The sequence below is a fragment of the Mirounga leonina genome, unplaced genomic scaffold, assembly GCF_011800145.1.
Source record: "Mirounga leonina isolate KUSES-001 unplaced genomic scaffold, KU_Mleo_1.0 Mir_129, whole genome shotgun sequence".
In the NCBI taxonomy this organism is placed as follows: domain Eukaryota; kingdom Metazoa; phylum Chordata; class Mammalia; order Carnivora; family Phocidae; genus Mirounga; species Mirounga leonina.
The window spans coordinates 39,232,389-39,304,477 of NW_023270323.1; the positions used below are offsets into that span (position 1 = coordinate 39,232,389).

The 72,089-nt window shown below is 43.7% G+C and overlaps 1 protein-coding gene and 1 pseudogene across 1 annotated transcript; one reads left to right on the forward strand and one right to left on the reverse strand.

Moving 5' to 3' along the window:
• Positions 1–12,056: 12,056 nt before the first annotated feature.
• Positions 12,057–13,317, reverse strand: LOC118010884 (annotated as a pseudogene).
• Positions 13,318–34,549: 21,232 nt separating this feature from the next.
• On the forward strand, positions 34,550–38,907 carry LOC118010885 (TOX high mobility group box family member 4-like). Its single transcript, XM_035005585.1, is given in 4 exon segments — positions 34,550–34,577; positions 36,889–37,667; positions 37,669–38,136; positions 38,138–38,907. Coding segments are annotated over 4 exon segments (1,674 nt in total). The 3' UTR covers positions 38,537–38,907.
• Positions 38,908–72,089: the final 33,182 nt, after the last annotated feature.

Genomic DNA, 72,089 nt, shown 5'->3' on the forward strand with positions numbered 1-72,089 from the left:
TTTGGGATTTGGCCACATTCTTTTTTTTTTCTTTCTTTCTTTTTTATTTTTTTTAAATTTCCAGGCCCACCAGTTGATGCCGGGTTCTCTCCCTCTAGATTTTAATGCACCCAGGCCTCAGTAAAAGGGCAGAAGGTGCCACTCTGTTTCTTATGGCTTCTAATCAAAGCAGCGGTGTCCGGTTCCTCGAATTTCACCTTTTTTGGGCTGCTCTCCATTTTCCTCTACTTTTCACATAAACAAGGCCTTCAAGGGGATGGGGTGGGTGGCGTGTGAGCTGTGGCCCCTTGGACACTTTAGTCCAAGGAGTTTAATGGAGGTTTCTGAAGTTTGTAAAGCAAAGTGAGAAACAACAGCTGCTCATCCCCTCTGAGCCTCCATTAATAACGAGATGTGCGTTTGTCGTAGAGGTAAACAAACTCTGAAATGGGAACATTGCAAAGAGGGCCCTGAGAGGGGCTTATCAGCAGGGGGAGGCCAAAGGTACAGAATCCCGGGGCCAACAGACAGAGGTGTAATGCCAGTGTTGCCTTAGGAAAAGGCCTCCGCACCCCAAACCTAGGAAGAACATGGGGTCTGTGTGTCCTCATCTGCCACATCTGGGCTCCCCTGTGTGTCCTCATCTGCTGCATCTGGGCTCCCTACATATGCTCTCAGCTAAGCAAAGCCCACCTCCTTTGTACAGCTGACTTTTTAAAAGGCAAGCATTCCAGAATTAAAAACACACAATTCCAAATGGTGGTTGTCTTCCTTAAAGTCCATGGGGATGTCATCTTGCTCACCAGGGTCTCCCTGGGATGCTGCTTTGAACAGGCCTACAAGCAGAGACAAAGTCTGGTGAGCTTTCTTATTGGTGGCAAGTAAAATTTGAGCTTGGATTTTGAGACAGATGCTGAAATCTGATAAATGTAGCGTGTGGTCAACCCAGTTACCTGGTGTGGAAAACCAGGCACAAGTTTGTATAAAATAATAGCTGATGTTTACTGAGGCAGGCCGGGTACTATTTTGAGTGTTCTGGATGGCACACCTTATTTAATTGTCACAATAAACTCATGGCTTGGAGAGTTCATCTCTGTTTTACAGAACAGGAAACTGAGGTACAGAGAAGTAAAGTAACATGACCAATGTCACACAGTTACTGAGGGGGAGAGTAGGAGTCCAGCTCCGTGAGGTCTGATTCTGGAAGCCTTGCTCTTAACCATTCACTACTCTGGCTCTCTGACTGACTGGAGTGACCTAGAAACTGTGGAATTGAGTGCTTGCCAAAGGGACTTCCTGTCTCAATCTTACTTTTCCCCAGGTCCACGAGGCCTGGAGTCTGACAATCACAGTTATTCCTTAGGCATTTTGTTTTCACAAAGGCTCCTGTTAAAATGCATGTGCGTTGCTATGGAGAACATTTATTCAGATGTGTTTAATAAATTAAAAAGACTCAAGGCAGAGAGATGGAAAACAGGACAGTGCATTTTGATGAAGCAAGAAGTAGTAAGAGATCTTAATCCTAGAATTCCATGGAATGAGAGTAGTCTGGGTACCGTATCCAAACATTCATCCATCCATCCATCCATCCATCTTTAACAGATTTTTATTGAAGGCCTGTGATATTCTAGGCATCATGCCAAAAGCTGGGATACAATAGTGAGCAGAAATATACCAAGCCCTTCTGAGAGTTCAGAGTCTAGAAGGGGCAAAGTAAAATTTGAATGGTGATGAGATCTGGGAAAGAGAAGGACAAGATGCTATGAGAACAGATAACATAGGGCTGGAATAGAATGATCTGAGGGCACTCTGTGTTTGGAGGGGAGGAGAAAGAGATACTAAAAGAGATGCAGGGAGGGAACTCAGCATGGCAAATGCTACTGAATGCTCACCAATATTCAGAGTGACCTCCAAGTTAACTCTCCCTTGACATTTAGTGATAGATAAGTACATATGTATGTAACCTGCTTTGGCCCTGTGGGGGTAAGTTATTATGGTTGTATAGTGTGCTGTTATTTAGAGGGAAAGAAATAATGACTGAACATGCATTCAGCCTTGACTCTTTTCTCCATAACTTTACTGCTAAGGCGCTTTAATAACCTTGACTTTAGTTGCGTCATAGAGAAAATGATAAGGTCAAATACTGTCTCTAATCTCTCTTGGGAGTCTGTGTGTGACTATGGCAGGAGCCCAGAGGGCTGCCACCACTGTCTGTCTTCCATTTTCCTGGAGTCTCTGTGGAACCTGAGTGACATGAAAAGCATCTGGAAGGCAACATGGCGGCAAAGGCATTTAGCACCAGGGAGTGAAAAGGAGAGCAGAGAGGGAAAAGGAGAGCAGAGAGGACTTTCTTCGGTCTGTTCTTGGAGGGAGGAGAATCAAACAGAAAACTCTCAGTGCTTTGTATACTATAATCTGAAAGCTGGGTTCATTTAATGGGGATCGAATCAGTTCATTTTGGAAACATCCCATAAGACAGGATTTGCTTGGCAAATTCATAAAATAAAGAGTGTAATCCAAACTACTGCTAAGAGCACATGTTTCAAGCAGTCATTTATCTATTAATAACGGTTAGTAATAATAACAGTAGTTAACATTCATGGAGTATTTACTATGTGCTAATTGCTTCACGTTTATTTTCTCATTTACTTGTCACATTAATTCTAAGAAATAGATACTGCACTATTATCCCCATTTTACAGATGAGGAAACAGAGGTCCAGAGATGTTATGTGACTTGCCCGGGGTCTCACCACTGTCAGTGGTACAGCCAAGGTTGGAACTGAGGTCTGCCTCACCACAAAGCCCATTCCTTTAAACACTTCTCTCTATTGCCTTCATGGTAGAGGCTAGTGATATCCAAATATTTACCAACCGCTTACTTCTTCATTGAGAAAGGCAGTTCTCTGAAGACCATGAGCCAAATGTTGCTAGATTTTACAGATGAATAACATTTGTAAAATATTTGGGCATTTCACAAAGGAGTGTCAAATATTTGCTTTACTAAATAAGTAACTTCTTTTTTTGAAGCCTATTTCATCATCTCATTAGAGAAAGAATAATTTAAAAATAAAAAAATTAAGAATTAACTAATCTCAGAACTTAGAAGCTGAATAAATTTAACCCCATGAACAAATCACTGCATGGTTCTTGCTCTTTTCATTTTGTTTCAAACCAGTGAAAACAAGGGCCCCACGCTGTTGACTGGCACCACTGTGAGAACCAATACTGGGACTAGCTATCCACTGGCAGTTTATTAGCAACACGTTGAGTTTGAATCTAGCTTGGATAAAAAATAGGATGGTGTTTCTTATAATCTTTTGGAACTCAGACTTCCTACTAACTTCATCTGGTTTCTATCCTTTCCCACCACACAATTAGTCTGAATATTTGAGGTTTCCCTATTGTCTCCAGTAAGGTTCTTGGAGACAAGGTCAAATTAAGGGTAAGTCTCACAGGTCAGGGTATCCCATTTTGAGCCATATAAATGTGTCTTTAAATAATTCTTTGAAAAAAAAAATTCTTTGAAAATAAAATCACTGTGTTACCGAAGTTATTTAGTTTCCAAGCCAAACAGGTGAGTGAGTCGTGGGTTCCGACTGAAGATCATTATTTGAAAGATGACCAATGATTTTAAAATGATAATCCTTCACAGTACAAATGGACAAAGAGAACTCACTGCAGCTATAAGGAAGGCAAGCCTCTGATCAGTGTTTGGGTGGGTTTGATTTGTTTGGGGCCGGTGACCTTGTCCTGCTCTGGCATTTTTTCAGACCTTTTTCGACCATTCAACATTACACAGTTCTTAGTTTATGAGTCACAGGTCATCTTGAGGGCAGCATCTCCTTTTCCCGGGGGTCTGTATGAAAATTCAACCATGTAAGCTGAGTGCCATCATCTTACTATTCATTTATTTGACATTCCTTCAGGGACAATCTGTCAAAAGTGCATGAAACATCTTAACATCTTCCTTTTTAAATAAAGTGAAGCTCACTGTGAGGAAAGACTATTCAGTGAATTATTTAATGTCAAAAATAAAATGCTGTCCTCAATACTTATAAGATCAGTGAGAGTATCATCAGTCCTAGATCAAGTCTCTATACCCTCAAGTCACTCAGATACTTTGAACGGTGTAGACAGTTATTCAAGTATTTCTGGATTTTGACCTCTCATTTCCCCCTAAGTTTTCACAGTGATTAAGAAGACGAATAAAAAGAAAGATAAGGGCGTTGAGATTTTTAGTAAAAAATGTCCCATTAGTACAGCCCAGTGGCTATGGACTTCTGGAGATAGACATTCCTGAGTCCCCATGTGGGTTCTGCCACTTAGGTTTATACGACCTTGGGCAACTTAACCTCTGTAAGTCTCAGTTTCCACATGGCTAAAAAAAAGGAATGCAGCAAGATGCTATATGTAAAGTTCCTAGCACTATGGCTAATGCATAATAAAAGTTCAAAAAAATGTGACAGAGACCATCTGAGCTCACCAAATATTCTCTCTGCTCCCCTATATTTCCCAACTTTCCTTGATATTAATTGGAACAAATAGACCATGAACATATGTGTCCTATTGGGTTGAGACAGTGAAAAGCTGGTGTGTATCTTCTTTGTCTCCATCCATCACAGTGATCATGAAACTCCATGTTGACATGGCAGCATCACAGGACAGAGGGATCCTGGATCCCTGAGTCACTACTTAGAGGAAAACTCCTGCTGAGCCACATCAGATTTTCTTGTAAAGACACATAAAAATTTTTCATACAAATGCACTAAGGTTTTAAGGATTATCTGTGTGGTAGCTTATGTTAATTAGCTGAACACAGCTAGTGATTGAGAAACATACGCACTTTCATTCAAAGCATCAAAGCTCCTTTCTTCTACTAGGAGCCCATGTTCATGGAGCTACCTCAGTTCCTCTTTGTAGGAAATTCAGGGCAGCCTTTCTATTCTAGCTCATGAATAATTTGTCTCCTCCTGACTCATAGGAGGAGAAGCTCATTTGAAGATATGACTTCCAACCATCCAGTTACACGTCACTTGGGAAGAATCTGCCTACCTGGTGGCTATGAGTTTGCTCTGTGGCCTGCCAAGATTTCCAACTTCTTTGCTCAGATTATTTCTACTCACTACAAGCATATATAACTTTCCATGGTCAAATGTATTATTATTTTTTTAACTTAAATAGTATATTTAAGACCTGAATGAAAGCTGGGGCTATTAGTTTCCTACACCTGCTATAACAAAGTACCACACACTGGGTGACTTAAATAACAGAAATTTATTTTTTCACAGTTCTGGAGGCTGGAATTCTCAGATCAAGGTGTCAGCAGGGTTGGTTTCTCCTGAGGCCTCTCTCCTTGGCTTGTAGATGGCCACATTCTCCTTGTGTCTTTACGTGGCCTTCCCTCTGTACGTGTCTATGTCCAAACTTCTTCTTCTTTTAACACTAGTCATATTGGATTGGGGATCATTCTAATGACTTTATTTTAACATAATTAACTCTTTAGGGTCCCTCTCTCTAAATATAGTCACATTTTGGGGTACTAGGGGTTAGGACTGCAACATATGAATTTGGGGGGAACATAATCCAGCCCATCACACTGGGAAAGCCAGATATCAATAAGAAATGAAGTCAAAACACTGGACCTCCTCGACTTCTAGCCTCACCGCGTGCTTCTGAGACAAAGGACTTGTGGAGAGCGTGTGGCAGGCCACAGTGTGGTCCACCAGTGAGATTACTAGGACCAAGTAATGGTTGGTCTGCTTGGTTCTTCATGTAGCTGCTTTGAATGATCTCAGCATTGATCGTTGATCCACCTAGAGCCAGCTCAAAGATGTATTGGTTGAAATGTCTTGTAAGATAGAAACATGAGAGAGCTTTTCAATGGTTTCTCTTCCCCAAGTTAGCAAACAATAGCAGAAGAAATAAAAGCAAGAGAGTATTCAGTTTCCAATTTGCTCTTTAGCTTTCATGGTTTTGTTTAGTTTGTGTTTATCAGTCAGCTGGAACTGGAAAGCTGGATCAGCCTATTTACTGACTGTGAGTGGAGTGGTGGGTTAGTGTGCCTTACTCCGGGGTACCTGGCCAGTCCTGCCAAGGAAAGACTGGATCCAAATAGAAAAGGCTTGGGCCCCCATCTTTTCCAACTAGATGAAAACATTTCCTTTTAAATTGGTTTTGCTGCAATTTTTGAATGTGTAAAAGACCAATTTGGGGTTTCATATGTACTTTAGGGTTTTTTCATTGTTTCAAACTCATGCATAAGTGTAAAAACCTAAAAGGAAGTTCAATCAAGACTTTTCGAGCAGGGAGATGTGATTAATTGCTGGCCTTTTTAAGGCAAGCCACTACGCAAAGTCGAGTAATAAATTAATAATGCCTCAGATCATGAGTTAGTAAAGATGGCTTGCCTAAACGGCAGATGATAATTTGTAAAGGCCTGTGCAGGCAAAATGCCTCAGACAGCCCTTAGGAGATAACACAATTGCACATAACATCCACAGTGACAGACCCTGCTTATTACTGTAAGAAATGTAACAAATCAATCTCTGATCCCAGAGCTAATTCCAGTTTAGATGAAAAAGATTGTTTCTTTTGACTTGCACAGACTTTGGGCAGGGATGGGGGGCGCTATTTCACGGTGATGTTTGGGAGATGGTGGGGAAGAGTTCCAACAAAAATGTTAGTGGTCTGGGCTAACACACCAAGTGTTCACTGATGTCCCAGAAGTCTGCAAATGAGCATCATGGGAAATAAAGCAGGTAGGATTCTGTCAGGCCAGGAGGTTGGTTATGCCAAAGGGGTCTGCTGCTGTGTTTCCAGTGGAGGAGTGGGGGCCAGGCTGTGGATCTGCACCGCCTCCCAGGAGCTTGCAGGGCGTTGGACTCACGGGCAGGCTCAGCCCCAGGCTCAACCCCACTGACCCCTCCCCTGGGAACATCCTCTCTGTGCACCCAGCCATCCTCCCAGCAGCCTGGCCCTGGTCAAAGAGGCCCTGCTCTGAGACTGGTGGCTGGGTCAGCAAGGCTGCTGAGAGCCTGCGACCAACCCAGAGGAGAGCAGGTTCAATCATTAAACCTGCCCGTTTCCCTGCATGCACCTCCATTCAGCACCAAAGGAAAAAAATCCTGTTCTGATGGGGGGGGGTGGTCAGATGCCCATCACTTTCTTACCACTGCTCACTGCATGAGGTTGATCTGTGCTCATCACAAACTCTGAACCTTTCTGTGCCCTGGTCACTCATCTGGTTGTTATGAGGTTCAATGAGGTAATATTTATAAAATACATAGCACATGCCTGGCACATGGTAAGGGCTATATAGGATTTTCTTAAAGAAATAAATCAGACACTGCTAAAATCTATCTGTAATGGTACCAAGTTAGCTAACTCACTGCCCTCACAATTTCTAAACAGAGGCCATTCAAGATCTGTTCTTTTTTTTTTAATTTTTTATTTATTTGAGACAGAGAGAATGAGAGACAGAGAGCATGAGAGGGAGGAGGGTCAGAGGGAGAAGCAGACTCCCTGCCGAGCAGGGAGCCCGATGCGGGACTCGATCCCGGGACTCCAGGATCATGACCTGAGCCGAAGGCAGTCGCTTAACCGACTGAGCCACCCAGGTGCCCTCAAGATCTGTTCTTTCCACTCTTGACAGTATTAGCCCTGGGAGGCATCTCTCCTTAATCCTCAAAAAATAAAAAAAAATAAAAAATCCTCATAGTTGGGCCTTTCTTTAGGGAGGGGCATGCATGGAAGGTTTGGGGATTTGGGGGAGAGTGGCTGGACCAGAGCTTCTGGGAGGACCAAAACCACACTTGACCTGCTCCTTCCAGGCCCATTTGGAGGCCCCTGTAAGGAGCAACCACAGGGGCTCTGAAGGCCCGACAGAGAGTGCGGCAGAAAGATGGGGACAAATGGGACACACCCATCAGGGGCTGCTGAGTCTGAGGCTGGTCCAGCGGCCCGGACAAGCCTGGAACTGCTCAGAACAGCCTCCCCACCTTCCTGCCCTCTTTCTTATCCCCTCCTCCACTCCCGTCCTCCCCCCGCATCTTCATAATGGTGTGCAAAGGGCGTTGTAACCTGGTGAATTAGAGAAGGTGGACCAGGGAGAGGGCAGGAAGGAGGGTGGGGACCAGAGGTGCTCAGCACCCACTGTTCCCTGGCTGCTCGACAAGGTTTAGGTCATGTGTTACAACCCCATTCTCCAGCTAAAGAGATTGAAGCTTTCACTGGTGAGGTGACTTGGTCAATATCCCCCAGCCAGTAAGTGTCAGGGGCCGGAGGGCAGTGTTAGTATTGACTAAGCACGTAAGTGCTGAAGTCAGACTGTCTCAGTGTCTTGGCTCACATCGTGCCCTGGGGGGGACAAAGCTGTGGGCTGTTGGCAAAAAGGGACCAGGTGCTTATTACCGTGAGAAATATAACAAACCAATCTCCGATCTCAGAGCTGACTCCAGTTTAGATTAGAAGGACTGTTCCCTTTGACCCCCATGGAGTTTGGGCAGGGCTCGGGGGACTGTTTCATGGTTCCGACAAAATCCGTAGTGGTCAGGGCCAACATACCAGGTACGCATGGGTGGCCAGAGTCCGTGACGAGCACTGTGGAAAGCAAAGCAGGTCAGAGTCTGTAGGCCGGGGGTAGGTTATGCTGCAGGAGTCTGCTGCCCAGCTTTTGGCAGGGAACAGGGGCTGGCTGGGGTCTGTCGGCGCTCTGGGATGGCGACAACCGTGTCGTCCAGCCTCAGACTGGATCGCTGAGGAAAACAAGCTCAGAGTGCTTGTGGGGAGAGCACTGTGCTCAGGGTCGGGAGTGTGGATTTGAGTCCTGAACATCATAAATGCATCTTGCGCCTGTGACAAGTCATGCAACCTCCAAGGCCTCTGTTTCTTCACTGGTAGATTGAGAATTGGAGAGGGCTTTCCAGGTGTTTTTAGCTGTCTACCCTTTTCTTCAGCCCAAAGCTTAAGTGGAAGCTCACAGAGCTGAGCCCTCTGGTTGAAGCAAGCATGAAGGTGGCCTCCTCTGCATGTCCCATCCCACCCGAGGGACTTCCTCAGAGACCACAGCTTAAAACCCAGTTTAAAGCAGTGCTTCTCACATTTTCATGTGCATTAACATCATGTGGATCCTGTTAAAACAGATTCTGATTCAGAAGTTCCGGAGGGTGGAGGGTGGGGGCATGGAGAATGTGGAGGGGTTGGGTGGGTAGGAGCTGAGATTTGGTATTTCAGTCGATCCCCCAGGGCAAACTGGTACATTTGGTCAATTGACTGTACTTTGAGAAGTGAGATACTCCCTGTTTAGCTCTAAAAGCCCACACATGCTTTTGACCCCTAACTCAGTGCACATCGCTACATGGGGTCCCCTCCAGTGATGGTTCTCAATGGAGTGGGGAGATATCAAGCACAACTTGCTCTCTGTCTGTCTGTCTGTGTGTCTCTCTCTATAGAAATTCGTATGGGCACTGTTGGACTTTCCAGTGAGTAAGCACAGCGTTGGTAGAAGCTCAGGAAGTGCTGGATGTTCTGGGAAGTATGGGGCTGTCCCACATGGCAAAGAATTGTCCCATATTCTGCATAGCTTTCTTTTATGTAAGCTCTGCGGCTAACAAAAAGCTTTTTCCCTCTTCTTGAAGTTTTTATTTTGGAAAATATTCACCCCTACAGAAAAGATGCAAGAATAGTCCAAGGAGCACCTGAGTCCCTTTCACCTATATTCTCCAAGTGGTGATATTTTGGCACATTTGCCATATTATTTTCTCTGTGTATATATATTAAAAAAAACCCCTCTCTCTCTCTCTCTGACCAAATCATGTGAGATTTAATTACAAACATCATAGTACTTTACTCCTAAATATTTCAGTGCATCTTTCCTAATTACAAAGGCATTCTCTCACACAACTACAGATACTACAGTCAGGAAATTGGTAACTGATACAATTTTACATTAATAATTTATAGCTCATATTTATAAATTTCCCTAATTGTACCAAGTGTTCGGTTGTGCCAATAATGTCCCTTAAAAAAAACCTCACACCTGTCAGAATGGCTAAAATCAACAACACAAGAAACAACAGATGTTGGCGGGACAGTGTTACACTGTGGGTAGGAATGCAAGCTGGTGCAGCCACTCTGAAAAACAGTATGGAGGTTCCTCGAAAAGTTAAAAAGAGAGCCATCTTACAATCCAGCAATTGCACTACTAGGTACTCATCCAAAGGATACAAAAATACAGATCCAAAGGGGTACATGCACCCCGATGTTTGTAGCAGCATTATTAACAATAGCCAAACTATGGAGAGAGCCTAAATGTCCATCGACTAATAAATGGATAAAGGAGATAAATAAATAAATAAATAAACACACACACACACACACACAATGGAGCCATCAAAAACTCAGCTATCAAAAAGAATGAAATCTTGCCATTTGCAAAAACGTGGGTGGAGTGAGAGTGTATTATGCTAAGTGAAGTAAGTCGGTCAGAGAAAGACAAATACCATATGATCTCATTCATATGTGGAATTTAAGAAAGAAAACAGACGAACATATGGGAAGAAGGAAAAGAAAAAAAAGGAGAGAGGGAAATAAACCATAAGTGACTCTTAATGATAGAGAACAAACTGAGGGTTGATGGAGGACAGTTGATGGGGGATGCGCTAGATGGGTGATGGATATTAAAGAGGGCACTTGTTGGGGTACCTGGGTGGCTCAGTTGGTTGGGCAACTGACTCTTGATTTCACCTTGGGTCATGATCTCATGTCTCAGGGTTTGAGCGACATGTCAGGCTCTGAGCTGGGTATGGAGACTGCTTGGGATTTTCTCTCCCTTCTCCTCCCTTTGCCCCTCCCCCCAATAAGTAAATCTTAAAAAAAAATAAAGAAGGCATTTGTGATGAGCACTGGGTGTTGTATATAAGTGATGAATCACTGAGTTCTACTCTGGAAACCAATATTGCACTGTATGTTCACTAACAAAATTTAAATAAAAAAATAAAATAAATAAAATCATGACCTAAGTCTGAGCATAAAAAAAAAAAATCTAGAATACAAAGATCTTGCCCACATGGATTTCTAATGTCCACTGGATGTCCATGTAGGTAAAAATCCATCAATCAATCCCTTTGTATCTGAGCCTAGAATCTAACTTTGTGAGTAAACACGAAACAATTTTTCTATAGTTTTAATAAACATTAAATCTTACACAAATGCAATTACTGGGTGCGTTAAGGAAGAATGCACTTTGTTTTGTCTGGGAATTTAGTTGAAGTGGTTCACCACTTTAGAAAATCACGGCCCTGTTGGCAGCATGACCCCATGCTGCTTATGGGGTGTGGGCTGCCAGACGACGTGTCCGCGTCTATCTGCATTTGTCACTGGGACTGTCACCATTACTCCACAAGCAGGTGTAAACCTTTGACTATGTTGGCATGGCTTCCAGTTTATGCCCACTTATTTACACACTGAAACGCATATTATTTTATTAGAAACTCTTTTCTTTTTATTTCTCTTCTGTTCACAGCTGGGGCATTGTAACTGTTGTTTTAATGAGGCATTATCGGTCCATATAGTAACAATAAATTTTATTTCACCGTAATGGTGAGGGTGTTACAAAGCATTTATTTATTTATTTTTAAATTAAGGCAGCCACTTTATTTTGAACAAGAAAGTGACATAAGCAACTCTGAGTATGGCCCCACTAGGATGAGAGCTCGCGCCCTCCCCCCTCCCCCCTCCCCCAAACGACAGCACTCCCCACCCAGTTTGGGGAGAAAAGTATCTTCTGTCTGGCCAATCCTGCCATCTACTATGACACCTTCTTACAAGGCAGGCACTGCATCGACTGGCATCTCCTAACAGTCGAAGAACCGGGTCCAGATGGAGCAGCTGGGCACTTAGATTCGGGGAGATGGCTCTCATGTGGGGTCAAGTCCAATACGCACTAACACAGGGCTGCGGACCACTGATCTTCAATTAGATAAAGTGAATGTGATTTGCCCACATCCCCCCAGTTGCTTCTATGTAAAAATCACTTTTATAATAAAACTCCTTTCACGAAAACATACTCTGATTGAATCATCTTGCAAAGGACAGTTCACCTAGCCCCAAGTCGACAATATAAAAGCCAGGAGAAAGGACAAGCTCTCTGCTGGGATCACGTTCAGGACATTCACAAGTGCAAAGGCCGGGGGCGGGGGGGGGGGCGGGGGGCGCCGCGGCGCGGCCAGCCCCAAAACTTCCACCTGTTGCCCCCTGAGCCTCCAAATGGTCAGCTGGCCCTGTGTACGCGGTCCACCCCGGTTTTCCCCCACACAGCCGCAGTTCTCTTCCCCCAGCATAAAGCGCTGGTAAATCCCTGCAGGAAGAGTTACCACGTCTCTTTTCCATGAAAAGGCGATCCGCTTGTCCTCTTTCTCTCTCACGTCAAAGAACCCCCTGCCCTGCAAGACGTAGCGGATCACCTGATCCAGGTGCCAATGTTCCTCCTAGAGCACCTTCATCTCCTCTTCATGATTTTTGGTCGTTTATCTTTGCATAGGGCTATTATGTCTGTCCAGGAGTAATGTCTCTCTTTTCGGATCTTTTCTCGTTCTGGATCATTCTCATATTTGTCGGCACCCAGCTTCCAGTAAAGAACCGTGAGCCGCCGCGCAGCTGCGCCAGGCTGACTGGGTGACGCGGCTCCGGGCAGTGGGGCCGCCTCGGACGGTCGCTGGATTCGTTCACGTGCCAAGTCTGCACTGTGATCTGGTGCAGGTGCCTCGAGCACCTGCCTGCACCATCGCCCGCCCCTACCCCGCTGACCCCGCTCAGTCAGCTATGGGAGGTCGGCGGAGGAAGAGCCGCTAAGCATTTATTATAAAAAGGAGTTACTGACCCCAGTTAGAATGTCTAAAATTGGAAAGACTGACCATAGTAAATGTTGGTGAACATGTGGTCCTTATCTTTTAATACTCAGCTCCAGCGTCACCTCCTCTAGGAAGGCTTCCTTGATGTATACTCCCTTCTGGGCCTAGACTAGATTAGATACCCCTACTCCTGTGTTCTTAGGTCATCCTCTTAATGCCCCCCCCCCCTTTTTTTTAACTGCATGTAATTATCTGTTTGTAATTCTCCTTTTGCTTTAGACTGGGAACTTTTCAGGACAGGGTTGTGTTTCATTTATCTCTACTTTAGCAGAACCTAGAGAATAATTGACACATAGTAGGTATGTAATAAATACCGGATCAACTGAATTGAAACTTTCTAGCAAATGGGTCTCACTGACCTCCACTTGTTCCCAGACTACGAATTTCTGAAACCTAAGAATTCTTTTGGGGTTGCTATTCCCTGTCATCTTTAGAAACTGGAAGTTATCTTTGAGGTCTCCCTGCACCTATAAAAGGCCGTATTCCAGGTGTGTCTCTGTTGGCTGCAAGGCAGGAAGGAAGGGGGCTTATCTCCTATTTCTCCCCGCTGTAGCCATGGCTCACTGGGGGAACCTAGGCTTTTCTGTCCGTAGTGTGACAGTGAACTGAAGGGACCCTGTACTTTCACCTGCCTCTCCCCTGCCCCTCTCCCAAGTCCACCTGGGATTATTTTTCTACAGATGTCTTGGCCCAAGTTTGCCGGAATGTCTAAGTTCTCTCTAATAGATCCAATTGTATGTCCCACTGGGGCCTTTCCTACCAGCACCAACTACAGTGAAACTGACAGGTGATCTTTTTCTGTGTCCCCGGTCATTACCAGTGAGACAGTTGTAAGCACTGGCCAACCCCCCGCCCCTGGGGACTCCTGCTGAACATTTTCCTTCCCTTCCTTGGAGCCTGAGGCTGGAGGCAACACTATTTATCACTTCTTTGGCTGAAAATTGTGCAAGAGGATGGATTCCATTTCTGGAAAATGGAATAAATATAAAATGGCATCTTCTCTCTCCCGTTCTCTCCCTCCCTCTCCCTTCTCCTCTTCCTTCTCCTCTCCCTACCCCCTCCATTTTCCTCTTTCTCTCCCTCCCCCTCTCTTAGCATTTCTTCTGTATCTCTGCAGATTAGTGCTTAAGTGCACAGACTCGGGGGCTGGGCGACCTGGTTTTGGATCCTTGTTCCATCACTTAAGAGCTAGGTAATCTTGGGGGAGAAACTTCACCCTTTTATACTCGATTCCCTCATCTCACAAGCGGTGATAATTAGGCTACACCTATCCTATACGGTTGTTTGGAGTTTTAAATGTAGCGTGTAAGGGGTTTAAGTACATGCAGTACTTAAACAAGCAAGTACACACAAGGTTTAAGTACAATAGCTGTTGAGGGTTATATTACTACCATCACGACTATTACCACCACCACGGATACTAGTCCTGGCTACCATCATTGAGCATATACTGGTTTTGTTTTTTTTTAAGATTTATTTATTTATTTTGGAGGGAGAGAGAGAGAGCACGAGTGGGTGGAGGGGTAGAGGGAGAGGAAGAGAGAGAATCTCGAGCAGACTCCCCACTGACAGAGGAGCCCAACACGGGGCTCGATCTCACAACCCTGAGATCATGACGTGAGCTGAAATCAAGAGTCAAATGCTTCACTGACTGAGCCACCCAGGAACCCCAAGCATTAGACTGTTTATGTGCCTGGTGTTTGCTACACTAAACTCCAAAACCCTTAGTCCTTTTAATCCCCATTACAGCCTGAAGAGACAGTTGAAAAGCTAAGTTTTTAAGCGCTCTGTGGCAGGCTCTTTCATACATTCTGTACACCCATTTTATTACTTAATTTTCACAACAAGCCTATATTAGCTACCACTAAGGTCCAGCTGATGTAGATGAGAAAACTGAGTAGATTAAATGTCTTGCCAAAGTCACCCTGGCTATACGTGGAGGAGTCAGGACTCTCGAATTCAGGTTTGTCTAAACCTGTGATTCTCAAACATGAGTAGGCATCAAATCACCTGGGGGCTTATTAAAACACAGAGTCCTGGGCGCCTGGGTGGCTCAGTTGGTTAAGCGACTGCCTTCGGCTCAGGTCATGATCCTGGAGTCCCTGGATCGAGTCCCGCATCGGGCTCCCTGCTCAGCAGGGAGTCTGCCTCTCTCTCTGACCCTCCCCCCTCTCATGTGCTCTCTCTCTCATTCTCTCTCTCAAATAAATAAATAAAATCTTAAAAAAAAAAAAACCACAGAGTCCTGGGCCCCACGCAGCCTATACCCAGCCAGTCTCTGATTCTGGGTGAGTCTGGGGTGGGGTCTGAGAATTAGCCTTTCTAGTAAATTCCCAGGTAATGCTGACACTGCCAGTCTGCAGCCATATTCTGAGGTCCCCTGTATTAGTGGTAGGCACTGGTTTATCCTTAGGAGGCTTAATTCTTTAGCTGATGTCTTGCATTTTGCTAAAAACTCCTAAGTAAAGTCATATTTTCTATCAGAGGAATAGAGGAAACGTTTTACACTCATCTTCCCACTGATACTGTTTCCGGGGACTTCAGCTCAAAATCTTACTTACGAGCTAGGGGTTTCAAGCTAGTGCTCAAGGAAACAGACTCTCACCTATGTCCCAGGCTTTGGTTGGCCTCGTCTCCTTGTGTAGATTTGTGTTATTTTATTCGTTTCTGTCTTTTTCCACAAAGATCATTTTTTTTCAGAGCTTTTCCTGCAAAGGAATCATGAGTCTGAGCACTAGAGATGTTGACGTTGTAGATCTCAAATGCCAATACGTGGAGAGGCAAAGGAGACAATTAGGCATCAGGTTGGTTAAGGGGTGTGATAGGTAATTTTATGGGTTAATTTGACAGAACGTGGGGTACCCAGATTCAACATTATTTCTGGGTGTGTTTGTGAGTGTTTCTGGATGAGATTAGCATTTGAATTGGTAGACTTGGTAAAGTAGATTGCCCTCCCCAGCGTGAGTGAGCATCATCCAATCCTTTGAGGGCCCGAATAAATAAGAGGTATAGAAGGAAAAAAACCTCACCCCTTTTTTCCTTGCCAAGCTGCTTGACTGGGACATATCTCATCTTCTTTGGCCATCAGACTCAGACTCATAGTTTTTGAGTTATACCACCAGGTTTTCTAGGTCTCCGGCTTGCAGACAATCATGGGATTTCACAGCCTCTGATCACACAAGCAAATTCCTCATAATCCCTCTCCTTCTCTCCATATATATACACACACATCCATACATGCATGCACACATACACCCATATGGGCTTGAGTGCAGGGAGGAGGTCCTTGCCAGTGGGAAAGAGATGCTAATCACGGCATTCAACGGCTTGACCATTAATCAAGCTAAGATGACTGGTGAAGAATGAGCTAGAGCAAGGCCTGGAGCATTGGATGGGTTCTCCTAGGTGCAGTGGAGCATTGACAGAAAGCAAATGACAAGCTAAGGTCCTTTAATTCTCAGCTCATGCCATATCCTGAGAACCAGAAAATTGCCACAGCAGACCTAAAAGAATCTTTTGTTTATTGTAGCCACAGGCTCACATTGCTAAACATCAAACACAAAATGTGATTGGGAGGGTTGCAGAATTACAAGGTCAGTTGAATTCACAGCCTTACCAAGTTTCTTGTGTAAAAGTTAGAGAGTTGGTTGAGAAGGAAGGAGATGCTGAAATGTGAAGGGGGGTGTGTGTGGCACTCCCAATGTGGCCAAGTCACTCTGGGCCTCTCTTGCCAGTGGACGTGTGTTCCTCCTATGTCTGAGCAGACTAACTTTCTTTGGTTGCAAACCCTGTGGTAACTTCACCCAGGAAAGAAGCCTTGCAAGGGGTGCTTATTCTCCTCCAGACACACCACAGCTACCCTTTGTTGCTACTAGACCAATAACTAAGGTCAAATCTCAACATGCCCCAGGGTCAGGAACATCTGAGGAGGGAGTAGCTAATACACATTGCAAGATTTTACTAAGATGTAATGGCAGAAGCCTAAAGAATGTGTGTGGGAGTGGATTTTGTAAAATATAATACTATGTCTTTTCTATGGAGCATAATCAAGAGTCCTTTTTAAAAAAACAAACATTTTATGGAAGAGTTATGGGGAGATTAGCCTCCATAGAAACTGAAAACGTATCATAAAGCTACAGTATTTGAAGAAGAATGATGCTAGTACATGAATGAACAGAACAATTCATTGAATAGAGTCTAGAGAAATACCTAAGTATGAATAGTAATTTGATTTAGGAAAAAAGTGGTATTTCATAGAAATGGTCAAAGAACAAATCAACCAACCAATCAATCAATAGCATTAAGAAAATAGACTAGTGATCCAGGGGGAAAATGAGAGGAGAAAGGGAGAGAAAGAGGAAGCTGAGTTCCTACACCATTCCTTGCCTAAAGGAAATTCCATTTTGGTCTATTATTTGTAGCATATAAAAAAAACCCCATAAAAACTTTAGAGCAAAGGTAGAATTATATCCCTTTGGAGTAGTGAGGATCTTCCAAGCATGACATAAGACCCAGGAGGTATAAATAATAGATTTACAAATGTGACCACACACACAAATTTTAAATAGCAACACACACAAAGCCAAGAGACAAACAACAAACTGGAAAATGTAACCACTACCCATTTTGCAGACTAAGAGTCACTTGTTTAATTTACAAAGAACTGCTATAATCCAATAAGAAAACAAAGGTGAAAGCCAAACAGAAAAAAAAAATGGAAAAAATAAAAAACCCAAGCATTTCACACTAAAATAAATACAAATAGCTATTCACAATGCAAATGGATGTCTAACTCTACTCAGAATTCAAGAATATATGTGAAAACAACACAAGGAAACAGCACAAAGATTGATGATACCCAGTGCTGATGAAGGTTTAGATGAAGGGGAACTGGTCCACACTCCTGGTGGAAATACATATCGTTTCAGTTTCTGAAAGTGTAGCTAGTCAAATCTATCAAAATTTAAAATGTATATGCCCTTTGACCCAACTCTAAAATATTTATGAGAGAGACGCTCACATACACAAGATACTTATTGCTGGCTCGTTTGTGTTAGTGAGGAGAATGCTGAAACAATCTGCATGCCCATCGTTAGAGAACTGGTCAAATTAATCATGTTCCATGCAAATGATAAAACACTGCAGGGACGTTTAAAGCAATGAGGTAGATCTATAAGCATTGACGCAGAAAGACCTGCATAGTATATTATTAAGTAAAAAAAAAAAAAGCAAATTGCCAAACGGGATGTATGTATAATCTCACTTCTGTTAGAACAAAAAAGTATATACATATACATGTATAGAAAAAGTCTGGAAGACACGCTAAAAACTGTGAACAGTTTTGACCTGTGGGGAGTGAGAGGGGGATGCTGTGCCTGACAAGGAGCATGAGATCTTCCCATTTTATTTCATACAGTTGTCATTTTAGTGAGCATATATCAATTTTGTATCTGAAAAACACATTTCTTTCTCTTCTCTCTCTCCCCCTTTTTCAAAAAGCATCTTCCTTTCCCTTTCTTCCTTGGTGCTCCCCAGCTTCATGGAAGTTTTCTTCTCCAACATTCTGGTTATGCCTAGAACAATCACGCTCAAGGTCCATCTGGGTCTGATGACCCGGGAAACGTGGGGAAGGCACCAGCTGGGCTGAGTGGTGGGAGACCTGGGTCCTTCTCAGTTCTGCCTGCGCCTAATATGTATGACCTCGGGGAACTCATGTAAGCTCTCTGAGTTTTGTTTCTTTTGGGAGATGAGGCTGGAGGGAAGGTTTCTTTTAGGGTCTATGTCATATGGATGGCCTGAGCAATGACCTTCTCCAGCCCGGTAGTTTGCCAACCCCTCCCTTGTCTCCTGGGGACCCTTCTCCCGCCTTATATGGGAAGCTTGCAGTGCTCTGAGTCCGCAGCACCCACCTTTCACACGTAGGTGCTGCTGACACTGATGGGCAACAGAGGGCTTTTATTCCAGCTCACATCAGCTCTATTTTGGGATTGCTATCAGCCATTTCACATCTCAGACTTGCCTTTGTTATCTAAATAGCCTATTTGGGGCTGGAAAACAGACCCTTGAGCCTTCAAGGAGAGCTGTCTTTGTCTCGGTTTGGAGTGAATTTCTCTGAACGTGCTGTCACTCAAAAAACGCCTGGGTGTCTCCTGAGTTGCATCTGGAGACACTGTAGGCTGGATCACCTGTATGTGGAAGGACTGTAGTCCCAGGCCCAACATGCCATGAACAACTCCATAAACATGACATTGGGCTTGTGCATGGGTGACTGCCTTTCATGGGACACTCCGTCTGTCCTGCCAACATGCTTGGTGCTTCACATAGGACCCGCCATCTAATCCCCCAACTCCCCTAAGAGCTCCATGTTCTTAACCCCATTTCACAGATGAGGAAGACTGAGACTCAGAGGGAGAAAGTAACTTGTAGACACGTTCATAAGAGACCAGTTTTTTAAGAAGTTGAGTCAAAGGGTATACCCAAAAATTGTCTCCACCTATATCCAGACCACCCTTTTGTTTTGCTTTTGGCAAGGGCATAACAGGTCACCCGAAACACTCTAGTGAATAGTGGAGGAGAAGGAAATTCCTTGCTGGTCTTCTCTCAATTCTTTCCCCACCCTCACTGCCCCCAACCACCACCTAAAAATGATTATTTCCATTTTCTTTCTTCACCAGATATTTGTTTAAATAAATAAAAACCTTATGGCCAGCAGTATTTGCCAAGGCATGGTGGCGGTGGTGGGGGGAAGCACTGAGGAGAAGGGGGTGCACAGCAAATGTTTCTGTGTCATTTAAAATATGGTCTGTGCCTCTGTCAGAAGTTTGCACAAAGCTCTGAATTAGTGCGTTGACTCGGGCACATTTTGGAGGATAATCAACGTGTCCCGAAATACGGGCAAGGAAGCAACTTTACTGGAGTTCATTTCTCGGTGACAAGTTCCACCTTATCTCAAGTGGCTCCATTCCTAAAACTGTAAGCATATGTCCTATGACAATTGAAAATAAACTTGTTGGGACAACAAACTACCATGGTGGGAGACAGCGGGCAAAACAGGAAACTGCGGATGTGCTTTCATGCTTCTTCGGGAGACAAATTACTTTGCCATGTTCACTACTAGCAACCATTAGAAGTTAGTGTTTTATTTCCTCGACCTATAAAAGCCTAATTGATGTCCATATGTCAGACTAATATTTCTTCCAGCTTTTTATACTCTGCTGCAAGATTAGGATGGGAGGGCAGGGGCAAGAGTAATTGAGTTCTCTGGAGAATGAGATGACTTCACCCAAAAATGCCCAAACTCCACCTATAAGCTGTTTGGATATTACCTTTACTTTTTCTTGGCTCCTCTCTTAGTCCCTTTCTCACAAGAAAAACCCCACCCAGCCTTTGCATCTTCCCCATAATGTGAAAGTCCCAGATTGCTTTTTTATGAACCTAGAGATTATTCTAGAGCCCCCTGGTGAGTTTGGTAATATCCCAGAAGAAGATACACAAAGCTTTTTAAGAGGACACAAGAAATTGCTTCATCATTATTGAATGTGAAGGACCTTTCGGGACGGCAGGGATTTTTGTCTGTTTTCCTCACTCCACATCCCCATCAACTGCAACAAGGCCAGGAACATTCTTGGTGTTTCGATAAACATTTGTGAATCAAGAAATAAATTATAGGGACGCCCGGGTGGCTCAGTCGGTAGAGCGTCTGCCTTTGGCTCAGGTCATGATCCCAGGGTCCTGGGATGGAGTCCCGCATCGGGCTCCCTGCTCCGCGGGGAGTCTGCTTCTCCCTCTGCCTCTGTCTCTCTCTCTGTCTCTCATGAATAAATAAATAAAATCTTAAAAAAAAAAAGAAATAAATTATAGTGGACACCGGCACTTGTCACCTGTTTGCATTCATTTCTTTCATTCTGGTAAGAGCACCTGGACATTTCTTTGGAGACCCTCATCTTTCCCACTATCTGTGCACCTGGCTCAGGTAGAGCTGAACTATCTCGAGGTCCAGGGGTGGGCCCAGATCCCAGGCCTGAACCACGGTCCACAGTGTTCGGCTCATATGGGCACATGATCCAATGAGAGTCCAATGAGAGTCAGTCTTGAGGATTTTATGGGAAGTCAGGGGATAAGGAGATTTTTCCCCACTGTACCTGCTATCTCTAAGGATACTGTGAGCCAGGAGCTTTCAGCCATTTCACAAAGAGGTCCTACCCGGTCGTTAACCCAAGAGAGAGAAAAGCAGAGCCAAGACATAGAGGTTGACGTCTATGAACAATGTTTAACCCCTGAATCTAACTATACCTGGGGCCCAAAGTCCCCTCGAGGTATTAACCATATGACCCAATAAATTCCTGTAAGTCAACTGAGTTTCTAGAAATCTAATATTAAGATAAAATAAAAGAACTGAATTCAGGAAATGTCAATGGTTTAGCCATCCTGGTAACTATGGTTTCTATTAGAATGTGTCTGTACTTGACTAATGCTAGTCAAGAATCTGCTATTTTTTTTTTTAAAGATTTTATTTATTTATTTGACAGAGAGAGACACAGCGAGAGCAGGTGCACGAGCAGGGGGAGTGGGAGAGGGAAAAGCAGGCTTCCCGTGGAGCAGGGAGCCTGATGAGGGGCTCGATCCCAGGACCCTGGGATCAAGACCTGAGCAGAAGTCAGACGCTTAATGACTGAGTCACCCAGGTGCCCCTCAGTCTGCTATTTTTAAGAGACCCCAAAAATACAGCAACTTAAACAGGATACATTTTTTTTTTCTCCCATGCAGAAGTCTGGAGGGCAGTACAGGGCTGTAACTGTGGCTTAACTAGGATTCTGTCTTGTTACTTTGTCACCCTCAAACTGTAGCTTCATGCTCTCATGGTCCCAGACAGCTTTGGAACTCCCTGTCATCATGTGTCTTCCCGCCAGTAGGAAGAGAAAAGGAGGAAGAAGAAGACGTGTATGTCCCTTTAAAGGTACCATCAGCTTGGACAAAGGTGCAGGTGGATGGATCAGAAGTAAAGTGGAAAATAATCCCTCTGTCCCTCTCTCTGTTCCTCCCTCCCTCCCTCCTTCTCTCCTTCCTTCCTCTCCTCCTTTATTCTTTCCATCTTTCCTTCATTGAGCCCTATGTACCAGGTACTGTGCTGAGTGCTGAAGATACAACATTGAATGAGACAGACTCAGTTCTCAACTTCTGGAGCTTATGCTTCTGAGTAGTTTATTAAAAATGACAGAAGTTCAATTTTAGGTGGTGGCAGTTCTCAGAATGATCTGGGGCTTCATTTTTATATGATCAAGAAAGCCCAGTCACCCCCAACTTCCAAAAGCCCCAAGACTTGTAATCTTCTCATCCCGCGCCTACTAAACCAGGATGGGATCTACTGCCTTTTTGTCCATTTTGAGTAACATTACTCACATGCTCATATTATTTTTCTCCACCATGTGTGTGGTATAAACTGTTGATCTTTAATACGCTCTTACAGACTTTGTCTCTTTTTAAGGGAATTTCAGGCAATTGCGGAAAAATGAAAAAGATACTTCTTTCTCTATAAAATGGAGATGTTAATGTTACAAGCTTCATAGATGTGTTGTGAAAATTAAATGAGATAATACATGTAAACTGCTTAGTTTAAAGATGCTAACTATTTCTAAAATCATGTTTATTATATTTTCTGATCAGAGAACATTCTTTCTCATTTTAATTCTATTTGGGGCATCTGGTAGAGAAACTGGATTTTTTTTTTTTTTTGGTTTTGGTTTTTTTTACAATGAGTATATATTGCTTTTATATTTAACAATTTAATATACAAGAAGGATGACTTTTCATGTTTGTAAAAATAAGACATGCTTATTACAAAGTATTTAGACAATGGAGAAATGTACATTTTTGATAATAACCCCAAATGATTATCATTAGGTAAATGATATCTCACAACTTTCTAAATCGATGTTTCAGGGATCCTTTCTATAGTTTGTTACAATGTTTTCAGCATCAAAAATACATAAAAAATCTGATTCTGATTGGCTTACCACACGTTGAAATGTGTTGATTTCCGTAACTGACATTCAGAGACGAGGTGGGCTGACCCGGCTTCATCCCTCTGTGACTCTGCCCTCTGTGGGTGGGGGTGTAAGTCTCAGGGTGGCTTTACTCATGATAAAAATGGTTATAGCAGCAACAGGCTTTGTACCTTCCCCCCACCAAGTTCAGAGGGGGAGAGGGAGCCTCCTGTGGTCAGCATTCTCTTCAAGCTAGGAAGCCTCTTTCCCCAGAAATCCCTGGTGAACCTTCCCTCCAGTTTTGTTGGCCTTAGCCGGGTGACGAGCCCATGCCAGATTCTGTGGCAGGAATATCCCACACTCTGCTTGTCTTTGCCCCGAGTTGCATGGGATGAGGAGAACTAGGATTATCCTGGGACCAACCGCACACTCCAGAGCTGGCTCCGGAGCTGGGTTCTGAGTGCCTCGGAGCCCACAGCTGGCCTGGCAGAGAGACGGGTATCTGAATGAAAATCCAAGTCCTGTGGGGAAGGAAGAAGAGTAGAAAGGGGAATGTAGGCTAAAGATGGATTGAAAGAGAAGCAAACACAGGCAGATATATTTTGTTTGCAAAAATATATTACCCACGCTGTTTTAAAATAAATAATAGATGTAATATCAACTTGAATTTAGCATTTAGAAAAGTAAAGCTCAAGTAAAACTGAACGAATTGCTGCCCTTTCATTAAATGCATCTTTACCACAAGAGATATTATTTCCTTCCCAGTTCCTCTTGGGGAAAGAAGGTTAAGAAAAGCAATGAAAAATGTTAAGAGGTTGGAGTCATTATTTTTTTAGCCGTAGGTTTCAATTTCAGGCAGTATTGAATGACTCATGGATATGAAAAATGAGTAAATCTTTAGATGTGTGCTTCCTCCCATCTCCCTGCCCCTCACCTCCCAATGTTGGCTCTGTTACTATGTGTACAATATCATAGTTTGTATTATTCACATTCTGTTGTAGAAATACCACTGCCATGGTCGCTTAATATCATCAGTTCTGTGTTCAAATGAATGTTCATGACAAATCTTTTCCACCCCAGCCTGTCCTTCCTCAAACACTGTCTTTTGACTCATCTCTAAATTGACTGGGCTTCATCACTAAATAATTTCCTCAAAGAAGACCCATGGGTGCGTATTCTCAGAGTCCCTTCATGTGTCGGGGTATTTGTCTGTGGCCTTCATGCTGGAACTTATCTTGGATGGATGAGATCGTCTTGAGTCACACTTTCCCTTGGAAATTCCAGATGGTGCTTCATTATATTCTGGCATTGAATATAGATTATCAAAGATAGAGGCCAATCCAATTGACTTCCCTTACTTTTTATGTCAGTATGCCAAAAGACTTTTCTTTTTCTTAAGTCCTTGAAGTTCAGCAAGTTAAGAAGGCTATGTCTTAGTGTTGATCATTCAGTATCTGTTTTCCTGGGTCTTTGTGTGCTTTTTCAATCTGTAGATTCGTTTTTTGTTTTTTTTTTTCATTTGTCAGAGCAATTTTCTCTTTTCATCTCTATGTATATTTAGTCTGTCCTATTTGTGGGTTCTCTGCTTTAGGAACAACGAGGCTCAAATTCCTTATGCTTTTTATATGCATTCATGATGTTTATCTCAAGTGTTTTTTTTCTGTATCTGTAATTTTATTTTGAGCTGTGTCTATTTAGTTTTTTTTTGTTATTTTTATTTATTTATTAGTTCCATGGTAATGTTGTTTTGGTTTTAATTGTTTCCCTGGAACTGACATTCCCATTTTTTTCCCCCAGATCATTCTCTTGTATCATTTTCTCTCTGGGCCCCAGTATGTTGTCCACATTTCCTTGTTTGCTTGCTGCTGCTGATTTTCTTTTTTTGTTCATATTTTAGATATGGAGGGAGGAGAATCTCTATTTTGCTTTCATTCTGTTCAGCTTCCTTCAAAAGTCTATATTGTTTATGTTTACTTACGCTCACTATAAAGTCAGAAAAAGTCATCTCCATTAAAAAAAAAAATCAATGAGATCGTGAGGTTCATTAAAAACTTTGAAGTACTGGGGCGCCTGGGTGGCTCAGTTTGTTAAGTGACTGCCTTCGGCTCAGGTCTTGATCCCAGGGTCCTGGGATCGAGCCCCGCATCGGGCTCCCTGCTCAGTGGGAAGCCTGCTTCTCCCTCTCCCACTCCCCCTGCTTGTGTTCCCTCTCTCGCTGTCTCTCTCTCTCTGTCAATTAAATAAATAAATAAAATCTTAAAAAAAAAACAAAAAACTTTGAAGTACTATACAAATGTTATTTTTACCTGGTAAAATCATGGAATCTTATAGACCTAGGGTCTTGTGTTTTAATCCCACACCCAATTCAGAGACCTGCCAACAGCATTCCTGGTGATGGCTTCCACTGCCCCCTGTGAGGGAACTCACTTCTTGGCTTATTCCGAGGATGGACAGCTCTCAGAATTTGTAATTATCTCCATCTCTTAAGGCGAAGTGTGCTTTCCTGAATGTCAGCCCATCGCTGCCAGCTCTGCTCTCCTTAGCAGGGGGCACGCTGGACAGCATTGGAAGTGGTCACAATAGACAGACACTGGCATACTGAAAAGCAAAAGTAACAATGAAAAGATTTAGGTGCTTAGACGGGAACAACACAGATCACAAAATTTGTGTGAATCATTTTCTATTTGTACCCCAAAACACAGCAGAAAGGATGATTTTAACTGTAAAAATGCCAGATGAACTTTGTAACAAGTTTTTATCTGGATTTAACTGAAACCGACAAAATGTTGTGCAAAGTTCATGGAGAGTTGCTCCCACAACCTTAAAAAGAAGAAGAAAAGAAATGAGTGTAGCTGATGTCTGGCCACTCTTGCTTCTCTCTGCCTCTCAGGCTGCTGACTAAGCCCTTGCTGAGTGAGAAGCACATTTCCCAGCGCTCCGACCACTTCTCAGGAGGAAACAGCAGGAGGACCGCTTCCTAATGGACGCACTTCTACGTGGCAGCGCTAAGCTAACCCATTTGAAAAGTCGTTTGGATGGATAACTGTTCCCGTAGCCAAATGTTGTAAAAATACTTAAAGAAAAACCTTTTCAACAGGGCTGATTCTAGTCCACGGACAGAAATGCATTTATATTTTACACTCTTGTCTGCATTTTCACCAGCTTCAGTTTCCCTTAAAAAAGCTTCAGAGTTTCTGATGGTCTTTTGTTCTCCTTTTGAGAGTAAATGTTCCTCAGGAATTTGCATGACACTTCCATCCTGATGACTTAGGGGTTAGATGAGAAGCAGATGGAGGTGCAGGGGTGGTGTAGAGACCCAGAGTGCAAAGGTCAGGAGACCCCTGACTCTCTCCAGCCTCACCCCTGCCTTCACTGAAGGCAGATAGGCTTTGCCCATTCTTCCCACAGCCTCTGTAACGAAGGGTGACGTCTCTGGGACTGGAGAAGCCCTTGAGACCCTTCGGTGGAATTTCATTTTTAGATCAGTGGACACAAACTAGGGAATCCTCATCCAATTCCACACTTTCAAAGAGCATTTCTTACCATCTGAATTGCTCCCCCCCCCCAGCACTGGGTCAAATTCTCTTCAGTTACAAAGGTGATGACCTCAGGCTTTTTCCACATCCTTCTTCCCTTTTTTATTTCTGGGAAGGGGCAGGTCTCTCCTATGAGCTCTCGTCCCTCTATCCCTGACCTCGTGTGTGAGAGCTCAGAGAAAACGGATGTCTTCCCCAGCACAGGGGATCTCCCTTAACCTACCAGAGGCTCACCTCCCTTGTTGTCCTCCTTCACGTGCTGGGCCATGAAGGTGCAGGGAGGTTCAGTGACTTGCCCAAGGTTACCCATCTTGGAAGGAGAACTCAGATTTAAATCTGGACAGTCTGATTCTAGAGCTCGTCCTCTTCAGCCCGGCACGAGCCTGACGCTTTACACACGAGCCTAGGAGTGCCTACGCGTAAAGCACATTGCCGGCAGGCTGTGCTATACCCTCTGGGAACTCACTCGAGTGATCATCTCCCCGAGACCTCTCGTGAGCACCTCCCCAGGTGCTATTCGAGGTGATAAAAGTGGCAGAGGAAGGTCTCTGCAGGTGGCATATGACACTGGCATGGTCTCCAACAGGCTCACAGGCCTAATGGGATTTCCATTTCCTGCAGTGGAGTAGATTGCGTTACATAAAACCCTCCTGCTATGAAACACCTGGAAATGCAGTATAAAATAGAACTAGCATCCCTTTAAATGTCCAACTGGGCTCACAAGAAAGAAAAGGAAATCCCAGGACCCAAAAATGAAATGGAAACTAAAAACCAGAGTACGATCTGCACACTAAAGCTGGGGCTGCCTGGGGGTATTTGATGATCTCAGAAACCAGGGAGCTTGGGATTTAATGGTTACTCTGGGACAGAAGGAAAAATTGATATCCCACATAAAGCTGCTACCCTTAGTAAAAGGGTAAAGAGAAAAAAGACTCCCAAAAGAGGAAAGGAAATGACAAGTGAGCTTGCATTTCTTGGAGTGAGCGGTGGGGGTGGGGGGGTGGATTTGAAACCCCAGGGCTGCCCTCACTAGCTTTGGGGTTCAAAGGTGCCCTTGCTATAGGGTGCTGGGGACCTCTGGATGTTCTATGAGCATAGAAACAGTTCTTAGATGCTCCCAAAGTTCCTGGCAAAAGCTGAGGTGAAGCCTCACTGGAGAGACACCCTGAAACCTGTAACTCCAGGATTCCTGAGGATCAAACACCACTTAAGATGAATTCACAATCCAAGATTTTAAAAACCTCAAACACAGGAACCCACGCCAGCAGGCATACGAATAGAAGATAGGAATCTTTCTGAAACTCAGATATCAGATACAGACTATAAAATAAGAAACTTTAAAGTGATTAAAGGTAAGAAGGAAGTAATGAGAGCAAAAAGAAACCATCAAAAAGACCAGCAGATTGTTACATAAAACTTTGAGAAATGGACAAAGTTACAAACTCAAGGTCTCAAGAGAAAATCCGTGGAGCCCTGAATCCAGCTCTCTCTGACATCGGAGACAGAAATGAGAAAACTTTGCACAAGGCAGATGGTCCCAGGAAGGCTGTCTGGGGGCTTTTACTGGAAGCAATGGACAAGAATGGTTCTTTTTGTAGTGGAACTGCTATGTTCACAAATGCTTTCTCTAAAGAGCCAGATCATAATTATTTTTGGTTTTGTCAGCTCAGCCATATGTCTCTGTCACGTAGACCTTCTTTGCATTTTTTACAGCCCTTTAAAAACGTAAAACTTTCCTTAGCTCACGGGCTGTACAAAAACAGGCATTGGGCGGGATTTGGCCATGGGGCTAGAGTTTAGGACCCCTGTGCTAAGCCATAAATCTGGAGCTGCTCGCGCGCATTTCCCGTTGCACAGAGAGAGTCTGCCCGAGAGTGAAACTGCTCAGCGGAAGCCCTCACCGGGAGGAGGACAGACAGAACACAGATTCTCGATGACATGTTTTAGTATCTGGACCCACCGTGTACAAAGATCCAACCCAGAAATTTTAAGTTATGTGAACCAATAAAGGTTGCTTTTTAAAAAGCCACTTTGGGGCGCCTGGGTGGCTCAGATGGTTAGGCGTCTGCCTTCGACTCAGGTCATGATCCCAGGGTCCTGGGATCGAGTCCCACATCGGGTTCCCTGCTCGGCGGGGAGCCTGCTTCTCCCTCTGACCCTCTCCCCTCTCATGCTGTTTCCCTCTCGCTCGCTCTCTAAAAACTAAAATAAATAAATAAATAAATAAATAAATAAATAAATAAATAAATAAATAAAGCAAGCCACTTTGCCTTGGTTTTAGGCCACTTAGAAACAAAAGAACAACACACACATTTAGCAATGCCCTTGAAGCTTACTTTAAAAGAATCTCTAACTCCTTTGTGTGTGATAATCTGCCTGCCTTAATATTATCTAAACTGTAGTCACTTTTGTTCAGGAATGACTTAAAACCAAATGAATGCAATAGCATTTTATAGTCAGTTGCTGTGTGGAGGGAAAAAGAAGAAAAAGGCAAATAGTGTTTTTGTGTGTGTTGAGCACTGTACTGAGTGTTTTTTGGGTTGTCTCACCGAAGAGACGCAACAGCTTGGTGAAATAGACACAACAGCTCATTTTATAGGTGAGAAAACTAGCCTCAGAGGTGAAGTCACTAGTCCAGTGCCACACTTAGAAAGTGACAGGCCTGCTGCTTGGATCTAAGACTATTTGGCTCCAGAATCTGTGCTCTCTTACAACCCCACATTGCAAATGTCCTAGATCAGGGGTCAGTAAACTTTATCTGCAAAGGGCCAGATAGTAAATATTTTTGGCTTTGTGGGCTACGGTCTGTCAAAACAACGTTGAACGCAGAGGGAAAGCGCCAGAGACAATATGGAAATGAACAGGCATGGCTGTCCCTTAAACGTTATTTACAAAAACGGGTGGTGGGCAGTGGCCTGTGGTCTGTAGATTGTCGACACCTGTGTTAGATGACCCCGGTCTCTTAGCAAATGAACCTCTCTGCAAGGAGCTCTTCCTCTCCAACACTACCCAGAAGCGACCAGGGCTTCATGCAATAATGCATTCAGAAATTTCATTAAGATGTCAACTCGGATGACCTAAACCATTCCTCTGGAATTTATCATTTACTGTCTCTTAAAAATATTAGTGATCTTTTCATGTTTCTGCCCTGATTCCCAGACTTGATTGGAAGCTCTAGAAGATCAGGGGTGGGGGGCGCCTGGGTGGCTCAGTTGGTTAAGCGACTGCCTTCGGCTCAGGTCATGATCCTGGAGTCCCGGGATCGAGTCCCGCATCGGGCTCCCTGCTTGGCAGGGAGTCTGCTTCTCCCTCTGACCCTCCCCCCTCTTGTGCTCTCTCTCTCTCTCTCTCTCATTCTCTCTCTTTCAAAAAAAAAAAAAAAAGATCAGGGGTGGTCCACTCATTCTCCAGATGGGGGGGTCAGGAACTATCATCTCTGAGTCAAATCCTGCCCATTGGCAAACTGGGGCCTGGGGGCCAATCCTGCCCCCTCCCCAGTTCTTGTAAATAAAGTTTTATTGGAACATCATTTATATATCAGCTGCTTTTGTGCTACAGCTGCAGAAGTGAGTAACTGTGGCAGAGATCCTATGGCCTAGAAAGTCAAAAGTCTTTGCCATGTGGACCTTTCCAGAAAAGGTTGGCCAGCACTTTCTCTAGACAGAAGTTATTATTCCCTTAACTGTTGTCTGACATTTTTCTTAAGAGGGTGCTGCCTCTGCTGGGGAAAATACTTTGTTAAGGCTTTGGGTTGGAAAATGGCCAATATATAGGTATCTGAAGGAGCCCAAGCAGAAAGGCAAAAATGCACCATTCTATGTGAGAAAATGAGAGGGCTTTTGGGTTTGGGCTCCTAAAAAAAAAAAAAAAAGAAAGAAAGAAAGAAAGAAAGAAAATGGAGGGGGAAGCAGAGTGGGTGGCAAGGAAAAGATTGGAGAGAGGAGCTGGGAAGTTTTGAGAAGTGGGAATGTAATAGGCCTGGGGTGGGGGGTGAAGAGCAGGGTTGTAGAAAGATCTAATACATGGTTTTGAGGTTTTTGCTCTGTTGTATGCCACGTCACCCGTTCCCTGTGATCATGTGGTCTTCAGTAAAATGCCTTGTTTACGTGGTTGCATGGTTGCTTTGGGGATGGGGAGAGAAGAAGAGAGAAGCTGTATGTAGTATGGGGGCTGATGCCAGAGCAGAACTGAAGACAGAAGTATGAGACCTAGAGCAGAGCAATTCTGACAAAGTCAGGACGTAAAAAACAGAATGAGCCATAAGACTGTAAGAGCATCTCCCCAGATGTGGAGAATCCTGAGGAAGAGCTTTAGGTTTCCCTCACCTATAGAATTGGGACTTGAATAAATCTGACCTAGAATTTAGGGACCAGGAGACCCCTAGCAGATAGCTGAATTAGACACCTACCCAACAAGTGTTGAATCAAGCACTCTCCTTGCTTCCAGGAGCTCACCCTCTGGGAAAAGACTCAGAAACAAATGTATAGTAAGTGCTCTGATAGAAAGATGCTGTGAACCCATGAAGGGCAAAATGATTTACTCTGCCTGCAGTATCAGGGAGGACTTCCTATAGGAAGTGACATTCGAGCCAGATCTTAAGGGATGAGAAGGAGTTAATCGCTCAGACTGGAGAAGGGAGAATCTTCCACCAGAGGGAACAGGAGATACACAAATGTGAGTCAGGAAAAGACATGTCAGGAAATAGGAAATTTCCTGTGAGAGAAAGTGAGGAGGGTAGAGGGTGTGGAGGTGGGTCAGAGCCAGGTAACTTTGTGTACTTCTTTTTTTCTCCATAATGCCTGTTATACAGGAAATTGCTCAGGGCACCTGGCTGGCTCAGTCAGTGAGCATGTGACTCTTGATCTCAGGGTTATAAATTTAAGCCCTGCGTTGGGTGTAGAGATTACTTAAAGATAAAATCTGTAAAACAAATAACGAAAACAAGGAAGGTGCTCAATAAAATTTGTTCTCAGATGAGTTAACATCTATTATTGAATAAGAATTGGGATTTGATGGGTGCCCCTTTCTTTTCTTGTTGCTCTCCTGAGTGGTTAATATTTGGTGGCCTTACAGCTGTGCTTCTTACTGAGAAGATGTGTTTTGAGTGAACATCATGAGTCTATTAGAGACTCAGGGATTTTAGGGGTGCCTGGGTGGCTCAGTCGCTTAGCATCTGCCTTTAGCTCAGGTCATGATCCCAGGGTCCTGGGATTGAGCCCCACATCGGGCTCCCTGCTCGGGGGGAAAGCCTGCTTCTTCCTCTCCCACTCCCCCTGCTTCTGTTCCCTCTCTCGCTGTCTCTCTCTGTGAAATAAATAAAATCTTAAAAAAAAAAAAAGACTCAAGGATTTTAATTGACTATATGGCCAAATTAAAAGCACAGGCTTGAGTTTAAAACCTGATCCTGACAGGGAAGCACAGTTTATTTAACTGCTCTGAGCCTCAGTTTCCCCTCCGTAAAAAGAGGAGAATGATATCTATGTGGCAGAATCATGGTGAAGAGTAAACAACATGTCACATACTAGGTGCTCAGTAAATAGGAGCTGCTTATTTTTTAACTAGATGGATTCTTTTGTACATGATTCTTTGAAGATTATTTAGAGTAGGGTTGTCCAATAAGGTAGCCACTAGTCACACGTGGCTGTCGAGCACTGGAAATGTAGCTGGTCAGAATTGGGATGTGCTGTGTTAAATACATAGCAGGTTTCGAAGACTTAGTATGAACTAAGGAACATAAAATATCCCATTAATACATGTGTATATTAAATGCATATGTAAATGATAATATTTTGCATATGTTAGGATAAATAAAATATAGTCTTAAGAAATCTCACCTATTTCTTTTTAATTTTATGACATGGCTACTATAAAATTTAAATTTAGATTTGCGGCTCACCTTATACTTCTATCAGACAGCTATTGGTCAAGAGAAATGATGAAATTAAATTGCAAGGCCTCTCTAAAGCCCAGGTGATCAATTAAATATTTCAATTTTTTTTTCATCTTTTGTTATAAAGATCTAGTTGCCTAAAATTCAATGGTGCTTTGAAAGTAGGGTTAGGTACTTAATCATTAGAGATTAGGTTAAATGTCTTTGATGGGAAAGAAGTCCAGTTGTCAACATTTACTTTTTTGGCATTTCACCACCATCTGTGTAATCTGAATCCCCTATCCTAATGTTACGAGTAAGTGTGAAGGTTCAAGAGCTGTCTCTGTCTCACTTCTGAGGGACAGAATCCGGAAGCCCAGCCATATGCTGTGCTCTTTGCCCCTCCTGGATTGCACAGTGAATTTGTTTTCTCTTTTATGAGTGGCAGCACTGTCACTTCGGAAACTCCTCATCCTTCTTACAAACCACGCAGGGATGTTCCAGACTATAGAGGAGATTCTTTTGAACTCTAAATCAGCAGTAGACCTTGGGTTTGATATTAAAATCATTTAAACACACATACAGATGAGGAAACCCAATACAGGATATATGGCCTCTATCAAAAAATACCCAATGCACTAGCTGTCTTTGGGATTCAGGAAAGGGCTGAGGCATTTATCCATCCATTGTATCTCCTCTTCCCTGCTACCATCTGTGGTTCCATCTTCTGGGGGAGGCAGAGGGGTAAATGAGGTTCTTGTTAAGCACTTAGGCAGGTAGAGACAGAGACAAAGGAGGGCAGAGCCAGTTTTCATTATGAGGTCACATCATTTTTATAGTCTCCATTTCCTTCCCTTCCAATCCCCAACCCTCTTTCCCAACCCTAATACTCCCCCACCATGGCTGCCTCTCTCTAAGGACACCCATGACCTCCATGGTGCTAGATCCATTAGATATTTTTAGTCATATCCGAGGGATGTCTTTGATGCCCACATCACGTAATCCAGCATTGGCCCAGGGTGCCACAACTCTGCTCACTGTCTCTCTTGCCTCATCTCCCAACCAACGCTCTTCAGTAGGCTTCCTTCCACCAGGCCCAGCACTCTTCCAAATGGCTCCTTCAGAGGTCACCCATGACATACCAAATGCTGCATTAGTGACTGTTTTTCAGTTCTCATCTTTCTTCACCTTTCACCAACGTACCTCTCCTTCCATTTTGAGACTCTCTTCCTTGGCTTTCCAATGCAATCCTTACCTGATTGGCTCCTAGGTCTTTGGACAATCCCCTCTATCTCCTTTGTAGGCTCAGTTTCTTTGGCCTGGGTATTAAGTGTCAGCCTCCTAAGACTGGGCCATGAGCCCTATTCTCTTCTTCCATACTACCTCCCTCAGCATTTAGCAACCATAACCATATCCAGAGTTTCAACAGCTGATAATTCTGATAATTTTCAAATTTATATCCTCAGCCCAGAATGCTTTTCTGAACTCCAAACCCATATATCTAACCTCTTACTTGACATCTTAAGTTGAATGTCTCAAAGATCTTTAAAATCAACAAGGCCAAAACTAGACTCCAAGGCCTGGTTCTCTCTAAGTATTTTATTTTTCAGGGAATGATAGTACTATTCATTTCTTACATTAGCCAGCAATCAAATAATCACCTTTGAAACCCTCTCCTTCCTTTGCCTTTACTATCTTTTTATTATACTGTCAAGTCCTGACATTCTAATGTGCTGATAATCTCTTGGATCCATTCAGTTCTTTCTTCATTTCTGCCAATCTCCAAGCCCAAGCTACCATCTTGTCTTGCTTAGACTACTGCAGTAGCCTCCTATCTTCTTTTTCTCTCACTCCATTCCAAACCTAGCCACCAGAGGCATATAACATCTCATATAATCGGACATATAACTTCTCAGGCCTATTGAGTCCTCTCCAACCTGATTTCCTTCCAGAGTGTGGAAGCCTTGGGCACTTCGGGATATGTCCTGGGAACTCCATGATTCTTAAAAGCACTAGGATTTTGTAGGAGTTCAGAGAAGAAGTTACTGCCAGCAAGTGTATAGGGGGAATCTTCGGTGTTTGACTCTAAAGGATGTTTGAACTCCTATCACATGGGTATGAGAGAAGGTCATTGGAGGGAGTGGAACCATGAGCATAAACAAGGAGGTGACAAAATACAAGGATTGATTCATCAAACAATTAATTATTGAGCATTCCTTATGAGCTAGGCACTATTGTGGGTGCTGGGAATTGACTGGTGAGCAAAACGGACATGGTTTCTGCCTTCATGGAGCTTACAGGCAAGAGATGCCATGTGGGGAGTGTTCGGAGCAGACAGCACATGAAGAGAAGAGCTGGAAGAGTGAGCTAGGGCCAGATCATGGAAGGGTCTTGAAGAGAAGACAAGGAGTTTTAGCTTTCACTCTTTCAGCCAAGATTCATAAACTCAAATGCTTTCAGGGGATAGTCAGAAAATGTAAATTTTCTGTGATCTGGGTATGGTCTGGGAAGAGGCAAGAGAAGAGCCGGGATTGGGGCAAACTGGAAATCCCAAACGCTATCCAAAGCAGTGAGTGATCACCCAACCACAGCTAATTATTGCTATTTAGGGATGTGGGCCCAGAACCTCTGCTATCAAAAGAAGGAAATGCAGGATTTTAGAGAGAATTTTGGTTTGTTAAACTTTGGTAAGTAATTCAATTCAGTGGTACGTAATTTATTTTGTTTTGAAAGTACCATGAAGGTCAATCAGAATATGACTGTAGGCTGGATTCAGTTTGCAAGATACTAGTTTGTGGGCCCTGCTTGATGCAAATGAAAGCTACTGAAGGCTGTGCATGTGTAAAATGGGTTGAAGATGGGAATTTTTGGACAGAGAGCCCATGAGAAGTGGCCTAGAAGACAAAGAATAGGAGTCTGGATTAGAATCTGGGCAACAAGAAAGAAGATGGTTTATCCCAATAGGATTCTTTCACAGTAATTAATGTGCCAGGCTGGAAAAAACATACACCAGCCTCTCTTCCAGCTGGGTGTGGCCATGTGAATAATTCTGGACAATGAAACGACAGCAGGCTGTTGGATAGGGCTTCAGGAATAGTTTTTTAAAATGAGTATGCCTTTTTGTCCTTTCTTCCTTCCACCTTTTTTTTTTTTAAGATGTTTATTTATTTATTTGAGAGAGAGAGAGAGAGAGCGCACGAGTAGGCGGAGGGGTAAAGTGAGAGGGAGATGCAGACTCCTGCTTAGCGCAGGGCTGGATGTGGGGGTGGGGTAAGGGTTGAGTGCTGAACGCAGGGCTCGATCTCAGGACCCTGAGATCATGGCCCAAGCCAAAGTCAGATGCTTAACTGACTGAGCCACCCAGCGTTCCTTCCTTCTACCTTTTATCTTTCTGGGACATGGACATGACGTTGGCTGAAACCCCAGCATCTATCTGAAGCCAGAGTCAATGATGATGGAGAAGAAAGATGCAAGGAGTAGGGTCTCTAATATCCACAGAGCCACCATCTCAGTCTGGGCTTGTCTACCTCAGGATTGCCACTTGAAAGAAGAAGAAGTTTTCTATGTCTAACCTGCTTTATATTGTAGTCAAACCTAATTCCAAGTGAGAGAGGAACTAACTGAACTAGAGAGCAGGAGGGTGGCAGGAGCCTAGGTTTGGGTATTAAGATAGTGGAAAGACAGGAGTGGCAGAAAGCTAGACACACCTTCAAAAGAGCAGGTGTGTAGGTGTAAAGGACCTATTGAGTGCTCACAGTGTTTCAGAATGGTGAGAAATAAATTTCTGTTCTTTAAACCACTCTAACAACCACTCTATAAAGATTCTGTTCTATGACTGTTTTAAAGTTGGGAAAGCTACGGCACAGAGAGACTAAGTCGCTTATCAAGGTCTCCCAGCTAGTAAGTGGTAGAACCGTGGGCTATCCAAACGGCCTGCCCCAGAGCCCATTCTGGTGACCTCCATGTTGGGCCATCTTCACCCGGCATGTGTTCTGTTTCTGCCATTGCTGCCTTGGCAGCTCTGCCCACTCTCCCGCACTCTATGTATTGCCCTCCAGCCACACTGCTTCCTCTTGTTCTTGAAAATGCCAAATCCCTTCTTGCCTCAACTTGAGGCCTCTGTCCTAGCTGAACTCTCTGCCTGGAAGGCTCCTCCCTCTGGCTGTTGCATGACTAGCTCCTCCTAATTCTGCTCTCAGTTCAAATATCCCCTCTTCAAGGAGGCCTCTGTATCAGTCACTGGGTTGCAACGCATGTTCCCTGTGCAGGATTATGCCTATGTCCACATTCTCAGACATGTATGGCTATGTGTCTACATTTAAGCTAAATGGAATGTTCTATTGCAAGAAAAAAAAAAAACAAACCCAAACCTGGAACTTGAGTTCTAGTCACCCATGCCAAGGAACTCTCCAACTAATGGAGAGACACACAAGAAAATCCATGTATAGAGTGTATTATGCAAATAGTTGAGAGTGAAAATATGAGAGTCTTTTTTTTTTTTTTTTGCTGGACATATAACCACCAAAAACAATGACTCCATTTCCCAATCTCTTTTGCAGCAAATTTAGCCATGTGACAAAGTTATGTGAGACCTAACTGGAAGTTCCTAAGCCCAATATGGGGTCCAGACATTGGACATGCCTGTGGGCATGACCCATGGCTTGATGGAGCAGGGCGGGGGGCTCCTGAGTGGGGGCTTGACCATGGACTTGGACCATTCTATAGGAACTCAGTACAGTGCCAACCCACCTGTTACAATTGATGTACCAATGACAGACATGACATCTGGCTTGATGGGGCATAGCCAGTTGACCACCATTGATCAGTCAGAACTGAGTTCTCAACTTGGTTTGAGCTTAGGGGGTGGCACCATCCTGCCACCTGCCCAGTCACCTGAGGATCGTCTTTCAACCACCCCTTCACCTACTAGTTCACTTCATGAGGATGGTGTTGAGGATTTCCGGAGGCAACTTCCCAGCCAGAAGACAGTTGTGGTGGAAGCAGGAAAAAAGCAGAAGGCCCCAAAGAAGAGAAAAAAGAAAGATCCTAATGAACCTCAGAAGCCAGTTTCAGCATATGCTTTATTCTTTCGTGATACACAGGCTGCCATTAAGGGACAGAATCCCAATGCCACTTTTGGGGAAGTTTCAAAAATTGTGGCCTCCATGTGGGATAGTCTTGGAGAGGAGCAAAAACAGGTGTATAAGAGGAAAACTGAAGCTGCCAAGAAAGAGTATCTGAAGGCTCTGGCTGCATATAAAGACAATCAAGAGTGTCAGGTCACTGTGGAAACAGTAGAATTGGATCCAGTGCCACCGTCACAGACTCCTTCTCCACCTCCTATGGCTACTGTTGACCCAGCATCTCCCTCACCAGCCTCAACAGAGCCCCCCCTCCCCTGCCCTGTCCCCTTCCATTGTTGTTAACTCCACTCTTTCCTCCTATGTGGCAAACCAGGCATCTTCTGGGGCTGGGGGTCAGCCCAATATCACCAAGTTGATTATTACCAAACAGATGTTGCCCTCTTCTATTACTATGTCTCAAGGAGGGATGGTTACCGTTATCCCAGCCACAGTGGTGACCTCCCGGGGGGTCCAACGAGGCCAAACCAGAACAGCCACTATCCCGCCCAGTCAACAAGCCCAAATTGTCACTCGCTCAGTGTTGCAGGCAGCGGCAGCAGCTGCTGCTTCTATGCACCTGCCTCCACCCCGACTACAACCCCCTCCACTGCAACAGATGCCTCAGCCCCCCACTCAGCAGCAAGTGACCATTCTTTAGCAGCCTCCCCCACTGCAGGCCATGCAGCAGCCTCCACTTCAGAAAGTTCGGATCAGTTTACAGCATCAGCCACCACCTGATCCAGCAGATCAAGATTGTGCCTCCACCCACTCTGAAAATGCAGACGCCCTTAGTCCCACCAGCTGTGGAAAGTAGTCCTGAGCGGCCTGTGAACAACAGCCCCGAGGCCCACGCAGTGGAGGAAACCCCTCCTGAGACAATCTGTGAGATGATCACAGATGTAGTTCTTGAGGTTGAGTCTCCTTCTCAAATGGATGTTGAATTGGTGAGTGGGTCTCCCGTGACACTCTCACCCCAGCCTCGACGTGTGAGATCCGGTTGTGAGAACCCTCCTGTTGTGAGTAAGGACTGGGACAATGAGTACTGCAGCAATGAATGTGTGGTGAAGCACTGCAGGGATGTCTTCTTGGCCTGGGTGGCCTCTAGAAATTCAAACACTGTGGTGTTTGTGAAGTAGTCCTTCCTGTTCTCCAAGCCAGTCAAGACTTATCTGCTGGGAACATGTCTAAGAGCCTCTTTTTAAAAAACAAGTTGGGCTTCTGGTAGTGCCTGATCTCAACCCATGATGGTCCTTCATGCTTCTCCCCTTTTCTGTCTCTTCATCAGGGGCCATACTATGGAGCAAGGCCATTGAATTGGCTGTAATCTGGAATTGCTTTTTACTTTCAAGTACAAGCAGAGATACCAGTGATAATAGCAGAGAAGGGTAAAGGGAGTATGAACAAGCAGAACATAGGGGTGGTGATGGTGGGGGGTTGTTTGAGGAAACTCGGTATAATTGTCATAGGACATGCCTAAACAATTATTAAAATGATGGGAGAATACTCAGCTTTGAGCCTAGGCTAAAACACTGTGTGCATCCATTTTAAAGGGGATAAAAAGTTGCATTAAAGGTTATCTCTTAAACAGGAACGATTGCTGTCACACCTACACATTGCTTGGAGAACAAAAGTTCTCAACAGAGCAGGCACCCTGGGCTCTAGGGAAAATACTATCACCTGGGAGTTTCTTATTTATTTCTCTTTACAAATAATGTTATTTTTGTAATCCTTGATCCTCCCTCTTGCACTTACTACAGTTTATGAGTGTAAAGGGCAGAAGTCTATATCCTTAATATGAGAGGTTTTACCAAAGTCTAAAAAAAAAAAAAAACCCAAAAAACCACACCTGCCATACGGAAAGGGAAAAAAAAAATCAGCTTTTTATAGTTTATACCACTGGTATTTTTAGTTTTCTGTCACTTGCAACCAAATACAATCCTGATCCAGGGAGTACTGTATACTAAAGGAGGCTGGAATGATAGAGCCAAAACAGTGAAGTCATTATAAGGAATATGAAGAAATTTGAACTTCTTCCTGAAGCAATGAAAACTGAGTATTTTTAATAGTAGATGAACAGGATTGGATTCACAATTTTTGAAAAATCACTCTTGGGAGTGGAAACATCCTCGGGAAGCATGGACTAGAGGTAAGAAGACAGGAGTCAGGGATGGCAAGTAGGAGGCTGTTGTAAATTACGCAATGAAATGGTGAATTTCTGAACCACAGTAACAGATGTAGCACTAGAGAAGATAGATTGCAAGCAAATAGAAGGCGTAGAAGGACCCCCAGAACTCAATGTATTGATGAGCTGGCTGTAGGAGAAGGAAGCACCTTCCTCACTTCCAGGTTTCTTACTTGGGCAACAGCATCACTTAGGAGGGGAAGACAACAGAAGGAGTTGTTTACTGGGCTGCAAAAGGGACGCCAACCCCAAGGGAATGGAAACTAGGCAGTTGCAGATTCTGGAAACAGAGTGTTAACCCAGTTTTAAGATTGCCAGCTCATATGTCAGGTTTTTTGGCAGTCAAAAACCTGAACCAAACATTTGATTCAAATTTTGGATTTAGACCACGCCCAAGCTGCTTGACCATGGGCCCATTTATTTAACTTCCAGGACCTTCAGTTCCCTCATTTATGAAACGGACCTGATCACAAAGACCTTACTGGATTTTGTGAAGAAGAAGTGAAATCCCCAGTAGAGTCCCCAGTCAATATGCGGTAGCTGTTGTTATTTACTGCCTGTTAAATGTTCAGGTCATTCATGTGGGAGTGCAATCGTGTTCCTCCCACATTCAAATGTTGAAGCTGATGTGATGGTATTTGGAGGTGGGGCTTTCGGAGGTAGGTAGGTTCCGATGAAGTTATGAGGGTGGAGCCCCCATGATGGGATTAATGCTCTTATAAGAAGAGGAGGAGACTTGAGCAAGCTCTCTTTCTCTCCATCCTATGGCGATACAATGAGAACATGGCCATCTGCAAACCAGGAAGAGGGCTCTCACCAGGAACCTAGTTGGCTGGCACCTTGAACTTGGACTTCACAGCCTCTAGAACTGTGAAATTTTTCTGTTGTTTAAACCACACTTAAAGTGTTGTTTAAGTTTATGGTATTTTGTTACAGCAGCCCGAGCAGACTACAATACCCTACTTAGTCTCTTAAAGGTTATTAGTACATAGCACAGAGTGTGGGAACTTCAGTTTCAACAAAGTCTCAATACACAGTACATTCAGTAAAAACAAAGGGAATAAAAGAGCCCAGTGTGTCCATGCTAGTCCAAGAAGAACCTATTTAAGTTTATCTTCTCTTTGATTCTCTTCCTGCCCTGAGATCTCTCTCCACTTCTCCCACTGGCTATATACTCCCCCTAGAAGTTTTGGGAAAACATTTAAAAAATTAAATGTCCCTGATAGATTTTGGTAAATTTCTTAATGCCTTAATGTGGTATAAAAAATAATTCCTTGTCTTTTGTAAACCTTTTTCTTTTTGAAAGAATCTCACTTGACATTATTGAACCAAAAAATGAAAAAATAAAAAGCAGCTTGACATATATAATATTAATCAGCTATAAATCTGGAAGAAATTCAAAAACTGGACAGAAGTCTTTTTTTAAAGCATATTTAATCATGTTTTAAAACAAAATGAAAGACCACAAATCTATTCAGACATTCCAAACAGTAAAGAAATAATTTTTATCAAAATCTTGTAATCTTACTTATGCCAAAGAAATTGTCCATAGGCAGTGCAGACAGCCCTGTCTGAGACATGAATCTGAAAACACTGTGTATTTTTAAAATTATACTTTGGAAGCATTGAATGTACTCAATGAAATTCCAGAATTAATCCACTCCAGTTTTGCAATAGGCACTGACTCATCCAAAACTCCTCCCCTCTTTCCTTTTGGCAAAGTCTGTCCTTCCCCCCACCCACCCAACACACACACACACACATTTACAGTAAGAACCAATGACCATAGTACATCAAAATATTTACAGTTAATCCAATAGACTTTCTGTTTCCTGCCTCTGTTTTTCCATCCCAGATGGATGGAAAAAATCTAATTTACCACCTGGAATATCTCCCAGATGAACTGAGCAGCAGAGAATCTCCCAATCTAAGGTGGTAGGTTGGCTCTTTGTGCCCATAAATCCAGGCTGCTCAGCAGTCTCTCACAGAAGGCTAAGAGAACTGTGTGTTACTGATCCCCGCAAATGCCCAAATTGCAGTGGGCTGACATTTATTGTGTAGTCATCATAGAACAAATGATCTGCCTAGAAAGAGACACAGTCTTCCAGTGAAATGACAGTTCATTTTACTTCCAGTGCTAAAGAGGTAGGGAGAGTTCCTGAAACAAATTGGCTTCAAAATCCATGGTTTTAGCTCCTAATAGTTTTCTTTTTAAAAAGTTTAACTACTTTTGAGATACAATTTATCTACGTAAAATTCATCCCTTTAAAGTGTACAATGCAGTAGATGTTACAAATTTCCACAGCCATCACTATTGTCTACTTCCAGAACATTTTTATTACCCCAAAAGAAACCCCATACCCACCAACAGTTAATCCCTATTCCTCCAACCCCTCAGCCATAGGCAATCACTACTCTATTTTCTGTCTCCGTAGATTTACCTATTCTTGACATTGCAGGTACACGGCATCGTGCAACACGTGGCCTTTTGTGTCTGGTTTCTTTCACTTCGTACTCTTCAGATTCTGGATGAGAGTTTTTGAGAATAATTTGAATTTCTCTTCTAATACTCAGTGTGTTTCTATGTTGAAGTGCTTTACGTTCAAGGGGGGTTTTAGAGAAGCCAAGTAACTTGTCCTAGGTTAGATAGCTAATAATCGATACAGCAGGGTTTCAATCCAGAGCCATTTGATTCCAAAGCCAATGATCTTAACCTCTAGGCTTCACTGCCAGAATCCTTATGGATGAGTTCTGATTTTGCTGCCCCGTCCAGTCTCTTAAACAGGAAAAAGCACATTGCGAAGATGTTTTAACAGTAAGGCACTTCCCTAAAGGCTGGACTTGGATGAGATGGGTCCGTGAAATGCAGGATAGCTCATCAGAGAGCTGAGTAGCAGTGAGTGGTGGCTGGACATGTAGGGCCCCAGGAATCCCAGGGTCTTCGAGGAGAGTGACCCCAGAACTTCCAACATACCAGATGGGCAAATAGGTTGGGGTGTCTGGTTGAAGCTTGGAATGCCACTAACGTCCCTTTTGGGGTCTCTAATTGGTGGACTAATAAATCAGAATATTCACCAACGGAAACTGGTCTTCCTGATGAATCTGGGAGAAATATAAAAGAAGAGTCATCTTGCCCATTACTGTGTCTCCATAGCAAGGTTCAACCCTAAGAATCTGGGGATGAGATTCACTTATTTCTGAAGACTCTCCAAAGAGTGCCAAAACATCTAAACCGAAATCTGTCGAAGGCTGTTGATTTTCCTGTTTTTCCTAGAAGAAATGACATAAATTATGGCTGAAATCCACAGTTCAATCTTCAACCTCATTTCAACTATTTATTTCACCTACCCTGGCATGTCAAGAAGCCAAATGGTCAGGAGCTACCAGCCTCATTTCTCCTGGTTTCCAGAGGCCTTGCTATCCACAAACTGTGATCCAGTTTAGTAAAGGCTGGGTGGGTTAAGAAGCAAAATAAAGGGTCTGAGTAATTCTTCCCTGAAATACCAGACCCTGGATACATTCTGGATGCAGGTGCAGAGGAAATGGTCTTTGGATGATGATGAATGATTAGGCACATGGTTAAAATGAAGCCAGCCAAGCTCAAATGCTCAGATCTTCATCCTGGTTCAATTTTAGGCTTGAGTTGAATTCTTTCAAGGTAAGAAGAGAGCATCATTCTCCCCTCATTGCAAAGGGATGGGCTGTCCATCTGCCTGGCTTTTGCTCTGTCTCTGCTGTTTCTGTCATCAGGAGCCTTTGCCTCAGACGGAGCTGAGTTCTCTCTTACGTTACACCTGAGAGAGTTTCTCTAGCTCTGTATTCAGACAAAAGCATGTCTGAAACCCCGTGCTGCCAGTTCCCAGGGGCAAGGCAAATGAACCTCCCCAAGCCTTGTTAAATGGGATTATTAATGCCAACCTCTCAGGCCTGTTAGAAGGATTCGATGAGATAAAATACATAAAGCACTCAGCAGAGTGTTTGACACCTAGCAAGTCCCAGTAAACAGTGACTATTGTTTTCATAAACGTCTCTCAGATATTTGGAAGTACATCCCAGTGAGATATTACATGATCTTATTTCAGGCTGCTGAGCATGCATGTCGCTTAGAGAGGCTAGAAGGCAATAATACTGTGAACTAGCTCTCCTAGGTGCTTTCTCTCACGAGCACTGTGTCTGAAAGGGAAAAGCTTTCAGGAGGCTTAGAAATTGACATGTTTTTTGTCTTTGGCTCATCAGATCTCCTCTTGGTGGAGAAATGGATTAGAGGTTGGGCCCAGGTAAGAAGTCCAAAGAATGGCAGATGCAGAGGCAAGAGGGGAAGGCCTCATGTCAGAGAGGGGGTAGGGCGAGGGTGGATCTAGGTCAGGGGGTAAGATGGGGGCGAGGGACAGCCTTGGCCACTGCTAGCCACACCCCTCCTGGGAGCCAGTTAGGAACAGGCTCCCCTTCTCCCAAACAACGCGGCCCTCACCACGACCTGTGGCTTGGGCGGTGGAGCACAAACTGCATTTCAATCCCCCACCCTCCCCACTCGTGGCCTCCAGTGCACCCCCCAGTAGGACCCAGACTTCACAGCCACGAGCACAGCCCCGGGCTGGGGGTGGGTGTCCGTCTGGGTATGGACCAAGAGTCCGGTGCCAGGAAGGGAAGAGCCGGTAGGCTGGCATCTGCGGACCGCCCGGAGAGGACGAAGGCAGGATCTCAGCAAGAGCATTTCTCTACTTCGCCCTCTTTGGGAACTGGCCCAGCAGGTTGGGGTCCTCAGAAACTGAAGCGGAAATGAAGGTCGGGATGCGAGGTGTTAGGAATCAGTACCCGTGAAGGCGAGGGGGCGAAGCAGGATCCTGCGGAGGGAGAGGCCGAGTGCAGTGCAACCTTGAGGAAGCCTCGGCAGCGTCGGGGGTGGGGTGGAATGGAGGGTCTGGAGCACGTGTGGCCTGTCAGAGTGTCCAAGAAGGTGGGAGCCTCTCTCCCCCCACCAAACTTGGGCTGATGGGGAAACGGCATGGCTGGCTCTCTGCTGACCACACTCCCCACTGCGGGGCGGCAAGCAGCCCTTCTAGTGAGATCTGGGGCCTGCAGCCTGGCTCTACCCCAGCCACCTCTTCTGCTAGTCATAGTCCCCTGGCACCGAATTAGCAAATACTGAAACAGTGCTTCTGGGGGGGTTGGGGGGACAGAGGGTTAGCCTCCAGGACATTTTCATCCACAGATCAGCGTATGATGCCGTTTTATGTGTCTTTCTTTTTTAAGATTTTATTTATTTATTTGACAGAGAGAGAGAGGGCGAGAGCAGGAACACAAGCAGGGGGAGTAGGAGAGGGAGAAGCAGGCTTCCTGCTGAGCAGGGAGCCCGATGTGGGGCTCGATCCCAGGACCCCGGGATCACCACTGGATCCAAAGGCTTAACTGACTGAGCCACCCAGGCGCCCCTTATGTGCCTTCCTTCCTTCCTTCCTTCCTCCCCTTCCTTCCTCCCCTTCCTCCCTCCCCTTCCTTCCTTCCTCCCTCCCCTCCCCTCCCCTTCCCTTCCCTTCCCTCCTTCCCTCCTTCCTTCCTTCCTCCCCATACATTACATCATTAGTTTTAGATGAAGTGTTCTAGGATTCATTGTTTGTGCATAACACCCAGTGCTCCATGCAGAATGTGCCCTCCTCAATACCCACCACCAGGCTAACCCATCCTCCCACTCCCCTCCCCTCCAGAACTCTGTTTGTTTTTCAGAGTCCATTGTCTCTCATGGTTCGTCTACCCCTGCAATTTCCCCCGCTTCATTCTTCCCCTCCCGCTACCTTCTTCTTCTTTTTTTTTTCTTAACATATATTGCATTATTTGTTTCAGAGGTACAGATCTGAGATTCAACAGTCTTGCACAATTCACAGTGCTTACCAGAGCACATACCCTCCCCAGTGTCTATCACCCAGCCACCCCATCCCTCCCACCCCACCCCCCACTCCAGCAACCCTCAGTTTGTTTCCTGCAATTAAGAATTCCTCATATCAGTGAGATCATATGATACATGTCTTTCTCTGTTTGACTTATTTCACTCAACATAATACCCTCCAGTTCCATCCACGTCATTGCAAATAGCAAGATCTCATTCCTTTTGATGGCTGCATAATATTCCATTGTATATATATACCACATCTTCTTTATCCATTCATCTGTCGATGGACATCTTGGCTCTTTCCACAGTTTGGCTATTGTGGACATTGCTGCTATAAACATCGGGGTGCACGTACCCCTTCGGATCCCTACTTTTGTATCTTTGGGGTAAATACCCAGTAGTGCAACTGCTGGATCGTATGGTAGCTCTATTTTCAACTTTTTGAGGAACCTCCATACAGGTTTCCAGAGTGGCTGCACCAGCTTGCATTCCCACCAACAGTGTAGGAGGGTTCCCCTTTCTCCGCATCCCCGCCAACATCTGTCGTTTCCTGACTTGTTAATTTTAGCCATTCTGACTGGTGTGAGGTGGTATCTCATTGAGGTTTTGATTTGGATTTCCCTGATGCTGAGCGATATTGAGCACTTTTTCATGTGTCTGTTGGCCATTTGGATGTCTTCTTTGCAAAAATGTCTGTTCATGTCTTCTGCCCATTTCTTGATTGGATTCTTTGTTCTTTGGGTGTTGAGTTTGATGAGTTCTTTATAGATTTTGGATACTAGCCCTTTATCTGATATGTCATTTGCAAATATCTTCTCCCATTCTGTCGGTTGTCTTTTGGTTTTGTTGACTGTTTCCTTTGCTTTGCAAAAGCTTTTTATCTTGATGAAGTCCCAATAGTTCATTTTTGCCCTTGCTTCCCTTGCCTTTGGCGATGTTTCTAGGAAGAAGTTGCTGCGGCTGAGGTCAAAGAGGTTGCTGCCTATGTTCTCCTTTAGGATTTTGATGGACTCCTGTCTCACATTGAGGTCTTTCAACCATTCGGAGTCTATTTTTGTGTGTGGTGTAAGGAAATGGTCCAGTTTCATTCTTCTGCATGTGGCTATCCAATTTTCCCAACACCATTTGTTGAAGAGACTGTCTTTGTTCCATTGGACATTCTTTCCTGCTTTGTCAAAGATGAGTTGACCATAGAGTTGAGGGTCCATTTCTGGGCTCTCTATTCTGTTCCATTGATCTATGTGTCTGTTTTTGTGCCAGTACCATGCTGTCCTGATGATGACAGCTTTGTAATAGAGCTGGAAGTCCGGAATTGTGATGCCGCCGGCTTTGCTTTTCTTTTTCAACATTCCTCTGGCTATGCGGGGTCTTTTCTGGTTCCATACAAATTTTAGGATTATTTGTTCCATTTCTTTGAAAAAAGTGGATGGTATTTTGATGGGGATTGCATTGAATGTGTAGATTGCTCTAGGTAGCATTGACATCTTCACAATATTTGTTCTTCCAATCCATGAGCATGGAACGTTTTTCCATTTCTTTGTGTCTTCCTCAATTTCTTTCATGAGTATTTTATAGTTTTCTGAGTAAAGATCCTTTGTCTCTTTGGTTAGATTTATTCCTAGGTATCTTATGGTTTTGGGTGCAATTGTAAATGGGATCGACTCCTTAATTTCTCTTTCTTCTGTCTTGTTGTTGGTGTATAGGAATGCCACTGACTTCTGTGCTTTGATTTTATATCCTGCCACTTTACTGAACTCCTGTATGAGTTCTAGCAGTTTTGGGGTGGAGTCTTTTGGGTTTTCCACATAAAGTATCATATCATCTGCAAAGAGTGAGAGTTTGACTTCTTCTTTGCCAATTTGGATGCCTTTGATTTCTTTTTGTTGTCTGATTGCTGTGGCTAGGACTTCCAATACTATGTTGAATAGCAGTGGTGATAGTGGACATCCCTGCCGCGTTCCTGACCTTAGGGGGAAAGCTCTCAGTTTTTCCCCATTGAGAATGATATTCGCTGTAGGTTTTTCATAGATGGCTTTTATGATGTTGAGGTATGTACCCTCGATCCCTATACTCTGAAGAGTTTTGATCAAGAAAGGATGCTGTACTTTGTCAAAAGCTTTTTCTGCATCTATTGAGAGGATCATATGATTCTTGTTCTTTCTTTTGTTAATGTACTGTATCACATTGATTGATTTGCGGATGTTGAACCAACCTTGCAGCCCAGGGATAAATCCCACTTGGTCATGGTGAATAATCCTTTTAATGTACTGTTGGATCCTATTGGCTAGTATTTTGGTGAGAATTTTGGCATCCATGTTCATCAGGGATATTGGTCTGTAATTCTCCTTTTTGATGGGGTCTTTGTCTGGTTTTGGGATCAAGGTAATGCTGGCCTCATAAAATGAGTTTGGAAGTTTTCCTTCCATTTCTATTTTTTGGAACAGTTTCAGAAGAATAGGTATTAATTCTTCTTGAAATGTTTGGTAGAATTCCCCTGGGAAGCCATCTGGCCCTGGGCTTTTGTTTGTTGGGAGATTTTTGATGACTGCTTCAATTTCCTTAGTGGTTATAGGTCTGTTCAGGTTTTCTATTTCATCCTGGTTCAGTTTTGGTAGCTTATACATCTCTAGGAATGCCTCCATTTCTTCCAGGTTATCTAATTTGCTGGCATAGAGTTGCTCATAATATGTTCTTATAATAGTTTGTATTTCTTTGGTGTTGGTTGTGATCTCTCCTCTTTCATTCATGATTTTGTTGATTTGGGTCATTTCTCTTCTCTTTTTGATAAGTGTGGCCAGGGGTTTATCAATCTTGTTAATTCTTTCAAAGAACCAGCTCCTAGTTTCGTTGATCTGTTCTACTATTCTTTTAGTTTCTATTTCATTGATTTCTGCTCTGATCTTTATGATTTCTCTTCTCCTGCTGGGTTTAGGCTTTATTTGCTGTTCTTTCTCCAGCTCCTTTAGGTGTAGGGTTAGGTTGTGTACTTGAGACCTTTCTTGTTTCTTGAGAAAGGCTTGTATTGCTATATACTTTCCTCTTAGGACTGCCTTTGCTGCATCCCAAAGATTTTGAATAGTTGTGCTTTCATTTTCATTGGTTTCCATGTATTTTTTTAATTCTTCTTTAATTTCCTGGTTGACCCATTCATTCTTCAGTAGGATGCTCTTTAGCCTCCATGTATTTGAGTTCTTTCCGACTTTCCTCTTGTGATTGAGTTCTAGTTTCAAAGCACTGTGGTCTGAAAATAGGCAGGGAATGATCCCAATCTTTTGGTACCGGTTGAGACCTGATTTATGACCTAGGATGTGATCTATTCTGGAGAATGTTCCATGGGCACTAGAGAAGAATGTGTATTCCGTTGCTTTGGGGTGGAATGTTCTGAATATGTCTGTGAAGTCCATTTGGTCCAGTGTGTCATTTAAAGTCTTTATTTCCTTGTTGATCTTTTGCTTAGACGATCTGTCCATTTCAGTGAGGGGGGTGTTAAAGTCCCCCACTATTATTGTATTGTTGTCGATGTGTTTCTTTGCTTTTGTTATTAATTGCCTTATATAATTGGCTGCTCCCATGTTAGGGGCATAGATATTTACAATTGTTAGATCTTCTTGTTGGATAGATCCTTTAAGTAGGATATAATGTCCTTCCTCATCTCTTATTACAATCTTTGGTTTAAAATCTAATTTGTCTGATATAAGGATTGCCACTCCAGCTTTCTTTTGGTGTCCATTAGCATGGTAAATGGTTTTCCATGCCCTCACTTTCAATCTGGGGGTGTCTTTGGTTCTAAAATGAGTCTCTTGCAGACAGCATATCGATGGGTCTTGTTTTTTAATCCAGTCTGATAGCCTGTGTCTTTTGATTGGGGCATTTAGCCCATTTGCATTCAGGGTAACTATTGAAAGATAGGAATTTAGTGCTATTGTATTGCCTGTAAGGTGACTGTTACCATATATTGTCTGTGTTCCTTTCTGGTCTATGTTGCTTTTAGGCTCTCTCTTTGCTTAGAGGACACCTTTCAAGATTTCCTGTAGGGCTGGTTTTGTGTTTGCAAATTCCTTTAGTTTTTGTTTGTCCTGGAAGCTTTTTATCTCTCCTTCAATTTTCAATGACAGCCTAGCTGGATAGAGTATTCTTGGCTGCATATTTTTCTCATTTAGTGCTCTGAATATATCCTGCCAGTCCTTTCTGGCCTGCCAGGTCTCTGTGGATAGGTCTGTTGCCAATCTAATGTTTCTACCCTTGTAGGTTACATATCTCTTCTCCCGAGCTGCTTTCAGGATTTTCTCTTTGTCTATGAGACTCGTAAGTTTTACTATTAGATGTCGGGGTGTTGACCTATTTTTATTGATTTTGAGAGGGGTTCTCTGTGCTTCCTGGATTTTCATGCCTGTTTCCTTCCCCAAATTAGGGAAGTTCTCTGCTATAATTTGCTCCATTATACCTTCTGCCCCTCTCTCTCCTTCTTCTTCTTCTGGGATCCCAATTATTCTAATGTTGTTTCGTCTTATGGTATCGCTTATCTCTCGAATTCTGCCCTCGTGATCCAGTAGTTGTTTATCTCTCTTTTTCTCAGCTTCTTTATTTTCCATCATTTCATCTTCTATATTACTGATTCTCTCTTCTGCCTCATTTATTCTAGCAGTTAGCGCCCCCATTTTTTATTGCACCTCATTAATAGCCTTTTTGATTTCTACTTGGTTGGATTTTAGCTCTTTTACTTCTCCAGAAAGGGTTTCTCTAATAACTTCCATATTTTTTTCAAGCCCAGCTAGTATCTTTAAAGTGATGATTCTGAACTCTAGATCTGAAATCGTACTAATGTCCGTATTCAGTAGGTCCCTGGCAGTTGGTACTACCTCTTGTTCTTTTTGTTGAGGTGATTTTTTCCGTCTTGTCATTTTGTGCAGAGGAGAATAGATTAATGAGAGAACAAAATGCTAGCAGAGTAACAACGTCCCCAGAAAATATACTCTAAACAAATCAGAAAAGACCTGAAGCAGTGGGAAAAGAAAGGGAAAGAGAGAAAAAAGAAAAAGAAAAAAAAGAAAAAGAAAAAGATAAAGATAAAAACAAAAACAAAAACAAACAAAACAACAACAACAACAACAACAACAAAAAACAGAATGTGATAAAATATGATCAGGCTGGTATATAGATCAGTGCCACACACTAGATTTGGGGTGTATTTTGGTCTTTTAGGAGAAAGTGCCTCCCAAAATTTTAAAGAAAGAAAAACTTATATATGTACAAAAATAAGGGTTGATATGATGAAGGGATGGAATATGACTGTAAAGATGGAAATTATAAAAAATTTTATAAAAGGAATTGATAAGTTGTTTGAAAAAAGAAAGAAGAGGATTTAAAAAAGAAAAAAGAAAAAAAAAGGGAGAGGATGTGATCAGGCAGGGGAATAGAAAACACCATATACTAGAGATTTAGGGTATATTTTAATCTGTTAGAAGAAACTATCTCAAAATTTTAAAGAGAGAATAACTTATATATATAAGCCAAAAATACAGGTAACTACTATGAAGGGATAGAATATGAATCTAAAAATGAAAAATAAAAATGTTTTTTTTTTAAAAAAAGGGATTGATAAGATGTTGGTTGAAAAAGGGAAAAAGAGAAATTCAAAAAAAAAAAAAGAAAAAAAGACAGTTAAAAAAATAATTAACTTTGAAAGACTAAAGAATCATGGTAAAAAAGCCATGAATTCTATGTGCAGTAGTCCCCTAGCACTGGAGTTCTGCCATTCTCATTGATCAGTAAACTTGGTCTTGGCTGGCTGTTCTTGCTGATCTTCTGGGGAGGGGCCTGTTGCCGTGGTTTCCAAATGTCTCCGCCAGTGGTGGAATTGCCCTGCCCTTGCCGGTCCGGGCTAAGTAATCTGCTCGGGTTTGCTCTCCGGGGCTTTTGTTCCCTGCGAGCTTTCCGTACAGCTTTGGAGGTGGAGAGTGAAAATGGCGGCCTCCCAATCTCCCCCCCCCGGAGGAGCCAAGAACTCGGGGCCCCGCTCCCCAGTGAGCCCCCAGAGAAAAGCCGTCAGTGACTCCCGTCTCCCCGGTCTCCGGCCGCACTCCGTGCTCGCCCGGCCTGTGACCGCGCGTTTCTATCTCTGGCACCCGAGCCCGGGTGGAGTCTCCAAACCCAGCAGATCCCTGTGGTGCACTCCCGTGCGGCTCCTCCCGGGGGAGGAAGGTGAGTCTCCCCGGATCTGCCGCTTGTTGGGTCCCTGCTGGAGGAGCAGGGGCCCGACTGTGCCGCGGATCCCGGTTTATGGCCACCCCGAGCTGAGAGCCCGCGCCTGGGCTCCGCCTCTGCAGCCGGCTTCCCTGCTCCGTTACCTGGGAGCTCTGCCGCACTCAGGCACCGCTGGTCTTTCTGTGACCCCGAGGGTCCTGAGACCACACTGTCCCGGAGGGTTCCACCCCCCGCTTAGCCACCAGAGTGACGTCCCTCGGCGGAGCAGACTTTTAAAAGTTCCGATTTTGTGCTCCGCGGCTCTATCACTTGCTAGAAGCGGCCGATGGAGGCCCCTCCCCCGCCGCCTATCCTCCCGAATATCGCCTCGGATTCACTTCTCCAAACGTCCTACCTTCCAGAAAGTGGTCGCTTTTCTGATGAGAGAGTTGCTGCTGTTCTTTTCTTCGATCTCCTGTCGGGTTTGTAGGTGTTCAGAATGGTTTGATCCCTACCCAGCTGAATTCCTGAGAGGAGACGAAATCCAGGTCTCCTACTCCTCCGCCATCTTGCTCCGCCCCCCTATGTGTGTTTCTTTTTAAAGACACCTCTCAAAATAAATGCTGTTGATTCATTAACATTGAACTCGTGGCCAACAACGCTACCATTTGGACCTGAACGAAGCTTATCTAAAGCACGGCTTTTCTCTGTAAGGCCCCCGTGGCCTTCTTGCACGTAGGGGCCCTAGCAGGCCTGCCAGCACAAAGCCCGGGGCCACTATAAACAGCAAATAAACAAAAATGCCAAAAATGTGGCACTAAATAGACCACGAAAAGGACACTTGTTTTAAGTAGGAAAGCTGAAAAAAGACCACAGAGCCGCCACCTTGTTGAACCTCCGCTGGGAACGTGTGCTGGTGGGCAACCCCAATTTCTTGTCGCTCTGCATGTCTGCAAATGACCGCAAAAGCCCTGTGAGTATCGACTTGGGGGTTACAGGTACATTTTAGCAAGGAGGCAAGTTCCCAAATTCAGAGTACATGAATACTGACGATCAATTGTACTTAGTATCTTTTTAATTTAAATATCCTTTCTTATTTCAATATTTACTTTCCTCCCAGGGAGTAGAATTGAGGAAATCATGGTTTAATTGGGCAGGATGTATTTTTTCTTGCAGATGTTAATTTCACAGGCAATACATGCCTGTTAAAATGAAATTGTTGGTCTTTATACCTCCTCAAATCATCTCAGCACTCCCAGGGGTGCACAGACCTCAAGGGTCAGTGATCCTCAGAGGCTGGGTTTTGTGGAAGTCAGGGATTTGCTATGTGGATGGTTTGGCCTGACCAGATCTCAGGAACTCTTGCTCTCCGTGGGTTTCAGCTGGAATCATTCATTTGTTCCAGGATCACTGGGCTCAGAGGGACCTCTCTTCCCTATTCTACTCAGCACAAGCTATGTTTATCCTTTACTTGCTAATAAAGAAACAGCTCGTGTTTAATGTGGATTGATCCAAAAAAGAGAATTCAGCAACTTTCCAAATCCACCAACTTCTTCCTGTGTGGTTAAATGTTCCCATATTGGATGAACATGGAGACAGGAAATGACAAATGATTTGGATAATACCCCGAAAGCTAGTTGTTTGCTTTAAAAAAAAAAATCTTAATAAAAATTTTCTCCAATTTATTTTTCATGACTTTGTGGAAAGCAAGAATAATTTCTGTGAAAGAGCTGGTTTTTAGGCAAAAACACCATGTAATCTTTAAGGACACTGTAAATCAGTATTAAGTGCTACCTGGCATTTGTATTTTGAGATGCCCAGGGTTGATAGCATTGCAAAGATTCTTTGATGGAACAATAATCACAAGGATGCAAATTGATTTCCTTCGGTGGGACGTCCCTTAAAAGCACATGAGCTTTTAAACTGGCCTCCAGCCTCTCTGCCTTGATGTGATCTTACTACATTTTCCCATAATTTATAGACATCAGCTGGATTTTTTAATAGATAAAGCTAGATATTTGTTAGTTGAAAGTGGAGATGATTTAAACCAAACCAAAGACCACATGCATAAATTTTATTAACATTTAAACTATGTTTAATGTTCAGGAATCTATGTTCTATCTTCTTCTCCTTTGTTGTGTTCCCTTTACCCCCCACCCCCACACGCACACCCCCACACACACCTTTTTTAAAAAATTTCAGCTTTATTGAGGTATAATTGACCAAAAAAATTTCTGAGATATTTAAAGCATAATTTTTAAAGCATAATATTTAAAGCATATTTCAAGATAATGAAAGCATTCCCCCATCTACTTAATTAACACATCTATCACCTCAGAGATTGATCTTTGTGTGTGCGTGAGACCATTTAAGTTCTACTCTCCCAGCAAATCTCAACTGTGCAATACAGTGTTGTCAACTAGAGTCACCATGTTTTATGCTAGATCCTCAGACCTTATCCATCTTACAGCTGAAACTTTGTACCCTTTTACCAATCTCTTCCTATTTCCTCCACCCCTCCCCTCAGTCCCTGGCAAACACTTTTTTTACTCTGTTTCTATGAGTTTGACTTTTCTTTTTAGATTCCACATATAAGTGATAACATGCAGCAATGCAGTATTTGTCTTTCTCTGCCTGGCTTATTTCACTTAGCATAATGCTCTCAAGGTCCATCCATGTTGTTGCAAGGGGCAGAATTTTCTCCTTTCTCATAGCTGAATAATATTCCATTGTATATATGTACCACCTCTTCTTTATCCTTTCAGCCATTGATGGACACAGTTGTTTCCATATCTTGGTTATTGTGCACAATGTGGCAATGAACATGGGAGTTTGGATATGTCTTTGATTTCCTGTTTTCACTTCCTTTGGATATATACCCAGGACTGGAATTTCTGGATCATATGATAATCCTATTTAAAAATTTTTGAGGAACCTCTACACTATTTTCCACAGAAGTTGCATCATTTTACCTTCCCACCAACAATGCATGAGGGTCGCCTTTTCCCCACATCTTTGCCAACACTTGTTATCTCTTTCTTTTTGATGATAGCCATTCTGGTGGGTGTGAAGTGATATCTCATTGTGGATTTGATTTAAATTTCCCTGATGATTCATAAAGTTGAGAATTTTTTCATGTGTCTGTTGGCCACCTGTATGTCTTCTTTGGAAAAATGTCTGTTCAGTTCCTCTGCCAGTGTTTTATGGGATTTGTTATTGTTGTTGCTATTGAGTTGTATGAGTTCTATATATTTTGGGTATTAATCGAGTATCAGATAAATGGTTAGCAGATACTTTTTTTCCCATTTGACAGGTTGCCTTTTCATTTTGTGGATGGTTTCCTTTGCTGTGCGGAAACTTTTTAGTTTGATGTAGTCCCACTTGTTTAATTTTGCTTTTGTTGTCTTTGCTCTTGGTGTCAAATTAAAAAAATCATCGCTAAGACCAATGTCAAGGATCTTATCCCCTCTGTTTTCTTTTAGGAGTTTTATGGTTTCAGGTTTTACACTGAATTCTTTTTTTTTTTTTTTTTTAAGATTTTATTTATTTGACAGAGAGAGACACAGCAAGAGAGGGAACACAAGCAGGGGGAGTGGGAGAGGGAGGGGGCTTCCCGCGGAGCAGGGAGCCCGATGTGGGGCTCGATCCCAGGACCCCGGGATCATGACCCGAGCTGAAGGCAGATGCTCAACGACCAAGCCACCCAGACACCCCTACACTGAATTCTTTCATCCATTTTGAGTTGATTTTTGTGTATGGTATAAGATAGGGGTCCAGTTTTATACTTTTGCATGTGGCTCTCTGGTTTTCTAACACCATTAATTGAAGAGACTGTCCTTTCCCACTGTATATTATTGGTTTCTTTATCATAAATTAATTGACCACATATGCAGGGGTTTATTTCTGAGCTCTCTACCTCGTTCCTCCTGACAGGGATTAATGTTCATGTCTGGGTTTCTTTTGTAATGTTCCCCCAGTTAATTACTTCAGGAGAGGGAAAGAAAAGTTCTATAAATATAACATAATTGATAGTCCAACTCACAAGCCCTCCTCACCAGGAGGGACCCTCCCACTTGGAATGTGGATTCCAGATGAAGGGACAGTTCATGGTCCCAGCACTTGATCATCCCATAGAGTCTTTCAGGATAATTCTGCTTCCCCTGGCTTTGACAGCACCTGGCTTCACTCCCTGGTTTTATCCCGTGATGGTGATAGTAGGTTTCGGTCTTCATGGAATACACATTCTGATGTACATTTCACCTGCTTTGTCTCTAAACCACAACGTTCCCCCACCCCACCCCCAGGAAGGCACAGCACACTGCTATGTTGCAGACAGGTGACCGGTATATGATCCTCAGACATCACGATGGCCACATGGCCTCCTGGAGTGATTGGAGCCTCCTGAATGTCCGGACTTGAATAGCCTCACCCATAGTCTAATACAGAGTGTAAGAATCCTCACTTTCTCTGTGTTCCATGACATGAAAAGGCTGAGGAGCACCACTCTGGACCAAGTTTCATCATGGCCTTGGGGACCTCCAGGGTCCTTTAGTATTTTTATCCTCAGGTGCATTTGCTTGACTCTCTAGTACCTGGTGACCGGTCCCCAGAACAACTGGCGCATCTCTGGACTTCAGACTTATTTTTTCCCTGTGGCAGGTACTGACTAGATGCTCACCTAGCTCACTCCCCTCCTGGGCTTAGACACAAACCACACTTCTTAGGCCCCTTTCACCTGGGTGGGGGTGTAAGACCAGCTCTTGTTGGTGGAATGTCAGTGGAAATGGTGTGTCACTTCTGGGTCAAGGCCACTAAGAGCCATATGTCTTCTTCCCACTTTGTTCCTACCTTCTCTACCCGAAGTGTCCTTGGACACAGCATGTATTGAAGATGGCAGCTAGATCCCTAAATGACCACATGCTGTCCAGTGATCCCACAGCCTCGGAAATGAACTCCGATGTGAGTGAGAAATAAAGGTTTTGTGTCAAACCTTCAGACTTCATTCAGATTTATCTATTATAACAACTAGCATTATTGATGGTAATCAGTATAATTTCTTTGTCATAGACATTCGTGGTGTTAGGAGCTGAATTATGTCCCCCCCCCCCCACCTCCCAAATTTATGTGTTGAAGCCCAAATCCCAGTACCTCAGACTATAACCGTGTTTGGAGATAAGATCTTTAAAAAAGGTGACTCATGAGGTTAAAATGAGGCTGTGAAGGTGGGCACTAATCTCACAGGTCTCGTGTTCTTCTAAGAGGAGCAATAAACGAGGGGATAGTCTACAAAGGGATGACTGTGTAGAGACGGTCACAGAGATGGCCAAGGCAAGAGGTCTCTGAGGAAACCAACCCTGCCAACACCTTGATCTTGGACTTGCAGTTTCCAGAATTATGAAACAATATATATATTTTTAAAAGATTTTATTTATTTGACAGAGAGAGACACAGCGAGAGAGGGAACACAAGCAGGGGGAGTGGGAGAGGGAGAAGCAGGCTTCCCGCGGAGCAGGGCCAGGACCCTGGGATCATGACCTGAGCCGAAGGCAGACGCTTAATGACTGAGCCACCCAGGTGCCCCGAAACAATTTCTACTATTTGTTATGGCAGGCCTAGCAAACCAACACACATGGTCACGTCTTCTCATGTAGAGCCCTCCTGTATTATCCTGTTTCCTTCTTATTTCCCAAAAGATTTGCTTGTACTTTTAACCTGTGAGCAACCGTGGGTTCACAAAGATGCCAGTTGTCCCAGCTTTGTCTCTGCCATAGGTATTTTTCATGACCTACAGTCAATTTTGATAATTCTCACATGAATCCAAATACACCCATATTGCTTTTGCATGATATTTTCCACACTTCACAATTGTATTGTCGCAGAGGTTTATTTAAAAGTCTTCACCAAGGGCTGCCCTGGATTTGAATTTAGCCTACTCCTAGGCCCCGCAGGGAGCAAGGTGGGTCGGGTGAACACAAGCTCCAAACATTTTTGCAAGATTCTCCTATTACTACATCGCTTCTGAGCCTCTGCCCTCAAGCCTGTCACTAATAAACCCGCTACATTATAGGTTTCTCTGACAAATCTATCTCTGGAGACTGTGAGCCTGAGTAGCCCTGCCTGGAGTGTGAGCACAAGATCAGCAGAATTGTGCATCTCCCTTACCACGCTGGAGCCAGGGCCTGCCTGTGGAATCTACAAGCTTGTCTAATTGTGGCAACTGTCATGTTGAGCCAAAACCAAGTTCTGCTGATGGAAGCAAGACGCCTAGCCCTGGGCAGCCCAGAAAACCCAAGATACCACCTTGCAAAAGTTTTGCTTTGGCTCAGAGCTTTTGAATAGGCAACCATTCCACTGATAGATGGAGTTTCCAAAGTATACACAGGGCCACCTGCTTGGCTCATTCCAAGTTATTTTACTGTTCAGCTTGGAGAATTTGTTTAATACAGCTCCCTCTACTGGGCTATTAGCCACTCTGACGTTTTCAGTGTCCTAAAACTTGGGGAGAAAAGAACCAACCCAGCTACCAACGGAGGAACCAGCTGATAGAATCCAGAAGGATTCAGCATTGTCTGATGTGAGAATCCTGAGGGGGCATAAGTGGGACCCTCTGGGATTTTGCCAATCCTTTTTGAGTGGTCTGCCACCTTAGATCCCTCTTTGCATTTCAGTAACTTGTCACCTGAGAAAGAAGGGGCAGTAATTCTGACTGACCTTCCAAGAGGCAAGGGATAATACTACAGCATTTTTTTCTTCTAGGGACAAGTAGGATCCCAAGTTCAGTTCCACGGGAAGTAGACAAGCATGAAGAACAACAGGGCAAAGGTGTTGTAGAAAGGCAAGCCATAACACATTCACAAGAGCGGCCCTTCCAAAATAAAACAGACCGAAGGGCAAGCAGGTAGCTACACTGAGAGTCTCATCTGGGACCTCAGGGGGAACTCTGGGCTTGGACCAAAGGCTGTTTGTGACCCTTGCAGAACTGCCACGTATTCTTAAAAAAGGACAATCTGGGTTTTATCCTGTATGCTCTTCTTCATCTCTTGCTGCAGATGTGGGTCAACAGGAAGCTGTAAAGCAGGGGATGAGGTTGTGAAAATCCTGGAAAAAGAGCCTCCTCTCTCTGCAGAGCTCAGGGTCATCCTGGTCCCGGGTCAGCACATGGAGGGCAGAGTACCCTCAGTTGAGCCCCAGTGGCGAGCCCACCCTCTTGCACACCTCTTTATGTCCACATCTCAATATTAGCATTGCCTGTGTTAGGGTTTGAGGGAATGTAATAAATAGCTCCTTTCTTCTCTCTCCCAGCAGCCAGGCAAATGGAGATCAAAATAACAGTAGTAATGGGAGCTGGGCTGGAGAGTGTGGCTTTAAATATGTAAGCCAAGTAGACTTTCCAATTTCTCCCCCTGTGCTGAACTTACTCACCCAGCTACGAGCAGCACCTTCCCGGCAAAGGCCTGCTTCTATAAAGTTTATGGCACGGAGGAGCAGAACGGAAGTGTCCCTACCAGGAAATGACTGAGTCACACTGTCACAATTCCCTCTCCTGAACTCAGTGATCAGATAAGTCATCCCTCCTCCCCTGGGGAGATGAATAAAGGCTGGCCAGAGCCCAGGAGTGGTATTCTAGTGAAGGTCTCTACAGGGAGAGAGAACTATCAAAAGAAAGTGTCCCCCACCAATCTCCTCTGGAAGCCTCTGTAAATCCTTACCCTCCTTCCCTCTGGGCAGGCCCCATGGCCACACTTGGGCACACTCACCCCACTCCTGGGACCTCCCACAAGGGAGTCAGGAGCTCCCCCACTCCCAGGGCTTTTGAAGCTTGCGGTTACGCCTATGGCTTCCCTTATCATGCTGTACCATAATTATTTTTCTTTTCATCTCCTGCATTTGAGCTTGAACTCCCGAAAGGCAAGACGGTATTGCATTATTTCTCCATACATTTCTGTGTCCCTTAGTGCCTTGTATATAGTAGATACTCAAGAAATGTTTCTGGGGTGGACGGATGGATAAAACCAATGAATAGAGAATAAAATTGTGAGAATCTAGAGATGTAGGGCTTTTTTTCTAGAAATAAATTAAGGCTTTGACTTGGTCCATGGACAAGGCTGCCTCAGGCCTGGGGGTTATCCTAGAGCAAGCCTGCAGCTGGCCAGCCTCACGGAGGCCACTAGAGTGAAGAGAATTGGGTCTAAACCAAATTCCTCAGAGTGTTTTGCAGGTTCCATCAGCACCCGCACCGGATCTCCACAGGCTGGCTTGGGGCCCTCAGCCCAAGTGCAGACCTCCTACAGATCCTGTGCGGTCTCTCTCAGCTCTACCTCTGCCCCCCCCACCCCCGCCCCCTGCTTCCCACCCTTGCTCCTCTAGACTGCAGATCTTCTAGATTCTGGCTGGAGACCTGGTTTGGGGATCTCCAACTTGGGGGAGTATAAGACCTTTCAAGACTGCAGTACAACTGTTAATTAAAATAAGAGCTAAATATTCACATATTACACATCATACTTTTTTTTTTTTTGGCTTGGTCTAGACTTAAATAGCATCTGGTCTGGAAAATACTGGTTGGGTAATGAATTGATCAGTATCTTCTGTTTAATTACATTGATAACAGGCGTAGCAGCTTAGACTTTGAAAGAAGGAAGACTGTGGAAAAGAGTTTCCATAAGACCGACTGACTTTTTTCTTGGGATACGTGATGCAGACGGTAAGATAAGACCAGAGCCTGTGTTCACCTCTGCCACATCTTTGGTTCTCTGACTTCTCTAGACTGTAGTTTACTGTTCTGTAATCTGGAGATAATACTTGTATCTAGCTCATAGGACTGTTCAACGGGAATTAGATAAAATAGAACATAAAATGCTTAGCATGCTATCAGGCACATAGTGAATTTTTAACATAAATATTTTCCTAAATTGTAGATGTTGTTTTTGTTATTTTTATGAGTTAAGATTCTGGGGCAGTGCAGGCGGCTGGCGGGGGGATGGGGGGAGATTATAGTAGGTTTTCCGGGGCCTGTGTGGGAGGGGTACAGCCCAGGCAGGGTGACCCCATGCCGTGTCACAGATCTGTGAATCTGCAGATGTTCACAAGTGGAATGGTTTTCTGCAAAATGAAGACGAGGTATAAATGAGGGTCAAGGAGACTCATAGGGCCTCACAGAAAGAGTTAGAAGCAGCGTGTTCGATCACCAAATCCAGCTCAAAAAGAAACCCTGACAAAGGAAACTTGTGCTCTTTCCTGGGAAGTTGGCTCTCGGGATCTCACTCAAACTCTGTCCTACAAAGAATAGGAGAGAAAGAGACAGCCAGCCGGTCCCTCTCATGCCTCCTGCTGGCCGGCCCAGCTCTCCTGGGGACGCCTGGGTGGCTCAGTCGGTTGAGTGTCTGCCTTCGGCTCGGGTCATGATCCCAGGGTCCTGGGATCGAGTCCCGCATCGGGCTCCCTGCTCAGCGGGGAGTCTGCTTCTCCCTCTGCCTGCCGCTCCCCCTGCTTGTGCTCTCTCTGACAAATAAATATTAAAAAAAAAAAAAAAAAAAAGAATAGGAGAGAGACAGCCAGCCAGTCCCTCTCATGCCTCCTGCTGGCCGGCCCAGCTGTCCCTCAGAAGCTTCTTCCTGCCTCGCTGGTGAGAGGAGACTCGTCCTTTGGCCCAGGAGCCATCTAAGGTCTTAGAGGGATGCCTTGTGTCTGGCCTGTCAGGGAAAGTAAACCCTGGGGAGAGAGTCCTGGGGACACAGCAGCATGGGGTCCACAGGTAGGGTCACCGAGGGATGCAGCTCACCCACACCGGGGACCGTGAGGGGTGGCAGAGTAGCTGGAGTCGGGGTTGTGGCGGGGGAAGCCTGTGGGCTATTTTAGGCCAGGCCCAGAACTGGAGTCAATGGAGGTTTTGTTTATGTAACATGTGCACAAGGCCCTTTGGAGAAAATAACCCCGGGTCTGTAGGCCACAGCGAGCAGGGGTGCGGCTGCGAGCTTCCTGTTGTTCTTGGCCAGGCTGCCCAGCTGTTTGTTCGGCTCCTCTCTTGGAGCTCTTGGCTTCCGTGCTCCCTGAGCCTTCCAGTGTCTTCAGCTCCCTTCCTACAGGGCAGCACAGCGGGCTTGTTCCCCAGAGGTGGTGTGACTCAGGCTTTGGGCCCAGAGAGTCGCCCCACCCCCACCCCTCAGGGTGGGCTCCATCTACACTCGCCTAGCTGAGCATGTTCACTTTCAGATCTCATGTGGTTAGGGAAAGGAGCATGGCCTGACGTCAGCCGGGCATGGGTCTGAATCCAGGTCTGCCATTTGATAGGCGCTTGGTCCAGGGCAAGTTGTAAAATTTCTGGAGTTGTTTATGACGTGCAAACATATATATAAATACACAAGAGATGAATAATACATGTTCATTCCCTTCATACCAGGCTTGCTCAAAGATGTTAAGACTATATGGTTATCTTTTTGAAACACTGATTCCCTTAGTGCTATGGTCTAAATGTCTGTGTCCCTCCAAAATTCATGTGTTGAAATCCTCACCCCTAAAGGTGATGGTACTGGGAGGTGGGGCCTTTGGGAGGCACATCAGTCAGAGGGAGGGTGGAGCCCTTAATGAATGGGATTAGTGCCCTTGTACAAGAGGCTCCAGGGAGATCCTGACTTCTTCCGCTATGTGAGGACACCGCTGAAGAGGGCCTTCACGGGACCTGGTCTTAGACTTCCAGTCTCCAGAACTGTGAGAATTAGCTTTCTGTTGTTTATAAGCCACCCAGTCTGTGATTTTGTGCAGTAGGCTGAATGGACTGAGACAATTGGGAAGGGGAAGAAGGCCTTTTTTTCAGTTTAAATAAAATTTACATATGCAAAAATGTACAAATCTTAAATGGACAGTTTGATAAATCTGTTTCCCTATGTATCCACTCGTGTAATGATCACTTGGATCAAGATACAGCATATTTCCATCACCCTGGGGTGGAAGTCTCTTTGTGTCCCTTCCTAGTCTAGAACTGGCTTACACCTCGTCTCCCTGTCTTAATTGGCTAGGGCTGGGAGGATGAAACACCACCCACAGGGTGGCTTAAACAACAAAACTTGATTTCTCACTGTTCTGGAGGCTGGGGGTCTGAGACAGGGTGTTGGCATGGGCGGGTTGTGGTGAGAGTACTTTTCTGGGCTTGCAGATGGCTGCCTTCTCGCTGTGTGTTCACACACTCTGTGCACATCTAGAGACAGAAAGCAAATGCTCTTGTGTCTCTTCTTACGTGAACACTAGTCCTATCAGGTCAGGGCCCCACCCTTATGAACTCATTTAACCTTAATGACTTCTATAAAGGCTCTCTCTCCAAATGCAGCCACATTGGAGGTTAGGGTTTTAACATGTGAATTTGGGGGGAACGCCCTTCAGTCCATGGCACGACCACCATACCCTGGCTGGTAGCTACTACTTCACCTATAAAACCTCAAAACCAGAAGCAACTCAAATGTCCATCAGCATAAAAGTGGATAAGCAAACTTTGGTATGCTGATACAATGGAATACTATACTGCACCGAAAAAGAACGGACTCCTTATACATAGGACCCGTTCTGAGTATTCCTCTGGGCAAATCATGAATGAAACAAAACAACAAAGCACTTTGGAACTTGTAAATCCTGGTCTCTGCCTGGGCTTTTCCCAAAGGTTGGTTCGTTCAGACCAAGTTTAATTATCCCCTCCTGTTAGAAAGCAAAATTTCAAGTCTTTCAGGACTTTGCTTAAACATGGACAATCTCCCACTTTGGGGTAGTGATGGACACCCCAGCTCATAGCCTGAGTGGTTTCCAGTGGAGCCTTGTTAATACGAAACCTAGCTTTCTTGGGGGAGAAATTGACTTTGAATTTTCCATTGTTTTCGTTGAAGAACATTAGGTTAGCCAGTTGGCTAAGGAAAAAGCAGTTGTTTCAAATTAGTTGTAATTTTGCATTAAGCCAATATTGGCTTAACGGGTTTTACCTGAGATGTTTTTCTATACATATACATGTCTCGCTAAGTCCTAGAAAGATTGTGGTAGATTTCCACATCCATTATTATTTGGCCTTGTGCTTCGTAAAATAGCAAAGTAAGTTTATTTTTAACTGTTGGGCTGCCAGCTTGGGTTAAACTAATAGGTTGAGGAGAGGTGGAAACAGAGGGTTGCTATTCAATAATTATAAAATTTCACTTAATACAAGATGAATAAGTTCTGGAGATTTGCTATACAATGTGGTACCTACAGTTAACAATACTGTACGGTATATTTGAAAATTGTTAATGGGGTAAATCTCATCCTAAGTGTTCCTACCACAATAGAAAAAGAAAAAAAAAGAGAGAAAGAAATGTGGATTATAGTAATGTTTGCATAACTCTGTAAATTTAAATTGATTAAAATTCATTGCATTTTAGGGTATGTAAATGATACCTCGATAAAGCTGTTTTTAAAAAACTGGCTGTGGAATATTATTCAGCGTTAAAAAGAAATGAACTATCAAGCCCTGAAAACATAGGGAGGAACCTTAAATGCATATTACTAAGTGAAAGAAGACAATCTGAAAAGGTTACATACACCTATATGATTCCAACTATATGACATTCTGGAAAATGCAAAACGATGGTGGTTGCCAATGGTGGGACAGAGAGTAGGGATAAAGAGTTGGGGCATAGGGGATTTCTAGGGCAGTGAAACTACTCTGTATGATAATGGTGGATACATGCCATTCTACATTTGTCAAAACCCATAGAATGTACAACACCAAGAGTGAGCCCTAAGGTAAAGTCCATCGTTTGATGGACTTCGGGCAATCATGATGTATCGACAATGTCTCATCCTTGAGACAAATGTATCAGTCTGGTGAGTGACGTTGGTAACTGGAGAATTCTGCATGTGTGGGGGCAGGAGGTACAGGGGAAATCTCTGTACCTTCCTCTCAATTCTATTGTAAACCTGAAATTGCTATGAAAAATGAAGTCTTAAAAAAATTTAAGGACCCCATCTCTTTCAAGTCTGTTCAATGTCGCCGCTCCCCTCCCAAACTTCCTTTGCCTGTTCCATTTTTTTCCTCATAATCACCTTCCAATACACGATATAATTTATTTACCATATCTAATCTAATCTAAGTTGTGTGATTTTTTTTCACACTTTAACATACATGAAATCAGGAAGTGTTTTATAATTGATAGCAGTTAGTAGCCTTCTTTCTACCTGTGTCTAGTGGTGCATGGGATCATGGTGCATCTTCTATGGTAGGCATTTTAGACATGGTAAGCTACAGTGTTATGTTATTCTTTCTTTCTGTTCCCCCCTCCAAAACGCCAGTTCCTGGAGGGTAGGAGTCTTTATTTTGTTTGCTGCCATATTTTAAGTGCCTAGAATAGTACCTGGTATGGAATTGGTCCTCAGTGAACATTTGTTGAATGAATGAATGAAAATGTGTTGGGCCTGCTATTAATAAACTGACAATAAAACAAAGGAGCTGAAGTTAAAAGACAAGATGAGTTATTAGAACAACCTAGTTTCGTTATTTCTTCACTGTTCCATCTGCCAGATACTGGGAAAAGAGCCTAGTTAAGAAGAATATTAGTGGGTCACCAGGGCTCATCCTCCAGGGTAATAAGAGGCCTGCAGAGACTTTTGGGAAGGTTACTATGACTAGCTCAGTCCCAGAACCTTCTGTGCGAACTGTCTCTACACCGAAGCACTAATTGATGACATTCCCTGGAGATGCTGAGAGTAGCCCAGACTTGTAGGAAAAGTGGGTAGAGGAACCCCCACCCTTTGGTCAATTAATCTCTTTTCAACCCTCCCCAATGGGCCAGGAATCACCTGTCGCCAAAAGCAGGCTGGGTCTTTCAGTTTTGTTTGCCAATCTTTGCATTGGCCCTCATGAGCAGTGACCTGGAGCCCCCTGAATTGGGGCTGGGGGTGGGTGGTTTCCTGGCCACTCTGGAGGGGCTGCTCGGCATTCATTACTGCCGGCCTGGGGGCATGACTTACACCAGGTCTGGGCGTGCGTGCCTGGGAATAGTTAATTTCCTTGTTAGACGGAGCCCGTGCTCTGGTTCCCATTAGCTAACGTTTACCGACCTGTCACAGGCTGCTTCTTTGTTTCCCATCAGTTTCAGGGGACAGATCTTATATTGTCCCTTCTCTTGCCAGCCCTCGAGAAGGGATTGAAGGGTCAGGGAGCTGAGGAAATCCAATTGGGGGATGAGTAAACTTCCCCTAGAATGGAGACCCCTTTCCCAAGCAGCCTCCAGCTGCTCCCCCTTTTTCTCTCTGGACCCTCATCCATTAGGCACAGCTCAGCTGCTCCCCCTTTTGCTCTCTGGACCACTCATCCACTGGGCACAGCACCCGGGGCCCACAATCCTTTTCAGGGTGCACAAAATGTCTTCATTTCTTTTAAAATCAGAAGGAAAAAAAATAGAATTTTAGGGTTAAAAATGCTTTTATTTTTATCTCACAGCAGGAAAACAAAACCCCAGAAAATTCTAGTGTCTAGGAAAATCGATTACATTTTGCCTAAACTAAAAAATGAATAAAATGTTGAAGTATTTAAAGTTATACCAAAAATAATTTTTAATTTGGATATTATATGAGGAAGAGGCCCACAAAAGTCATGTTGCCACCCTGCTTGTTGCCAAACGAGGAAAATGATCTTGTCATTCACAAGAGTTCTGGTGGATGAGGAACATTCGAGCTGTGGCAAATGAGCCAGGGGAATTTTGAAGGAAAAAGGCAGGAAAAACATTTCTTGAGTGCCACTCTCTGGCAAACTTGGTGTTGGATGTTTTGGGTACATTTGCTCACTGAGGCCTTCCCACTCTGGAAGGTCAAATAATCACCCAGTTTTGCAGTGAGCTTAAGTCACTACTCACTACCCGGGCCCCAACATCTCGCTGTGTCTTCCCCTTTCTTAAAGAAATTATTTCACATATTCACAAATCCTTCTCAATTAGCTTATCTAAATATTGTTTTGGGATCTTTTCTAAAATGCCTTTTCCTATTTGATCTTTAAATTAGAACCAGAAAGATGGATTTTGACAGTCAGAGGTCTAACTGAGGTTCTGAACAAGTTTTGGCTGTATTCGAAGATGCACCTAGGCTCTGGGGGTACTTGATTACCTGAGGCAGCCTGCCTTGAGATTGTATAGTTTTAAAAAAAATTTTTTTTAAAGAAAGCATGTTTCAAATGCCCAAACATAATTTAAAAAACAATTTCACAATCAGAATTTGGTTGCGTTGGCCCCCATGCAAACACCCACGCTGTCTTCAAAATGTGGCCTACGGGCCATTTAATTAGGAAAAACAGAAAACAAAGCTTACCCACTGGCAACAAAATCCTGCAAAATCTGGCCCTGGAAAACAAACAGAGCTGACTTCAGGAGCTCTAGTTTCTTGATTGGACAACTTGGTTCACTCATTTATTCAGTGCCTTTGAGAGCCTGCCGTGTTATGTGTTGTGCGCTGTGTTAGCAGCTGGGGATTAAAGCATGCATGGGAGTTAGTCCCGGCTCTCAAGTCACTCCCGGTCTAGTGGAGACAACCGTCCTGGGCCAGGTCACCACAGCCTTTTGTTCGGACAGTTCCAGAGGCCTCCTTACTCATCTCCAGGCATCCAGCCTTGTCCTTTGTTCTGCACATACCAGACAGAGGAATCCCTTCAGACACATGTCAGTTGATGCTCCTTCTCTGGAGAGCACTCTGTTGCTCCTCTCTGACCTGTCTCCTCCTTCTCTTCCCCTTGACGATGGTGCTGCAAGCATCTGGCCTTCTCGCTTTTTCTAAAGCAGGCCAAGCCCACTTCCATGTTCATGGCTCTTCACTTGCTATTCTGCGGGCTGGGAATGCTCATCCACATGGTCCACGTGGCTCACTCCCCCATCAAGCCTTTATTCACGTGTCATTTCAGTGATGCCCTCCCTGGTTGCCCTATTAGAGACTCAGCCTCCATTCGCCTCTTCCCGGAATTATTTTCTTGCATTGCATTTCCCATAATCTAACCATACTGGGTGTTTTACTTACTTTCGTTGTCTGTCTTCCCTTTGCTCCTTAAGAGCAAAATATTTTGTCTGTCTTATACCCAACTGTATTCCTAGTCCTTGGAATAGTGCCTAGCATATATAGTAGTTGCTCAAAAAGAATTAGTCTATTTTTTGACAAAATGAGACATTCATGGAAAGCAAAGAAACAAATGCTACACAGGTATGGTGTTTTGAGAGCACCAAGGAAAATCCGATCTGCTTATACAAATCAGAAGACTCATTCGAAGAGTATGCTAATCTCAAAGGATAAGTAGCACGTAGCTAGGTGAAGATAAAAAGGACGGTACTCAAGTAGAGGGAACAGTGTAAGGAACTGCAAGTAGATATGGTACAACAGGAATACAAGATGCATATGGAAAGGGTGGTGGCATAAAATAAAGTTGGGAGTATAAAACAACTCCAGCTTATGTCCAGCTAAGGAATGTTGACTTCTTCCTTCAGGTGATGGGAGCTATTAAAGGCTATTAAGCAGAAGAGAGACAGGATTGGATTTATGGGTTTTTTTGTTTTTGTTTTTATTTGAGAGAGAGAGAAAAAAACATGAGTGGGCGGGGGGAGGGAAAGAGGGAGAGGGAGAAGCAGCCTCCCTGTTCAGCAGAGAGCCCAATGTAGGGCTCGATCCCAGGACCTCAGGATTATGACCTGAGCCAAAGGCAGCTGCTCTGAGCCACCTAGACGTCCCTGCATTTATGTTTTAAAAAGACCTTTCGGGAAGTCCTATGGGGAAAGGACTGGGGGGGAACCTGGGAAGAAGGGCTTCAGAGGTTGCTTCAGTAAAACTGCTGAAGATGGCTGAGCCATGCAGCAGTGACTGGGGGTAGTAAGAGGAGGGATCTAAGAGATGTATCAAGTAGACATTTGCAAATATCTTCTTCCATTCCATCGGTTGCCTTTTAGTTTTGTCGACTGTTTCCTTTGCTGGGCAACAGCTTTTAATCTGGATGAAGTCCCAATAGTTCATTTTTGCCTTTGTTTCCAATGCCTCTGGAGATGTGTCTAGCAAGAAGTTGCTGCGGCTGAGGTCAAAGAGGTTGCTGCCTGTGTTCTCCTCAAGGATTTTGATGGATTCATGTCTCACATTTAGGTCTTTCTTCCATTTTGAGTTTATTTTTGTGTATGGTGTAAGAAAGTGTTCCAGTTACATTCTTCTGCATGTTGCTGTCCAATTTTCCCAACACCATTTGTTGAAGAGACTTGTCTTTTTTCCATTGGATATTCTTTCCTGCTTTGTCGAAGATTAGTTGACCATAATGTTGAGGGTCCATTTCTGGGTTCTCTATTCTGTTCCATTGATCTATGGGTCTGTTTTTGTGCCAATATCTTACTGTCTTGATGATTACAGCTTTGTAATAGAGCTGGAAGTCCGGAATTTTGATGGCTCCAGCTTCGGTTTTCTTTTTCAACATTCCTTTGGCTATTCGGGGTCTTTTCTGCTTCCATACAAATTTTAGGATTTTTTATTCCAGCTCTGTGAAAAATGCTGATGGTATTTTGATAGGGATTGCATTGAATGTGTAGATTGCTTTGAGTCGCATAGACATTTTAACAATATTTGATCTTTCAGTCCATGAGCATGGAATGTTTTTCCATTTCTTTGTGTCATCTTCAATTTCTTTCATGAGTATTCTATAGTTTTCAGAGTACAGATCCTTTACCTTTTTGGTTAGGTTTATTCCTAGGGATCTTATGGTTTTTGGTGCAATTGTAAATGAGATCAATTCCTTGATTTCTCTTTCTTCTGCCTTATTGTTAGTGTATAGAAATGCAACTGACTTCTTGCATTGATTTTATATCTTGTGACTTTGCTGAATTCCTATATCAGTTCTAGCAATTTTAAGGGCTAGTATCCAAAATCTATAAAAAACATCAAACTCAACACCCAGAAAACAAATAATCCAGTCAAGAAATAGGCAGAAGTCACGAACAGATATTTCTCCAAAGAAGACATATAAATGGCCACTAGACACATGAAAAAATGCTCAATATCACTCAGCATCAGGGAAATACAAACCAAAACCACAATGAGATACCATCTAACACCAGTCAGAATGGCTAAAATTAAGTAACTCAGGAAACAACAGATAATGGCTAGGATGCAAAGAAAGGGGAACCCTCTTATGCTGTTGGTGGGAATGCAAACTGGGTGTAGTCACTCTGGAAAACAGTATGGAGGTTCCTCAAAAAGTTAAAAATAGAACTACCCTATGACCCAGCAACTGCACTACTATTTATTCAAAAGATAAAGACATAGTGATTCAAAGGGGCACATGCACCGCAGTGTTTATAGCAGCAATGTCTACAATAGCCAAAATATGGGAAGAGTCCAGATGTCCATTGACAGATGAATGGATAAAGAAGATGTCACACACACACACACACACACACGTGTGTGTGTGTGTGTGTATAATGGAATACTACTCGGCCACCAAAAAGAATGAAATCTTGCTTTTTGCAACAATATGTATGGAACTAGAGGGCATTATGCTAAGCAAAATAAGTCAATCAGGAAAAGACAAATACCATATGATCTCATTCATATGTAGAATTTAAGAAACAGATGAACACAGGGGAAGGGAAGGAAAAATAAAATAAGATAAAACCAGAGAGGGAGGCAAGCCATAAGAGATGCTGAACTCTAGGAAACAAACAGAGTTGCTGGAGGGAGGTGGGTGGGGAGGGATGCAGATAATTGTGTGATGGGCATTAAGGGGGGGTACTTGATGTAATGAGCACTGGGTGTTATATGAACAGATGAATCACTAAATTCTACCCCTGAAACTAATAATACAGTAAGTGTTAACTACATTGAATTGCACTGGGAATATGGCTTTGGGCAAACAAGTGAAAGAGACTGTCAGTAAGTAAACAAAGAGATAGTATAATTTCAGATTGTAATAAGCCTTATGACAAAACATAAAGCATGGTAAAAGGATGGAGCACAATGTTAATTTTATGCAGGAGTCAGGGGACAATTCTCTGAAGAGGTGATGTTAGAACCCAGGAAAGCTATGTAAAGACCCAGAGGGAAAGATACCCTCTGGCAGAGGGAATAATGAACATAAAGAAGCTGTGACTGAAACAAGGGGTGCTTGTTTGACAAACAAGGAAAAGGTCAGTGTGGCTGAAGGTCAGTAAGTTAATTAATGGGATAAAGGGGGGGGTAGGCAGGGGCTAGATTCTCATAGCTTCCACCATGACGGTGGGTGTGGATTTCATTCAAAGTGTGATGGGAAGCCATGGGATGGCTTTGAGCAAGGGGAAGACACAGTTTGACCATTGTTGATGTTGTCATTGAAATCATTCTTGTTGTGGAGTACAGAATGAATTTCAGGGATGCAAAAATGAAAGCAGTAGTCTGAGCAAAAGAAAATGATGGTGCTAAGTCGGGTTGCAACAGTGAAAGTGTTGAGAAGTAGATAGCCTTTTGCTCTGTTTGAGGGTAGAAAAATCAGGATTTGCTGATGGAAATCAAGAATCACTCCTAAGTTCTTCACCTGAGGAAATATGTGAATGTTAGCTCTCTTTACTGAGGTTGAGAAGTGTTGGGCAGGATTAGGTTTTAAGACAATTGAGGAGGGAATCAAAGGTTTTGTTTCAGGCATATTTCACTTAGAAAGGTTATTCAATATCCAAGAGGAAATATGGGAAGACAGCTACATACACAGGTCCAGAGCTCATAGGGAAGGTTTGGGTTGAGATAAATTGATAAAAATTTCAAGGTGTTTGATGTCATGACTTTGAATGGACTTACCACTCCAGGGAGCTGAATGTAGATAGGAAGGAGAAGGTGGTCCGGGATTGATCCTTGTTCACTCAAGATAATAGTGGTTGAGTAAAGAAGGAGGAGCAGCCAATGAAAGAGAAAGAAATGTTGGTGAGATATATTTGAGAGGATGGCGTTCCAAATGCCAACTGAAGAAATTGTTTCAAAAAGGAGTGATCTTCCATGTCCAATGCTGCTGAGAATTCTCCAAAGTTGAGACCTGAGAATTGACCATTGGACATGGCAAGATGGAGATCCTTGGCAACCTTGACAAGGGTTGTTTTGGCAAAAGTGGTGGTGACAGACACAAGGAGACTGGGAAGTGAGAAAGTGAATATAAGGACTATAGATGACTCTTACAAGCATCTTTGCTTTACAAGGGTAGAGAGAGATGGAGTAAGAGCTGGATGGGGACAGGAGGCCAAGGGGATTTATTTTGTTTTTTTTTTCTGCAGCTTATTTATGTACAGATGGAAATTATTCAATAGAGAAAGGAAAGCTAACAATATAGGAGAAAGAGGGGTGAATTGTAGGAGTGGAACCATTGCCTAAGCAGGGGGGATGAAATACAGTGCACAAGTGGAGGGGGTGGTCTTAGGAACAGGTACCATCCCACCTGCTGGAAGAGGAGGAATGGCAGAACATA